Genomic DNA, 72,089 nt, shown 5'->3' on the forward strand with positions numbered 1-72,089 from the left:
ATCATTAAAAATATTCTGCTTAAACGCTTTTACTTATTTATTCATTTGTTTATTTATTAATTTATTGGAAAATCAACATAATATTTTTCAAAAATACTCGTAATATAATAAAATTTAAAAAATAACATTCCAACTAGAGGTTTTCACTTACGTAATCTAAAAATAAAAATAAACTATCATGTACATAAAAGTATACCTATTTAATAAACTTACTTATCTTCTTATCCTTATCCGCACCCAATGGTGCATAGGGCACTGCATCATATTAACGCAGTACTATATTGATCGTTATATGAAGACAAGGCGATCACTCCTGTGCTTCAGGGACCAGTCCAGGGTAATATGAAATAAATGTTAAAAAGTAAAATCACTACTTTTTATTTTCACCCCACTAAAACTTCTACTAACCTGAAATGCAAACATATACACAGGGGCGTGCATTCTATATAGGCATGAAAGCAGTGCCTATCCCAACTCATAATCCATTCTGTATAAGCGCCCTTGAGGTAGTATTTTACGAAAATGGCTCTATATAAATCATCCAATATTATTAAAATTATTATTAACTTACCCGTGCGACATATAAAAACGCAAACAGTACTTACTATACCTTACTAAGTAATACTTACCAATCTCTTGCCAGATTGCCTTAATTATCTACGTCAGTGATACTCTTAGCGCGTTTTTTGTTACTGCGGTGTCAGCTCTGTATTCGATTCCAGATGTCATGATGGGTCGCACAGAGGTTTCGTAATTTTAATTTTGCTGCCGATGTTCATTATAAGGAACACCAGGATAAGAGAAATATGCGAAGTTCAAGATGTCGTTAGTCGAGGATAATGGAATCATCCTAGAATGGACTCCCCCACATTGTATTGCACGGCCAACTCCAAGATAGATGATTCCTGTGCAGAACACCAAATAGATGGATTGACAACTGGAAATCGATATCGCAGGAGGCTAATCCCCCTTAAAAACAGGCCACAAGGCCTGAAAAAGAAAAGGCCTTTTTATTTTTGTCTTATATTCCCGCATTGCCTCATGATGTTTACGGTGTTTATGGCTTTCGGTTTAAATTTCCCATAAACCATTGAATAATGTACATAATATCCAGGACAAATCTTGTATTTGGCAAGCTCAGGACACCGGACAGCACACATCCGACTTACGACCATTTACTTGAGCGTTTAAAAAAATAAACACATAATGGTCGGCCATTCATCTCCCAGCGCCGCGAGCGTGGCGCCGTATATAAGGGATGTCGTAAATCCAGCCCCATTCCATCCACCCCGCCCACCCCTGTCTCCCGAGGGACAAGACACCCTCTTAAGGTAGATTCGATTACATTAAATTATTGCACATACGCGTAGGTGAATTTGAATACTACCGGGTGTCGAGAAATCTTGACACAAATGTGATTCAAACAGAAATATGTATATAATATAATAATAATAAAACCCTTATCCGCACCCCAATGGTGCATAGGGCACTGCTTCATATGAACACAGTGTTATCTTGATCATTTACACACGAAGGAAAGGTGATCAGCCCTCCGCTTCAGGATATAATACAATACATAATAAAGATAATACCATTATTCTGCACCCGATGGTGCATAGGGCACTGCACTGCATCATATAAAAGCAGTGTTATCTTGTTCGTTAACACATAAAGGAATGGTCATCAGCCCTGCGCTTCAGGTACCAGTCCGGGGTTGAATAATATTAGAATGAAAAGTAATGTAAAAATTTGTTTTTCTAATACTTTTTTAACTTAATGGCAGCACTATCTGTTAAAAGTACTGAACACTTCTCATGATGGGCGGCGTGCTTCTTGACAACTGGTGTCACTTAGCTTTGGGGATATTTTATTTATTCATTTTATGTTCTTATAATGCACATGTTCTCAATGCACATGTTCTTATGGATGTTCTTAGAAGATGGTTTAATTATGATGTAATTACCTTACATTTTATGGTCACTCGTGACTTCTAACTTTATTTTATTTTTTAATCTTAAAATAGCACATGTTTTAAAAGATTTTCTTTTAGATAGGTTTAACGCTATACCATATTCTTACAGATATATTTAATTTAATGAACTTTTATGATAATTTTCATAGTTATCTTGACTTCTCACTTGATTTTTTTATTAATCTAAAAAAAGCACATGTTTCAATAGATATTTTAATAGATAAGTTTAGCTCGAATGTGATAACCTTATATGTTTTTAGTCACTAGTAACTTTTTAATATTTGTCACTAGTTTATCTTTTTTGTTTATCTGGCACATATTCTAATAGAAATTATTGGTAAAATCCATATATTGTATTTATATTTTTACTAATGTTATTTAGGCTAATGTTAGCGGGAAAAGAAGCAGAGGAAGACCGAGAAAAACATGGCACGATCAGGTATGCCAAATACTTGAAAGTGGTCAGGTTAGGAGTCGTAGCAATCGGCGGGTATGTATGAGGAGATGCATGAACGTGGAAGAGGCGAAGAATGTTTGCAAGGACAGAGTGGTGTGGCGCTCTATTCTCTCTGCCTACCCCTGCGGGGAAGCGGCGTGATGGCTAGTTAGTTTTAGTTAGTTATATTTTTACACCATTTTTAAAGAATAATAGCGTTTTCCATTCCATTCCTTATAATTTCTTCCTAATCTTTTCAAATGATCTATTTAAAGTATTGTGCGAATAAGCTTATTTAATATTCGTTTATGGTAAATTATTTCATAAAAGTCCTTTGATTTTCTTTGCACCGTATACACATAGGTAATACCATTTACATTGCGGAAGATTTATGTATACTTTGATTTCTTGTGTTTAATTTATAAGGATGTCCCGGGCTTGTCTGCTTACATTATATTATCAAAGAAAATCAGAGAGATTTGCTCCTGTTACACGATTCAAATTACTAACACGATCAAAGTTCATTAATTGGTAATAATTTAAATGAAGATAGCTTAAAGCTTCCATTACCCAGTTATAAAAATGTATTTTTTGTATTTTTGAATAAACATAGTTTTTTTACAACATTTTGAGTGTGTCCAAATACTTGTTCAACAAGTATTTGGACACACTCAAAATGTTGTAAATAAATTATCTGGTCAAATTATAAGCTTAAATAATAAAAATGAAAATGGTATTTTCTGGCGTTTCTCATGTGTGTGATTATAATCCAGGTTTCGGACCTCACATACTAATATAAGAGTTTCTGCTTAATAAAAAGCTTCTTTACATCTCACCAATAGATGTCTCTAGTGAAGTTCTAGTGATTCAAGAACAAGGTTTCTTAATTGGTTCATATAAATAGAACTTCCAAGAATTTGAGTAGTGTGGTTGTCAATAATGGGTAGAATTGGTGAATGTTACACGTGTGTAAAGTGATCACTTAAACCAGCCTATGACGGCTGTCAGCCCCGTAAATGCCCAGACTTCCATATTCTTCTTCATCTTTGATGAGATGTCAAAAATAATATAGTTTTTTTTACTGAAAATACCAAAAAATTGCTTTGTTTGGTTGAGGTAATATCTGTTTCATTAATAAAATGATAGTATTTACGTTATTGTATTTAAATGAAGCATGAAGTTGAAAATAAACGGCCAATGTCGAGTAAAATCGGTCGAAATGCGATAACTTAAACGAATATGTGGCAAACGATTTATCATAGATGTCGTTCGTACATCTGGTTCAATTAAGAAAAAATGTTTGACTGAGATAAGAATTATCAAAATTGAGAAAGATATATTTAGGTGTTATGGGTACGTGAAACGAAAGAGTAAGGAAAGAACGGTAAACCAAATATGTGAGGCGAGTGAACTTAGAAATAGAACCAGAGGAACACCGAGCAAGACTTGGCACGATCGAGCATGTCAAACACTCGAAAATGGTGAGTAGTCAAAATGAGTAGAATTGGTGAATGTTACACGTGTATAAAATGAACACTTAACCAAGCCTATGACGGTCTTAAGCCCAAACTTCAATAATATTCTTCATCTTTGTTGAGATGTTTAAAAAATTATATTTTAATTGCCTGGCACTCAAAGAATAATGGCAGGTTTCTAAGTAGGTAAATGTACTATACACGAGTACGTTTACGAAAAAATATGAACACGTAATAAAATGCTGCCTTCATAACGTTTTACGTTTTACGTTTCAAAGTTTACTTGGTTTTACAACAAAGTGAAAGGGAAATTTGATATCTTTTTTGGGAATAAATTTTTCATCACTCTAATAATGTTCCCTGAAATGAAATGGTTCTTAGAAGGTGTAATGGAACAAAGTTACTCCATATTATTTCAGAGTAAAATTGTTGAAATGGGTTCTCGACATTTTCATGGTAAAATAAATTTCATAACAAAAATATTTTTGAATAATTTTATTTCACAACATTTTGGGTAGGTCCAATTCTCCTTCACATCTTTAATTAACCCATATCCGCTCCCTAGGTGGAGCATATGGAGTCTACAAGCCTATCTCCAGGCTTTTCTGTCGGCTGTCAGCTCCCTTGCATCCTCTCAACTCAGATCCGCGTCCCGAAGCTCTGACGAGAACTGCCGACGAATTGTCATCAGTGGTCGTCCTGGGTGGCGCGAACCTGATGCTTTGTAAAATATAATCCTTACATCGCTTTGTATCAGATTTATTTTAAATAATCCACATCTTTACGTCTCTTTATATCAACTTTATTTTAAATAATCCACAATTTATTTAAATTTCCTTCATTGGCCGAAAATAAAACTGTGTGATAATGTGGCGTTCTATTCTCTCTGCCTGCCCTTTCGGGGAAACGGCGTTATTGTTAGTTAGTTAATACGAAAGCAATAAAACATAATGAATAAAACAAGCAAAAATACAATAATATTACTTTTTTTAATACTTAATCCCTATGGACTGAAAATATTGACTCTCGTCTCAACTTGTATGAGAACGTTATCGAGGAAGTAAGCAGGCGACAGGGGAGGAGTTTGTGAGAAACTAAAATTGTTATGTTTAAACAAACTACTGCGAATGTTTGGAGTGCCTTTTGAACCACCATCTTGGTCTAATTAACAAGTTAACTTCGCGAATCATATTCGATGAACAGTGCAGCACAATAGAGACTATACACGTCATAAGGTCTGTCGCAATGCCGACGTTTGAACGATGTAATACAATTTATTATTATTGATTCTATCAGGCGCTGGAGTATTCTATCAATATCGTAGGGTGTCTCAGCTTGAGATGAATCATCCTCAGCTTGAGTGTTCCTAGTATATCAGTCACAGGTACAAATACTATACTAGGTATAAATCATATCATGATACTTGTATGGAGCTGTAATACGTACTATATACTAGCCACTAGCCACTAGTCAAATCTCACAAATCTGTTTCAAACCAATATAACCAGCCATAACATTGTCACTCATAAAACATAAAACTAATTTTAGCTTATCAATTACTTCCCGGTCAGTCGTTTTGCATTGTATATTGTAAATCTATCTCTTCCTTAGTCTATTGGATTATTAGATACAAATTGATGCAAAAAGATGAAAACACATATCGATGTCAGTCATGGTAGGTTAAATATCGCTCGGCTCAGGACTCACCGGCTTTGGAAATACGCGGAGATACGAAGTATCACAGACATTCCCATATTATATAATTTAGCGTACGAGATACGAGGAGCATGAAGCAGAGTCTGGTTACCAGCCTAGTATCTGGTAACAGGTAGCGTATCCTAGTATCTTGACATGGTGATATTGTCTTTGCACTGTTCCGTGTCTGTCTGCTGTGCTGGTCGTGGTTATGGGCGTCTGTGTACCGGCCAACGTCGAGTCGGAATCGGATCTTGCTGACTAATTGAACTAAACACTAATCCCTTTTACTGCCTACACTGGGGTACTTCTAGAAAATTTGGTGATGGACTTACAATCTTGTATTTATTTATATTGGCAGTGACAGGTATATTGAAAGGTTAAAAATGTAAATTCACAGTAAAATCGGGAGACAATTTTATATTGTTTCACATTTTCAATAAATTTCACAACATAGTTTTAAAAAAATGCTTAGCAAGATCAGATCTGTCAGGAAGCCTAGATGCTTCTGTATCAGATCTGGGCATGCGGTGGGACAGCTTTCAATACATGGTGATATCGGTAAAAGCGATATCGCAAAATAGCATTCTAAACACACCAATAATCATTTATAGTTTTTATACAAAAGAAAGTCTGCCAATTAGCTGGATTGTGTGTCACTTTGTACACTTATGTAACGTTCACCATTTTGCTTATAATTGAACATCCATCTTTCTTTATATTTATACTCACACCACACGAACATTCATAAACTTTTTGCGGGATCACCTTCCCTAACGGCGCATCTTTGATTACGCATTTTTATCGATTGCTGCGCGGTATGATCGATAATCCTGAAATTATCCGGAACATTGGTCTGTATGTTCCCGATAGTTACCTAAGACAGCGTCGACATAGATTGTTTCTCAATTCCTATATACAGGACCAACCTGCTGATGGTTATGCCTGTAGGAAGAGCTACCGCTATGTTGAACAATATCACATTGGATATTGATCTGTTCCATGTGTCCGAAGGAGTTTTCTGAAGCGGGATTCTTTTACACCATTAAGTCTTCTTGCTTACTTTGGATATATACGCCTTGAATATTGTTATGTTATGTTAACACAGATATGCTGAGAAAACTTGACAGAAATGTCAAAATTCGCCCATCTTAGCGCATTGACGAGAACATAAGCAGCGTTTGAGATGTCGTTTTTAAAACCAAATAAAATAAACTTTAAATGTGCCCCCGTATACAGAAAAAAGAATGAAATCCATACTGACAATTTTTTTAATGATTTTTTTAAATAATGATGTGACCACGCCCCCCATGTTTAATTTAAAATATTTGATTTCTGTAGCAAATATTTCAAAGTTAGCATTCAAAGGAAACGGAGTTTGAGGATACTATAAATATATTTGGCTAGAGGTTTAGGGGAAAGTTTCTAAGGAGAATTTGCAATCACTTGAAAGTTTGACATAATTCTATCCCTTAAGCGGTTAACATAAAATAACATATGGTAAATGCCAAATATGTAGAATTTTTTTCCCTTCATTTATGCAAATATTTGCTTATTTTTCCGGGAATAAATCTGGAAAATAAAACGTATCAAAAGTTAATCTATATTCCTCCATTGATTTAGTTACATATTTCCTTGTTTTGAATTTATATTTTCCCTTTCAACCTATGTTTTCCTGATATATTTCTTTGAACTTTTTCTCAAAAAAATACCCTAAGGCATGATCTTCTTCCAAAATTCATACCGATTTAAGCCTCCCTTCCCAGTGTTGTGTACCTAGTACACATTGCTTCTAATAACCATTATATCTCCACAAATATAGTAAATACATGGCTAAGATTTTAGGTATTCCTCCATAAAATATTTACGCCTTGATAAAAAAATAATATTATTAATAATCAGAATTTATCGGAAGCGAAACATGGAACTGGCAAAGGAAGGATGAAAGCACAGTGAACGCTGTTGAAATGCGCTCCCTCAGACGAATGTGTGGAAAATCATTGTGTGACAGAATTAAAAACGACGATATAAGAAAGGAATGTAAGGATGAGGAATAATTGAAAAGATTAGGAAGAGTTCTTTGCGGTGGTATGGACATGTGGAGCGAATGGATAGCGACAGAATGACTAAGAAAATATATGTGACGAATGTGAGACGGAAAACAGAACGTGGAAGACCGAAAAAGACTTGGCACGATCAGATCAATCAGAACCTAAAATCTGGCGGTGTCAAAAGTCTGCGTAATCGGAGGGCTTGTATGACTAGATGTATGGATGTGAAGGAGGCGCGGAGTGTATGTCAGGACAGAAGAGTGTGGCGTTCCATCCTCTCTGCCTACCCCTGCGTGGAGACGGCGTGATGGTAGTAGTAGTAGTAGAATTTATCGGGTACATCAGAGGTATTTTGTGAATATCGGAAACGAATTCACGTATAAACAGCGCGTAAAGAGTGTACGGGAACAGCGACACAATATTCGCATCTCACTTTTGCATACTTACACTGTGCAAGGGTGAGGAGCATGTTATTGCATGTTGGTCTTCGGGTCGCCCAAAAACGCATATGATCAATATTTAATATATTTTTATGTGAATAGTGCTAAAGTAGTGACGTGATGTATTGTTTGTATGCTGGTGTATTGATTGTCCTGACGAAGAGACATGTACATATCAGAACCTTTAGTCTAAAATTTCAGTGATCATTTTTGTTTAAAAAAAAAATAACCACAAAGTAATTGCTATAAATATTTAAAATATTCATATTATTTTACAACAGTCTACTTTTGAGATCTTTCGGATAACTAAATTTAAAAGATGATTCAAATGAGCATAACGTTCATGTCCACCTCCGTAGTGTAGTGGTCAGCGCGTTTGGCTACCATGCTAGAAGTTTCGGGTTCGATTCCCAGGGGGGGTCAAAATAAATATAAGTGATTTTCACATTCATATTTATTGAATATCACCCTGGACTGGAACAAAAAGCGCAGGGCTGATCACCTTGCCTTCATGCAATTGACGATCGAAGATAACACTGCGTAGCTACCCTGCAGTGCCATATGCACCATTAGGTCCGCACCAACTGTCCATCAAACCTCCTCCCTTAGTTTTTCCTTCTCCCTCCTTCCCTAAACTCCCTTTTTCCTTTGCCCTCCTTATTATCATCTTTTGTAATTTATGTTTTTTGAAATCTCAATTATGTTTATTTTTTAAGTTCAAGTACTATCTACCCTCTGATTTCAAACTGTTATATATGGTATCAAACGTTTTGATCTATATCATTAGTCTGTTTTTGGTTGGTTGGAAGATATTGGTTTTTAGCAATAAGCTCGCTAATGTATGTACTTATTTCTTTTCTGTACTTAAAGTTTGAAAAAATAAAACAATTTTAACAAAGATGAAGCATATTATTTTTTGACATCTCATCTTAGATAGCTCCTGTAATTGGATATAATCCAGATTTGTGAACAAGTATGGTGGAAAGAAAGAACGTTCATACATGGACACCTACTGTACCAACCCTCCATATAACTGAAGCTAAAAGATTCAAATACTCGTTAGAGTAATTATACTATTTTATTAATAATGAGATTCTTTTAATTACCGCTAACGCCGGAAATTTGACAAAGGGTGTACCATTTCCGATGAGTAGTTACGGTCTAGTGCGACTGACAATAATTATAACAGATGATCCAGTTAAATACATGTGTCGCCTAAATTCAAAATCCGCCAGATCCAATTTTATAAGATTTTAAAATAAATGCTCTATCGGATTGCCAATTGTGGGTTTTATTGTTTTTAATATTTATATACTTTAAATAAAACCCTGCTAAAAAATACTTAAAAACAGCGTTGTATTTCAAATTCCGCTATATTCATGAAACTTGCCTTCTGACCCATATCGGCCAATCAGAAAGCGGGGATTGGTCAAAAATTAAGATGATGTCATTATCGGTTTGTGTCTCGTATTTTTTTTTTAAATACTAAAAAAAAATCCAGTAAAATGGGAGAATTCTCTATATCATAATATTTTTTAAAATGATAGACAAATGTTTGAAACATAAATGTTGCCCGGAAAATTTGCATTTTTTGTAAATTTGACTTGCATGGATCTGGCAGATTTTGAAAGTAGGCGACACACATAATTAAAATCTATCAGGAGCTTGGAACGATCGGCGTACAGCCTAATTACCGCGTCCCCAATTTGGCCGTTATGCAAATGTCCCCCGCCATGCGTTCAAAATTTAAAATCCAAAATTTAAAACATCCCCGCGCTCAATGGACCGCGCAAAATCTAAATAATGGCCCCCTGATGAATCGGGCGTCTAATATCGGGACCTTCTCACTTTTATCGCCGAACTTTCGACCTTAGCAAGAATCACAATAAATCCTCCGGGCGGATTAACATCCAACTTCTGTGTGGATGCGGTTAACTGCGCAACTTGGATCCGCCATTTTAAATTATCTGAAATCATGGCGTGGAAATGACAGTTGGGCGGTGTTACCAGGTGAAGCGGCGGGAAGGGAACTGTAAGTACCTACCCGCGAAGAAATATGTCTCCCTGGGGCGCAGTGAGACTACCCTGTCCATTGTCGGGTACTTCTTGGGAATCGCTCACACTACTTTATGGTATGCTTGCCCTTCAAGGCGTGCGATACTGCAATACCTACTTTATTTGTCTCCAGAATTCACTCTTGAAATTGGCGAAACAATTGTCAGAATAGAATTTTTTATGTGTTTTTGTTAGTAAAATACAACTTAGTAGACTAAAAAATCTGTGTTTGATTTAAAATTAATACATAAATTAAAATGGAGTTTTACAAATTAAACGCCAAATCAATAAATAATTACTGAAATATCGGTAGTGTAAAGGCAAAGGGGTATATCTGTCTCAGACCAAATTTTGCAGGAGAGCAAAAACAAATTTGCGAAATTAAATAACTCATTTGTTTAAGTATTTTTATATCTACATATCTCAAAAAAAAACTAAATAAGTATTGCAACTATAGCTATATCCTTTTGCTAGATTATGGAATACAATATTTTAGACTTTAATATTTATTCAATATCACCCTGGACTGGTATCTGAAGTGGAGGGCTGATCACCTTTCCTTCATATGTATGTTAACGATCAAGATAACACTTTGTTTATATGATGCAGTGCTCTATGCACCATAGGGGTGCGGATAAGGGTTCGAATATTGCGTTTATACTGTATTATATTCCGCATAATTCCAGATTTAACCCTCTTAAAATGAATCCATTAAACCCACACATACGCTGACTGTAAAATTGACTTCCATTTTTCGGTAAATTTCCATTGTAAATCAGGATTTTTAGACACAAGATTTAGACCTCCTTCAACCTTAACCCTGTGCCGCCACACGAACAGAAATACAAAGTTTCCCAACATTAATCCGTACAACGGTAATATATCATTCCTGGAATCTTGCGCATAAAATTATGACTTTTTAACGGGAGTGAGGAAATGTGGGTAATGTCGTAACGGAGGCATTTGTCAAACTTTTTGATGTACTGTACCCAACGGAATTACTACCCGGGCTTCATTACCGGAGGTCTCAGTAAAAACATAGGCAGGAGTCAATAATTAATGGTTAAAAGGGTGGTTTCACATTTTTTAAAACTATTTTTGATCAAAAAATAAAACATATTAAATCAAATACAAAAGGATCTGTTTTATCTCGGAACTAATAAATATTCCTCTCGGATAATAGAGAAATTTAAAGTTAAAATAAATTCATCTGTCTTATTTATTGAATGTTTTCGCAGATACTTTGTGGCACATTTTATAAAGTTCATATGTTTTATATTATTTTTTGACATCTCATCAAAGACGAAGATGAATATGGAAGTCTGGGCATTTACGTGGCTGATGGCCGTTAAAGGCTGGTTTAAGTTATCACTTTACACACGTGTAACATTCACCAATTCTACCATTTTTGACAACCACACTACTCAAATTCTTGGCAGTTCAATTTATGTGAACCAATTTTGAAACGTTATTCTTGAATCACTGATAGAACTTCACTATAGACATCTATTGGTGAGATGAAAAGGAGCTTTTTTACTGAGCAGAATCTCTTTTATTAGTATGTAAGGTCCGAATCCTGGATTAAAATCACACACACGAGAAACGCCAGAAAATATCATTTTCATTTTTATCATTTAAGCTTATAATCTGGTCAAAAAATGTGTTTTATTTATTGATCAATAATCGTTAAGAAAAATGTGAAACCAGCCTTTTAACCAACATTTTGAGTGTGTCCAAATACTTGTTCACAAATCTGGATTATCTCTACTTAAAAGAGTTATTTTTCATATTGTTTTTTTGACATCTCAACATAAATGAAGAAGAATACATCGTCTCACCAATAGATGTCTCGAGTGAAATTCTAGTAATTTATGCCTAATATTTCGAATTCGGGTCATATATATATATAGAGGTTCCAAGAATTTAAGTAGCATGGTTGTCAATCATGGGTAGAATTGGTAAATGTTACACATGTTAACATTCACTAATTATGTGCTGGTTTAAGTGATAGAATTTTCAATCTTTCCATTTAACCAGGTTTTGCCACAGCAACGCGTGGCTTATTACAAATAGTATCAAATCATATACACAATACGTATTATTTTATAGACATGTATGTGTTTGTATTTCCGTTTTATGAAGGGTTGAATCCGTTGCTTGAGGGATTTTACTATCTCAATTTATAAGAACCAAATTGACCTAGATCTGAATACTTACCTAAATAATATTTTGACCTTACATTTGTGCTTATTTGTATGGACTGAGATAAATTTGTAAACAGATAAACAATGTGAACGCGGAAAGTGGAGGGAAGAAGAATGAATGAAGAAATGTAAATAATAAGTCAGTGATAAAAGCTTTTCGAAGGAACTAGTTTTACGGATACATCGGTAGTAAGCTTTTATCCTTGAGTGAGCTTAATTGTTATTAATGAAGAAAATAGTTTTACTGGAATGTATCATACGTACTTGGTTAAATTTTGTAATTTTTCTGCCATTTTTTGTATTTGGTAAAATTAGTACTTTTCTACATTTGAACTTACATATTTCCAAATGCCATATTAAACAACATTTTGAGTGTGTCAACACTTATATAAACTTGTTCACAAATGTGGGTTTTCTCATTTTGGTTATTTTCACTTTTTTTGATATGGACTTCCATCTTCTTTCATATAAAGAGGAATGATAGATGTTTCATATTAAGTTAAGACATTTATATATTGGGAAATAGTTTATTTATTTGTGTTTTTCGGCTCCATAGAGCAGTGGTTAGCGTGCCAGGCTACCATGTTAGATGTCCCGGGTTCAATTTTCAAGAGGGCCAAATAAAATATTAGATATTTTCCAGTCTAATATTTATTTAGTATGACCCTGGACTGGTACCTGAAGCGGAAAGCTGATCACTTTTCCTAAGTATATCTAACGATCAAGAAAACACTGTTCCTGTACGATGCAGTGCCTTATGCACCATTGAGTGCGGATAAGGGATGGAAAAAATATATTTATTATATTAACAAATCCCGTTTAAATTTGACCAAAATTTGTGACAAAAATTCATCCTCATATATACTTATATATAAAAGTGGAAAACGCTATACTGTTTTTATTTTATAAAGAGTTCTTATTTCATTTTTAAATGGCGTTTCACTGTTTTTAAATTTTTTGTTACTCATATCGCTCACTCCTTTCAACGACATCAAATCGTCAATTTTCAGTGGTGCATGTTTTCGGAATGGCCAGAAAATTTACTATATCTCAGCAAAAACGGCATATTTTTAACTTAATATTTACTCGTTACAGGGCAAAAAGTAATGTTTTTGCATTTCGAAGAAAATGTATTGTTTATTTTTTTATACTTAATACTTTTCGATTGGAGAAAAAACATTCAGGTTTTACCTAAGAAGATCTGTTACACAGTAAAAAGTTCAATAAGTGGCTTGATATTTATTTTTAGCACATTACATTATATTTTTAAACTTCAAAAGGATCTCCTAAAAAATCAAGTTTTTTGATATACGACGTTGTAGAAAGGAGTGAGCGACATATTATTTATAAAAGTGTAAAAAAAACCATACAGTTTTTGTTTAATAGAGAGGTCTTGTTTCATTTTTGAATGATGTTTCACTTTTTTTTCAATTCTATGTTAATCATATGTGGAATGTGGAATAATAAGAAATTTGTATTATTTTTTGACATCTCATCAAAGATCAAGAAGAATATGGAAGTCTGGGCATTTACGGGGCTTACGACCGTCATAGGCTGGTTTAAGTGATCACTTTACACACGTGTATTACTCTTATATTAAACTTTATTAAGAGTTTAATATAAGAGTTTCTGCTTAATAAAAAGCTTCTTTACATCTCACCAATAGATGTCTCTAGTGAAGTTCTAGTGATTCATGAACAAGGTTTCTAAATTGGTTCATATATATAGAACTTCCAAGAATTTGAGTAGTGTGGTTGTCAATAATGGGTAGAATTGGTGAATGTTACACGTGTGTAAAGTGATCACTCAAACCAGCCTATGACGGTCGTCAGCCCCGTAAATGCCCAGACTTCCATATTCTTCTTCATCTTTGATGAGATGTCAAAAAATAATGTGAAAATAACTCCTGTAATTGGAGATAATCCAGATTTTGTGAACAAGTATTTGGACACACTCAAAATGTTGTAAATAAGAAATTTGGTTTGGTATTAATAAATTTTACTGCATCAAACTATCTTAACCGTTGTTTACAGTAATTTTAATCGGTCACGACTCAGTTGATAAAGTGACAAACATATTTGGGGTAAGAAACTTAACCCAAATTATTCAGGATTAGTAGGTATTAGTCGCAAATAATTTGACGCCCATTCCATTCTACACTCAAACTTGTTCTAGTTCCTGACTATGTTTTATGGTAATTCACAGCAAGTGACAACTTCTTGCGGGGTTCCATTGCAAAACATAGTAACAACGTTTCTACAGAAGGGTATTATCCAAATATAATAAAATATTGGCTTTGAAAATGACCTTGATTTAACGTTAAAAATGTATATTGCATTAATTATTTGACAAGTCAATTTTGACAAAAAAAATGAAAGTCTGAGCACTTATGGGGCTTACGACCGTCATAGGTAGGATTTAAATGATCACTTTACACACGTGCGACATTCGCCAATTCTACATATGATTGACAACCACACTACTCAAATTCTTGGAACTTCAAATTCAAAATATATTGCTTGAATTGACTAGAATTTTACTAGAGACATCTGTGGTGAGATAGCATTTTATAATTATTCATTTTTATTTTAACGATTTTATTTTTAACATTTTATACTAAAAATGAAACGAGAACAATTTCCAGGTTTATTTGATATGTCAACATAGATTAAGAAGTTATTGAGATGGAAATTTTTATCCGAGTATTTACAGAGCTTTCGACTTATTTTAGACTATTTATAAGCTTTGTAATTTATCATTTCACCCGTGCTCGACAAACATTTTACTTGAATTTCTAAAATTTTGGTTATTCAAAGTGACAGAAGCGTTTATTTTTAATGAAAATTACAGTTAATATTTTTAATGAGAATAACAGTACTGCAATCATTGTTTAAATATTTTGAGTAAAGAAATATCCATCCAATTTAGGGATGTTTAGCATTTTAGACATCTCATTACATAAATGAATAAGAATATAAAGTTCTGGGTATTTACATGGCTTATTACCTGTCATAGGCTGGTTAAGTAATCACTTTACATACATGCAACATTCACTCATTCTACCTGTGAATGACAACCACACTTCTCAAAACATTTCAACATACATTTTACATACTCGTATCATTAATCTCAAAATACTACATGTCCAAAAATTTAACTAGTGTAGTTGTGGTTCCTCGGTCTTTTTCTGCTCATATATCCAACGTTATCCTGATAAATTTGTTTTGCCGTTCTTTCCTCATGCATTCGTTCCACATATCCATACCATCTCAACAAACCTTTCCCAATTTTATCGATAATACTTATCTTAGCCTTGAATTCTTTTCTTCTTCACCATCTATCAAACGTCGTTTTGCCGTACATTCATCTTAGTTTAAAAGATTACATTTCAACAATCCATTCGGTTTACTTCTATCCTTATTTGGACGAGTCTATTCTTACATTATTTATTATTTATGGAATGACATGTTGATTTTTTTTAATTAAACACTTGAATATACCACTTAATGAGTTTTTGTTATATATTCGACTAGTTTCGAAAACTTACAGATGTTTTCATCTTCTGGTAAAAATTAAATCTAATTTATTTGTACCAGAAGATGAAAACATCTGTAAGTTTTTGAAACTAGTCGTATATATAAATAAAACTCATTAAGCGGTATATTCAAGGGTTTAATTAAAAAAAATTATAACTCTATGCTTCAGTTCTGTAAATTAGGGTTGGTACCAGGACTCCACTGTGTACTGCCAACTTCGCCGTAAGGCTTTTATTTATATTGTAGTAACAGGTCGTAAAAATAGATTATATAAGTGCGCCCAGTCTCAAGATGCCCATCAAGTATGATATTGTGTCTCCTTATGTTTTGTAAATAATTCTAGAAATGTTTCATATTTCACCCTTAGAATGATAAAACATATTTCCAGTGAATCATAAATAATATGTAGGTATCACATGATAACACAACATTTCCTTTTCTGACCCCCATTAGCAAACATATGGTGTTTAGGGTACCACATCAGAGTGTGATGATCTTTAGAAAAAAACTAAAAACGCATTTATTTCCAAAATCATTTCCACTATCTTTTTATCCTCAATTCAATCACAGAAAAGCATCTTTGATGTAGTATTTTACGAAAATGGCGCTTTATAAATTATTTTAATTGATTATCATTGTCAATTTTAAAATATTAATAATAATTTTAATTGAAAAGTCCCTTTTTGCGAATTCAGACTAGCGCAAATACACTCATTTTTTATATGTAGCTATCAATATAAATATTTTATTATAAGTTAATTATAATGTCTACCAGTTTCGAAGCTAACCGCTTCTTTATCAAGACTGATTAATACTAAAACACAATCTACTTAACAATATTCAAAATGTTTTTAAGGTTAGGAAAAGAAGCTTGGGTCGATTTCAAGTGGTTTTATTTTTTTTCTGTTGATTGGCAGTCACAGTCAAAAGGGATCAGGGATGATGAGTTTATGAAAAAGGCTATTAATAATCATTTTTAACTAATAAATACACAAGTAAATGATTTTTATATAAGTCCGGTATTAAATATGTTTCCAATCACCAAAAAAATGAAGCCACTTGAGATCTACCCAAGCTCCTTTGCCTAGCCGTCAAAATATTTTGAATTTCGTTAAGTAGATACTGTTTTAGTATTAATCAGTCTTGATAAAGAAGCGGTTAGCTTCGAAACTGGTAGACATTATAATTAAGTTATGATAAAATACTTATAGTTATTTTTCAATTCAATTCAAACCCTTATCCGCACCCCAATGGTGCATAGGGCACTGCATTATATAAACACAGTGTTATCTTGATCGTTAACACACAAAGGAAAGGTGATCAGCCCTCCGCTTCAGGTACCAGTCCAGGGTAATACTGAATAAATATTAGAGTGAAAAAATCACTTCAATTTATTTGACCCCCCCCTGGGAATCGAACCCGGGACCTCCAGAACTGTAGCCGAGCGTGCTGACCATTACACTACGGAGGCGGACTAAAAATAGTTATTTTTAAACAGTTAAATTTTAATTATTATCTTTTCTATGTTAATATAATAGTTTATTTTGTACTTGCAATATATTGTTGAATGTAAACAAAATATTTAATTTATTTAAACGTTTGTCACGAAGTATGTTTATATAGACGATATCATTAATTAACGATGGGGCAACTTTTCCCTCGAAGCACATAACAAGTTGATAACTGAACTCCTTAAGCCAAATTCTGACTAAGAGCGCTACTTTGCTCACAAAAATAAAGCTCACCTTTATTAGGAAAGCTCGCTTCGCAGTACGTGACCGAGATAACTTCGTTCCGTCTCGAGCCCCTACAAACCTTATTGTTATAACTGAGTTTCGGTAATAAGTAATATTGGTCGCCCACCTCGCTACCAACTGAGCAGTATATTACACTTAGTTAACACTACTTAACAGGACAAAGCCCTAATAGGGTCCTTTGCTAACGAAGGATATTGATTTTTAATTCTCTTACAAAATATTTATATGTTTTTACGACTTTCATACGGTATAAGGGGTGAATATGAAAGTAAACTCAACAGATTCTGATTTTATCTCAACATAGGTAAAGAAGTATATATTTTTAATTAATGTTTTGCATTTTCAAACACCGTATACGGTGTTTGAAAATGATGCGGAATGCATCGAAACACGTATCACAGTAGATTTTAAGAAATAGTGGTTTTTAATAAGTAAAACGTTAATTTTTGAAAATAACGCGGAATGCATAGAAACACGTGCAAAGTAGATTTTAAGAAATAGTGGTATTTACTATGTAAAACGTTAATCAAAAATGGATAGATTTTACCACAAAGTGACTGCCGAATCAATTAATGAAAAGAAGAATATAGTCTGGGTATTTGCAGGGCTTAGGACTTGTCATACACTAATTTAGAAGATCACATGTGTAATATTCACTATTTTACAAATGATTGAAAAACTCAATAAAATTTTCGGAAATAGTATATATTTTATCGACACATTTTTTCGTATGTGAGTTTTCGACACCATATGTGGTTGAGTTGAGTATCTGTCCTATGACCTGTCAAAAGCTGGTTAAGTGATCACTTTACTTATCATTATACCCATGAGTAAAAAGCACACTTCTCAAATTTTTGGAACTCCTGTATATACATATATCATCAATCTTATGAAACAGTACATATGGCACAGTTCACAACAGAGACCCTTTTATTTAATATGTATGCAAGATCCAAGCCCCGAATTATTTTTACAAATTGATAAACGCCTGAAAACATGATTTCCATTTTTTTTATTCAGCTTATAATTTAAAAAGTTACAAATTAATATATATGTTATCCGCCTCCGTAGTATAATGGTCAGTACGCTCGTCTACCGTACTGCAGGACTCGAGCTTGATTCCCAAGGGGGGGTCAAATAAATAAATATGATTTTTTCACTGCAATATTTATTCAATATTACCCTGGACTGGTACTCGAAGCGAAGGGTTGATCACATTTCTTTCATGTGTTAACAATCAAGATAACACAGCGTTTATATGATGCACTGTCTTTTGCACCATCGGGTGTGGATAACTTACTAACTAACTAACTAACCATCACGCCGCTTCTCCGCAGGGGTATGCAGAGAGAATAGAACGCCACACCACTATGTCTTTGCAAACATTCTTCACCTCTTCCACGTTCATGCATCTCCTCATACATACCCGCCGATTATTACGACTCCTAACCTGACCACTTTGGTAAGTATTTGGCATACCTACCGGGTGTGGATAAGGGTTTGAATAAGTAGATATTACCATACAACAAAGTTAACTATTTTTTTAATATGGGAAATAATTAATTTCCCGATTGTTTTAGGCATGAAACGACATTGGTGTACTGGCGCCTTAAGGATTTAGCCAAGGATCAGGTGTATAAATAAAGGTTTCTTAAATGTAGGTGTAACAAGGGTGGACGTAGCTTTGATTAGGGAGGGGCGGCCAGTGCCTGGCATCGCAGGGGATGTTATCGGAAAGGTAAACCCCATACGCGCGGTCGAGTTCTAGTTTCGGGGGCGGAATTATTTCACACGACACAGAGACTCCAGCATCGTCACACCGCGGTCGCAAAACTCATTACAAGTTGAGGGAACGGGCGTCAGGGTTCGCAGTCAGCGGTCGGCCAAAACAAATATCCATCCGCCACCCTTACTAACTCTTCGTACATGCTACCCCCTAGCCGCCTTGCGAACCTGGTCCTATTACCGTCATCTTTTACATATTTAATTATTTTTATCAACCCTAACGTGAAAATTGTCAGCGTACTCGGCTACCGTTTTGGAGGTCCCGAGTTCATAAATAAAAGTGATTTTTTTCATTCTTATATTTATTCAATATTACTCCATATTACCTCCTGGTTTGGTACCTAAATCGGAGGGCTGATCATCTTTCCTTTATGTGTTAACGATCAAGATAATACTCCGATTATGTAATGCAGTGCCCTATGCACCATTGGAGTGCAAATAAGGGTTTGATTTTTAACAAGAAAATGGCTTTGTCTTTAATTAGACATGTATCAATTCACAATGTAAATAATAAGCTATTACATAATTATGTATATAATTTATATTTGAAGTACTAACTTTGTGATTTTCCATTTTAAAACAAAGTTACATTTTAATTACATTATGTTTATCTTGCCAAAATCAATCGGAATAGGTTTTTTTTAATCACTTGCAAAGCCTTTTAGGAGCAAGTAGGATATCAAGGATAGTTAAGTTATTTTTTAATAATATATTACAAACACCTAGGCGTTCTAGACCAATTGAAAATATTTTTTGTATTATATCTATTTTGTTTTGAATTCTAAGAACGAAATTAATTTATCTTTAATAGCCGCGCATCAGGCACATATGTGCTTATAACTAAGTAACTAACTAACAATCATACTGCCTTCCTGCTGCAGGGGTAGGCAGGGAGAATAAAACGCCACACCAAACTGTCTCTGAAAACAATCTTCGCCTATTTCACGTATCCCCCAATTATTCCGACTCCTAACCTGAACACTTTTAACTATTTGAACTATTTGATAATTCCAAGTTATATTCAGTCTTCCACATTTACCTAGTAAATTTGTTTTACTATTCTTTCATCACTCATTAAATTTTAGACAAATATAATATATTTTCTTTTATACCATTATATAGTGCAGAAATTTATTATATTCTTTTTTTAAGCCTGTGTATTTTCCGATTGTTTCTGCTAAAGTAGATCGTCATTAAGAAAAAGATTTGTAATTAAAATTCCACTTGAAAAATACCACTGTTTATTTAAATCTGTTTTGAAACGTGTTTTGATGGATTTGTTTGATAATGTTGCTGGATGCTTCGAAACACGTGTCACTAAGAAAAAGTGGTATTTATTAATTTAAATTTAAATTAAAATCCTAAATTCCTTATTGACGCACATCTTTTCTTTGGATTTTTTTTAAATGGTCTTAATTACTTCCTGCTTGGAAAATTGCTTTAGTATTATTTGTTAGACCTTTTTAAATTATGTTTTAGAAAATCTTTTAATCAGGAATCTTCTCCACTGTCTATTATCAATTCTATTTTGTTTTTTACTTATTTTACACAAGTAATAATTTTTGAAGTAATTTCGTTTATTTTTTTATTTATTTGAAATATTTTGTATTTATTTTACATTATTAATGGCCGTTGTTTTAATTATAGTCAATTTTATTTGAAAAATATTTTAAGACATTGCCGCTGGTGTATGTCGATGAATCTTTGAATGAAAGCTGTATTTTTTAATTTTACGTTTTTAAACTATTATTGGCACATTTTTAAACTATTTCTTTTTTCAATCACTTTTTATAAGTACTTTTTTCCGACCTGTTTCGACAAGTAGCTTGTCATCATCAGGGTCAAACATGTTCTGTTTTATTTGTTCATTTCTACAACCAAAACTAACAGGAACCTTTTCAAAATGACAAGGTGCTGATCGAAACAAAAAGTACTATTAAAAAGTGAATAAAAACGAAGTAAGTTTATTTAATAAGAAAGGCTGAATGTTTTTGTGAAATGGGTTTCTAGTTTAAATATTTTATATAATATGTGTATATATATATATATATATATATATATATAAATATATATATATATATATATATATATATATATATATATATATATATATATATATATATATATATATATATATATATATATATATATATATATATATATATATATATATATATATATATATATATATATATATATATATATATATATATATATATATATATATATATATATATATATATATATATATATATATATATATATATATATATACACATAAATCTTGTGTACATAAATCTTTGTATTATGCCTAAATTGTACGTTAATAGGATGCCAGGGCATAATACATTACGCTTTGATCGATAATGGGCGTCTTCACCTCGCATGCGAGTAGCGATTGCCTCACTCCAGTGAGAATATTGCTCTCCTCATACTTCTGTTACCCGGGTACCCTCCGACCTTTGCAGGCCCTGATTTATGTGAAACGTCATAAATATTGTTTATCGTTAAATCGCTTTGCATAACGTTAACGTATCGATTCATATTCCCACTATGCGGGGATGTGAATATTTGGGATTCGAAAATAAAATCCTTCATTTATATTCGACAGCTCTCCCGTTGCGTATTGGGGACCGCCTCCCTATTCCCGGATGCTAACTAGTTATGAGAACTAAGTATGGTGATAGGTACGTACATGTGTGTTAGATAAATGAATATTTATTATTTACCTTATATTATTTCATTACATCTCAACATTGATGAAGGAGAATGTGGATGTCTGAGAATTTACGGAGGTTACAACCGTCATAGGCTGGTTTAAGTGATCACTTTACACACGTGTAACATTCACGAACTCTACACATCGTTGAAAACCACACTACTCAAATTCTCGGAACTTTTATATTCGAGGGTCACTCGTAAAATAAGGGTACCATATATTTTTTTTAAATACAGCTTCATTACTTATTTTTTTTTTCAAAAATATTAATAATATTAGAATATAACCACTTACCGAGATTTTTATGTTTACCGGTTTCGAGATGCACCCGTCTCTTCGTCAGGACAATCACTACCTTGGCTTAATTGTTTTCATTAGCATAGTACATAATACACTTTTTTTCTAAGTAATCGCAGTTTTTGTAAGCAAAATTGTTTAGGCAAAAACGGCAGTTATAACGAAAAAAAGAATATTTTTTAAGCTTCAAAATGATGTATAATGCAAAAAAAATAATAAGGCTGTAAATTTTCAAAAAATATGGGTAGGTACCTTATTTTACGAATGACCCTCGTATATGGTTCAAATTCGAAACATAGTGCTTGAATCAATTAAATTCTACTAGAGACATCTATGGTTAGTAAAAAACCTTTTTCTAGAGAAGAAACTCTTTCATTTGTATGTGAAGTCCGAATCCTGAGTTATCACGCCAGAAAATATTGCTTACAGTTTATTATTAAAGCTTATAATTTGAACAGTTTATTTATTTACAACATTTTGGACACGTTCAAAATGTTGCATAAAAACGATTTTGGTTATAAATAATATACAATAGTATGTATTTACGTTACGCTGAAAATAATATTTTAAGAGTAATATGAATTTAATATGAAGAGTAATACGAATCCGCCTCCGCGGTGTAATGGTCAGTGTGTTTAGCTACCCGGGTTCGATTACCATGGGGGGGTGAAAATAAATATTAGTGATTTTACACTGTAATATTTATTTCATATTTCCCTGGACTGGTTCCTGATCACCTTGCCTTCATGTAAGTAATGATCAAGATGACACTGCATCAATTCGATGCAGTGCCCTATGCACCATTGGGTACGGATAAGGGTTATAAGTGAGTAATAAGTAATATAAATTATGATTAAAGAATACACTTGTTTTTTACCACTTGAGTTTTATTATAGACTACATGTTTCAGAAGTTAAACTTCCATCATTCAGGTCTGTATAATGTTATTATACAGACCTGAATGATGGAAGTTTAACTTCTGAAACATGTAGTCTATAATAAAACTCAAGTGGTAAAAAACAAGTGTTTTTTTTAATCATTATACATGTCTTACCACAAAGTTAATGCCGAAACAATAAATAAAGTAATATGAATTTATGTTAATTTTATGTAAAATTTCCTGAAATAAACCCCCTGATGTGATTCGCTATTCAGCGGACCCCCGGTGATTCAGTGCTCGGAGTCGCACTGACAGGAGCAGATATAAACGTCCTCTGCACTTGTGGGATGAGTAATTGGAATTAGTAGTGCAAAGGAAAGAGAACTAGAGGAACAGGTAAAGCTGAAACGCAATAAAGTCTACAACACTTTTCCGTAATGTTGTTCTATTCCCATTCTGATGTTACATTCTTTCTTTGGGGGTCAGTTTTTCAATGCTATCTTCAAAACTTATCTGAGAACTTTGTTTTTTTTTAATACCCTTATACACACCTAATAGCGCATATGGATAACTCACACCTTAGCGCTTCTCACGAGTAGAATAACCTCTGAGCAAAGTTTTTTTTTTACTTTATAAAATTAAACAACTTTATTTTAAGCACTTTTTCTATTATTAGTACTCTTTTTAACCTACCGATTTTGACAAGAACCTTGTCATCATCATTAAAATAGTAAACATTAAAATACTCAATTACATTCCCTTACCAAAAACTTCCAAACACTCCGTAAAAAATCCAGGATCCAGGAGTCAAATATTTATATTCAGGATCTAGAAATACCCAATATGTATTTTGGATATTAAAAGCATTGTTAACTTTGTGATACAGTAAAATAACACTCTCTTTACCATTCATCGTTCATTTTGTGTAATACCACTTTAATGAACACTAATTAATAGTCACGAATTATTGTTTATAAAAGTGGTATTACACAAAGCGAACGATGAATGATAAGGAGATTGTTATTCCTAATATGTAACCAAATCTCTTCACTGATTAGTGATTAACTTTGAGTGGTCGAGTACTCAAATCGATTTAAATAACGACTTATTTTGAAGAAGTCGTTATTCCATACTTTTTTTAATTCCAACACCTGTGTCCAGTATTCATAAACCGATCTCGCTGGGACTATTTTACCTGGGAGGCTATCTGCTAAGACTGGTGTTATCTCAACTAGTATCGCGAGATTAAAAATGATTGCATGCCCGTACGTATATACAACCCTTCTCAAACTCCCCCACACCTCCACAGGGGTAGTTCCATTACTTACAAAGTAAGAATTCACGTGGAATCTCAAAGGAGGTAACACAACAAAGATTTTCCACAAGAATGGAATGCTTTATAATCTTCTACGGAAGACTTCTTTAATATCTTCAAGGATTAATTATGCAACGATGCGTGTTATTTTGAAAATTTTCTCCCCTACCGTTACTTATTTCCACCCTTATCTTATTATCGTGCCACTTATATAAAACAGTTTTAAATTTTATAATATTTTAAGTGTATCAAAATTTTTACTAAAAAATCTGAGTTTGTCCACTACAGAGTTATTGTACCATATATTGGAATCTCAACAAAGATGGAAAACAATTTGAAAATTTGTGTATTTACAGGGTTCACGTCTTATCTAAGACTGGATTAAGTAATCATTTTATTGCGTTACATTCGTCATTCTACTACACTACTCAAATTTCGGAATTTGTGTATCAATTGACACCTGTGTTTTGTTACTTGCACCAATTTACACCTTCTTTTAGTTACATGTTTATCTCGGCACCATCTATGATTAAATTGAGTAAGTTCTTTAACCTAGCCGAATCTTACAGGTGAATTGAAATCTCCCATGTATGAATTTTAATTTGATAACATTAATATTGTTTTTGATAAAAAGCAGATAAGTCGGTGCTTCAATATTTACGTGTTTTTTGTATCTCCACTTTATTTTTTATCTGCTACCGACATGTTATTTTTCACTCTAATAAATGTGGTACTATCATAATGAGAAACCAAGACATCTTTACTACTCGGCTTTCGTTTGATCTAGAGTCCGGCTACCCGCACTCAGTCAACGCATGCGGCGCGTTGGCACGGACGTGGTGTCCCTATGACTCAGTTGGCGGCGAGTCAGTACTCGCTGCGAGCTGTGTAGTTCGATTTCCATACAAATATGAACTTGGTCTTTTGGCATCACCTTTGGATCACGTGTTATTTTGGATGATCAGAATGAAAATTATGAATTAGCAGAGGGCTTTTTGAAATGTACCTAAAATTATTATTTTCTATTTTATATCCCGATTTATCCACTAAGTACTTATTTAAATAAGTACTTAGTGGATAAACGAGACGGTACGACATGTAAAAATGCGCTCTATCCTCTATTTTAAGTAGTAACTTATATTTCAAAAATCGCTTTTTAATAAAAGCAATCATGTTTTTTTGCACTGACGATAAGTATTGTCAAAATAATAAATTGAAATCTCCCTACTTTCTAATATTATACATAGGACTGTAGGTAGCAGTGGCGGACCTTCTCTAGAAGCCCAAAAGCCCGGCTTGCGTAACAACTCCAACAATTATTAAATTTTAAATTGATTAAAAATACATAATTAATGCATGCCTGTTTTTAAATTATCGCGCGCTTTTTCGTACTACCCGAGATAGCCGAGTGTAAACATTCGGCTTTCGCCCTGTCTGTTGCAAGTGCAGGCGACACAAGATTAGCCATCTCGCTCGCTCTCATTGGCTTCAATTTGGGCTTCTGGTTCCGGCAATATGTCTTATATTTTTGCTTAAAAAATATAACTCTAACCATAAAATAGTAGGTACATATATGGCATTTTGTATGAAATTTGGAAGCCGGCTTCACACACGTGGTGCACAATTTGCAATCGTATCGAACGTATTTCATAATGGTTATCTGTCAAACTATTCTCAACGACTTTTATGCCTTTGTATTTGAGTCGATTATTATTCATTGATTATTTGCCTAATCTACACTTAGTACATATTTATTTATTATTGGAAATTATCTAATTATTTCCTTACGTATTCATACGTCATAATGAGTTCGGAAATGGCCGATGTCGTTCCTTGTATAATATTTAAAGTGTGTAAAAGAGTTACTTCATAATGGAAAGGTTAGCGCTTTGAATTTTATTTAAAAAAAAGAAATGATTACATCTCTAAGACCTACTTCCAATTTAAATATATCGCAAACTGTTAAATCGCATAAAAGGAAGTTTAATCGGTCAGTATACAAAACTCAATGGATTGCCGGTTGCTCTCATATTAATAAATTATTTTGTTGGTATTGCGTTTTTTTTTCTAATGACAAAAATGTGTGGAATTCATCCGGTTATGATGATTTAAACAATTTAACAAACGCCATAAAACGACATCAAAATACACAGAAGCATTTGAACGCTGTAATAAGTTTCCATAATTTCGGTAAACATAGAATAGAAACATCCATATCTCGGCAATTATCTGAGGAGGTAACTAGACATAATTTAAAAGTAAACCATAATCAAAGTGTTTTTCAGCGGTTAGTCGATGTTGTTTGCTATTTAGCTCAGCAAGAACTCGCTTTTAGGGGACACGATGAATCCGAAACATCACTTAATAGAGGAAATTTCCTAGAGCTCATTTCAATGTTGTCTAAATATGATCTTGTTTTAGAAAAACATATGCAGCAAAGCGACAAACAGGGTCCTAGTTACCTTTCTAATAAAATACAAAACGATATTATTTGCAGCGTATCGGAAGTAATGAGGAATCAAATAAAATCGGAAATAAAAATGTCCACTTTTGTATCAGTAATTATAGATGAGACGCCAGATATTAGTAATAAAGAACAATTATGTATGATATTTAGATATTTCTCTGGAAATGATATACATGATCGATTTTTAAGGATTTATTGATGTATCCGAAAATCGAACCTCAGATGTACTTGCCGAGATTATCATGCATTACGTAAATATTTATGACTGCAAAAATAAATTACTCGCGCAAAGCTACGATAGCGCGAACGTCATGTTTGGGGTAAGAAACGGGGTGCAACAAAAAATTAAAGAGTTTTGTCCTCAGGCTATTTATATTTGGTGTAATGCCCATATATTAAATCTAGTTTTATCCAAGTCTTGTAGCAGAATTGGTGAAATAAGTTCATTTTTTTCTGCTGTTCAGGCTTTGGTTCATTTTTTTAGCAACAGTACAAAAAGATCCGCTCATTATGATAAATTTTGCAATAAAAAAATACCACACATTTCTGCTACTCGTTGGGCGTACCTACTCATCGCGTACTGTAAATATTATATTTGAACAAAAAAAAAAATCTAATTGGCTTATTTAGTGAAATGGCTGACAATCCTCAGCAATGGGAAGGCGATACAAATTTGTCGGTGGAATCTTTTTATAATTCTTTACAATCTTTTAATTTTAATTTTTTTTACAAGTATTTCACATAATATTTGAAAAAACCGATAGTTTATATACTATCATACAAAAATCGCAAATCGACGTGGGTTACTGCAGCAATAAGATAAAAGAATTTCATAACTGGTTGAGTACGGATTTTCAATCGCAATTTGATCAAATATGTGTCATTGCATCTCAAAACAATACTGCCCCTCGCTTAAGACGAAATGTTTCGTGTGCTCGTACGGAATACAAAAGAATTTTCATCCAAATTATTGATAACATATCTTCCGAAATTAATGACAGATATTCTGAAATATTCAAACTTCATTTTTTTCAATTGCTCAACAACAAGCTTAACGACAGATATAAACTGAATTTTCCAACTGACGAATTAGAATCTTTAGAATTTCACTACGGTATTCATTTTGATAAACAATTATTAAAAAATCAATTAATATGTTTGTACTCTTCTTCGGACTTGAAGGATTTTAATGTATTACAGCTTATAGATTTTATCAACGAAAATAGTCTTGAAGATGCATTTTCAGAGTTGCTAAAGTTAACTCATTTGGTGATCACTATATCAGCTACAAGTTCTTCAGCAGAACGCGCATTTTCAGCATTAAAACGAATACACACGTACTTAAGAAATACACAAGGACAAAATCGCCTTTCCGAACTCTCTATGATTGCCATAGAAAAAAAACTATTAGCAAATCTCAAACATTCAGTGACTTTTTATGAGGATATTATAAAATCATTTTTGAAAAAAGATAGGCGGTTCGCTTTAGAATACAAATAAAAGTGTTTCAGTACGTTGCGGGGGTATTTTTCACTAATTTCAAATATGTGTATATTGCTATTCTATAACATTTAAGCAAATTTATTTGTATGATAAATAATTCTCGAAAGCGTTTATTCATAATTCATAAAAAGGTTTGAATAAATATGTTTTTTAGGGTTATTATTTTTTTAAATCCTATCAAAATTGATAACATACCATATATACTTTATCAACCATTATTGTTGTATGTATACATATCTATGGATTCCGATGATGATTATTAAACACTATGCATGCCATTATATGGTGATGGTACTTATTGGTGATGGTTGATATCTGAGGATGATATTTTATTATAGTGAACTTTTTCTTTATTTCAAGGTGATGGCTAAACCTTACAAAAGTAACATGTATGCACATTTTTACAATGATTAGCATACATTGTTTATGTTTATAATACTTTCAGGGTGCTTACTATACTGGGAATGATATGAGGTGAAGAAATTATAGGTACATAATGTATTCACGAATGTGAAAAATAATGGGCTTGCCTTACTGGTAAACCCTAGGCACGCCACACAGTGTTTCAGAATGCGATATTACGAGCTACTTAAGGTGAAAAACCCAATGACATGGAAATGGTTAATTATGAGTGATTAGAGAAGAGCATTAGTCATCCAGTTAAAACTGTAAATTTGAGGCCGATTCCTTGAAATTTCGACCCCTAAATTACCTACCAAAGTGCATGTTACAACAAAACCGATTCAGTCGCATTGTTTCGCCGCTAACCTCCACACATCTTTACGCTAGTCCTACAAGTGCATTATTATTATAATCGTTGTAATTTTTGGTTCATCATGGCTTCTACTTCCACAGGTAAGATACATATATATGAAAATAGTCATATATTATTTATTTCATTCGAAAAAAAATAAAACACAAGTTCGAAAAACCATCACAGATTTTGCATAAAGTCATCAAGTTTCATAGAGTAGAACTTTTTCCCGGCACTCTGTTACATGCCTATAATTTTTATTATTTTTACTTGTTTATTTAACTTTCAAACGAATCTAATTTTAACCCTCGACAAGCCTCGATTTTTTTGTGATATTTTTTTTTGTCCCCAGGTGTCACACAGAAAATAACACATCTTCACCTTTTCGATCTCCTTTATCGTGATCATATTGTCAACCAAGCGAATAAGGGAACATCCATTGCCTGCATGATGAATTATGCTTCGTCTAAAATGCCTGGGCTTTCAGCAGAGGTCATCTTTAATAAACTTAAGGCGTTTGCTGCTGCTCTGAAGAGAAAATGGAATTCAATTCGGAACAAAGATTTTTTCGTTGTAAAGTACAAGGACTGGCTGCAAGAAGAGCTCTGGCCAGCGCAAAAACAAGGTGCTAATCTTACATCTGTACAACCTGCTGGTACACTTCATCGACTTGTAGCACGACGAAAAAAACATTTCGTGGAGCTAAGTTCATCGGCAAAGAAGAAGCGGACAAAAACATTGGTGATAACACATTCTACGGAGGAGCTTGTTTATGCTACTCAAACGAGCTATACAAAAACTGGCAAGCTAAATCTGGCTTCAATCATAAAAACTGCAACAGAATCATCTCCTCGTTCTCTTCGAATAATTAAACGAAGAGCAAAATAAAAATCATTTACGACCATACACTCCCGAAGAAGCACTAGCCCATACGGTGAATGCGAAATTAAGCATAAATCAGTATTAGCAGCTTCGCATAGGTGCTAAGGAGAGAGGATTTGATATGTATCCGTCGTATCACAAGGTTCTGCAAGCTCGAAAAGAGTGCTACCCCGAGGAGATTTCGTTAACCGAGACGAAAGCAGAAGTTAAGCTTCAAAGTTTGCTTGACCATACGACTCAAAGATTGGCTAAAGTACAACAAGAAATGATTGCTCGTGTTACTGAAATTGGAAACAACAAATTTTTTTTAAACAACAATTGGAAACAACAAAGTTTACTCAATAACGAACAATTCACCTTTACATCATATTTTAAAAAAAATAAACAACATTATCTGGTTACCTATTATTTGTATTAAAATTGTCTTTTATAATATTTTTATAGTATTAAAATAAAACTTACTCTCAATAAATTCTTGTATGTACATAATTGTTATGAATATTGTATTAATTTTAAAGCCATACAAATTGTTTTCATTGTATCCTAATTGACATTTAAATACATTGCTTATCTTTACTTTCATATAAATCCACATTACCCACCGAAATACCCACCATTATATGTACCCCTAGACTTAATAATAACAATAATTGTTAGTATATAAGCACATTTTGTAAATATTTTTAGTCATTGTTTGATAATGTCTTGATAAGACGAAACGTGTCACATATTATCATATATATGAAAATAAAAGTACAATTCAATCCAATAACCGTGTTTAATTTTAGTTATTACCAAACAAAGCGAATAGTTATTATCACGGTTAATATATTATGTATTATTTTTAAGTACCTATGTTTATTAAAAAAGTATAATAATAAAGATTTTTTAACTTTTATTGTCGCTACCTATGAATTTAATATTCAACATTAAAATAAATACTGGTTTTCTATCTATATAGTCGAGTTCGAGCTGCAAAGGGTCTTTAACGGTCTTTAAAAATACGATACTCTATTCAAATACCTATTTTATGTGAAGACAAACAGACAGATATGTGTGTTTTTATCGTAGAAGTCAACAGACATATAAATTTTATAAGAATAAAGATTTTAAAATAGTAATTTTACAGAATGATTCAAAGTAGCTCGTAATATTGCGTTCTGAAACACTGTGCGCCACTGGTAGGTAGATACCGATTTTTTTTTAAATCGCGTTGTAATTTTTAATATCATGGTTTATGCATCACCATTAATTATTAATTGAATAAAAAACTGAAATCGCCCTTGGTACGATTCGCTAACATGCGTTCTATCTTCTATTAGAAATAAGTACCTACTAAGTTTTCAAAAATCTTGAAATAATTATTGTATTCATATTTTTTGTACAGCCCATACGTACTCATTTGAAAAGAAAATAAAATGTTATTATTAAATCGTGGATTATGCATCGCAACTAAGCATTAATTAAAATTGAAATTTAAAATAAATCGCTCTCTAACAAAAGAAGAACGGGGCTACTTGAACTTTGATGTGTTACTTAAGCCCAGTACAAAAAATTCTGTATTTGGTCTACAATAATGAACGTATCGTGACAATAAATGTCACCTGTCAGGGAAACAATGAATCCTGTCGATACGTTCATTATTGTAGACCAAATACAGATCAAAATACTTTTCTTTGTACTGGGCTAAAGTAACACATCAAAGTTCAAGTAGCCCCGTTCTACGGTACTAAAAAGCCTCTGTATAGGTACTTACATAGATGTTAATAAATCACTCGATTATAATTTTAAAATTATTTTCTATTTCTATCAAACTTATGTTTAGACCAGTTATTTATTTATTTGTTGATGGAATAAACTAACCAATACAAAGTGTGGGGTAAACGCAGCATAGGAAAAATACAAACATACGTATATCATGGCATAAAAAACATAAGAGAGTAGCATTGAGTAGCGCTTGGTTGTTGCTTAGAACAGCTGCAGGCACGTAAAAATTTCTTTATCAAACCTTTGACAATAAGAAAAAAGTACTTATTTGTTGATTCAGCCCATATAAAATTGTATGAATAACTGTAGAAATGCTGAAAATGCAACATATTCTCATAAGTGTGTGCAAAATACATTGTGGAAAATTGGAACAATTATTTTCTTTCACTCCATATTATATTTATTTTCAATGGACGCCCATACTACCCTTAAAAATATACACAGAACTGATTCAGTTTGATGAGTCTGATGAGTCGTTTGGTTTTCTCCATTTTTCCGTGTCAAGGTTGCATGGTTTCGTACTAGATATTTTTATATACTTATAACCTTAATCTAAAACCAAAATTGAATCATTGGATTCAATGTCAGCATATCAAAGATCGGGTTGTGGTCCCGTGGTCAGTGTCGAGTTTCAAGTCAGAGTTTCTCGGTTCGAACCCACTCTACCACAATTTGATATCTATTTCCAATAATGAGACGCTTAGGCTCACATGAATAGTCTGAAATTGAAATATTTGTGTAAATAATAAGAACAAAAATATTTCTCTTTTAAAATTGAGAGACAAAACGGAGTGGCAATTTCTCAACTGATTTTAGTGTTAATAATCTCTTGTTAGACAAAAATTGTGTTATATATACTTTTGGCCCTCTGAAAATATACAAAAATATATTTTTTACAATTTGAAAAATGCTGGCGTAAACAGTGACCATCACTCACTCTTATTACTAGTCAAAACGTCAAAAGTGATTTTCATTTTCTTCACCTTTTAAAATTAAATTAAAGTCAAATCCGTTCAAAAAAGGTTTATTAACGTTATTCTGTCCGTCTGTCCGCTTTCAGAAAATTATTAAATATTTGTCAGGAGTTTCATTAAAATCCTTTGATCCAATTTAAAAGAAGAATGTAATTGTCTTAGTATTACAAGAGAATGTAAACAAACCTCTTCACCCCTTTCCATCAACCCTTAGGTTTATAATTTTTTTATCAGATTCTTACTTTGTCACTCGCTATGTAATTCGAAATGGGATTTATCTTGGTTCGCAGATTTTTTATTGATCATTTATAGAGTAGATCATTGATAGAGTCTTTTATTTGTAGTTTAAATATTTATTTTAAAAACCCCAAACCCCGTTAGGTTAGCCACCATCTTGAATAAATTTAAAGGAAAATATCGGTAATCAAATATCTGTTTGGATTATTCAAAATAGTAAAAAATCATTATTAGTTTTTTTTTATGTTGCCGTTTTTAAAGAAAATACTATGTTTGAATATTGAAATTAGAAAAAAATATGTGGATTCTCAGTTTTTTAAACCTGAACAAAGATTAAGAATAAAGAAGTCTAGGTATTTACAGAGCTTACGACCTTTCAAAGGCTGGTTGAGTGATCACTTTACACACGTGTAACTTTCACTATTTTACCCAAGATTGGCAACAATATACTCCTACACATATTGTAGTCATACAGGAGAAAGTGACCAACTAACAAAACGTAAAATATTCAGGAGGGCCTTTTAAGTCACTTTTGCTTGGCAAGAAAATAAACATCAATGCAGTTGGTCATTTTTACCAAATCAGTATATTATACTTCCAAGTTTAAAATCGCTTTGGGAATTTTTCAGGGCAATATTAAGCTAGTAAGATATCAAATAGTCAATGATCACGTTTTTGTACAAAATGTACTTGGTCACGTTCTCCTGTATGACAACGATATCATAAATGTCATTAAAATTAGATGGATATAAAAAAAAATGTGTTGCTGTCAACTATGGGCAGAATGATAAATGTCACACGTTTGTAAAGTGATCATGTAACCAGCAGATTAAATTATCACGTTAAAAACATTCATGACAGTTTATAAGCCCATTAAATACTCAGACTACCATATTCTTCTTCACTCATGTTGAGATAAAATATGAAAATAACTCCCTGTTAAGTGGAGAAACCCAGATTTGTAAACAATGATCCAAATCCTTGTCCAAACGAACCCAAAAATGTAATGAATATTTTAAATGTTCGTTTTTTTGACACAATGTTGCATACAAATACGCTTGTGTTTTTGTATATCGCTCACTCCTTTCAACACCGTCATATATCAAAAAACTTTATTATTTAGGAGATCGTTTTTAAAGTTTAAAAATATAATAAAATGTTTTAATGATAAATATCGAGCCACATATTAAACTTTTAACTGTGCAACAGATCTTTTAGGTAAAACCTGAATATTTTTTCTCCATTTGAAAAATATTAAAAATACGTTTTCTTCAAAATGCAAAAAACAACGCTTTCTTCCCTGTAGCAGGTAAATATTAAGTCAAAAATATGGCGCTTTTGCTGGGATATAGTACATTTTTTAGGCATCCCGAAAACACGCACAACTGAAAATTGACGATTTTTGATATATGACGTTGTTGAAAGGAGTGAGCGACATGATATAAAGATATTTTTTAAACGTGTTTTTAACCGCAATGGCAGTGCCATCTCTTGAATGAAACAGTAATACTAAACATTACTCATGGCGGACAGCGTATTTCTTGACAGCCGCTTCAAATTAATTTATCTTTTAATATTTTGAAATAAGCAAATTAGAAATGTATGTATCGTTCTTTCTTTTCAATTTAACCAGACTGAGCCACAGCAACGCGCGGCTGTGTGTATCTAGATTTTTTTAATAAAACCGATTGGAGATTTACGTAGACATTTTTCCAATTACTTTACTGCCTTTTCTCTTGAAGAATGGTGCGTTCATAATTAAATTCGCCCCATGCATTGCCTGCGATGGATTTGATTTAGACTGTACCCAGAGGAAATTAATTTTATTCGATATAAAATTTCATCCGCGAACAGCTTTAAAATCTCCCGAGAATATACCATAATATTTACATCGACTTATTTTAAAACCATACTCATATATTTAAATAGGTCCTAAGTAATAATAATTGTTTTTTTTAAATACCATTACTATCTGTCATTAGAATCCTAACTGTCGATCAAACCTCCTCCCTCTACCTCCTTCCCTAAATTCCTTCTTCCTTTGCCCTCCTTATTATCGTCTTTTGTTAATTTATGTATCTTTTTAAATGTCAATTTGTAATTTATGTTTTTTTTAATTGTTCAAGTACTATCTGCCCACTGATTGCAAACGGCTATATATGGTATCAAACGTTTTGATCAATATCACTAGTCCGTCTTTGGTCGGTTGGAAGATATTGCTTTTTAGCAATAAGCCCGCCAATGTACTTTTTATTTTCTGTACATGAAGTTTAAAATAAATAAATAAATAAATATAAATAATAACAAACATATCCTAGTCATACAGGAGAAAGTGACCAAGTGCATTATTTTACAAAAACGTGATCATTGCCTTTTTGATATCTTACTAGCCTAATATTGCCCTGAAAAAATCCCAAAGGATTTTAAACTTGGAAGTATATTGACTTGGTAAAAATGATAAACTGAATTGATGTTTATTTTCTTGCCAAGCAAAAGTGACTTAAATGGCTCTCCTGAACATTTTACGTTTTTGTAGTTGGTCACTTTCTCCTGTACGACTAGGATATATTAACATCTTCTTCTTCTTCTGCGTGTAGGCCTTGTGGCCTGTTTTAAAGAGGGATTAGCCTCCTGCGATGACGATATTACCTGCTGTCAATCCATCTCTTTGGTGGTCTGCCCGGGAGTCGTATACCTTGAGGTTGGCCGTACAGTGCAATGTGGGGGAGTCTGGATGGTTTCATCCTCCTCACATGCGCATACCATTGTCTCCTTCGTTGCTTTCCCCACCTACCGACATTTTCGAACTTGCATATTTCCATTGTCTTTGTGTTCCTTATTCTGTATCGTAAACTCTTGCCAGTAATGCTTCTTAGGGCGTTTGTGCACTACACGGAATCACACGGAATTTTACCGTCCGGCACGTCGGTTAGCATATAAAACCGATGATTGGCTTGGATTGGCTTGTGCTTACGTCCATCTTTCTTCGGATCGGTGCTCTTGATCGGTGCGTGACCACGTTTAATTTTAAAACGGAAGAGATATTTTCAAATGCTGTTTGACCCATAAAAATTGAGTCAATGCATAGTTCCATTTACGTTCTTCATGAAAATTAATTTTTTCAGACATTTTTGTATAGCCGGGAAGAAAATTTTGTATAATTGTTCCCTGTTCTGCTTTTTTTTATTTGGGTTAACAACAGCAACATATGTAAAATAAAACATTAAAAGATATACATTAAACTAGCCAATTATAGTTAACCACATTAACTTAAGGTTAGTAGAAAATATTTAGTGTAGATCTAGCAAATAAACACGTATTTATGAGAGATAATGTGTGTAAGAAGGTGTGTGTGTGTGATGCTGATTCCAGTAGGAACATACATACAATGCAGTGAAGCATAGTTTTTAAAGATCTTGAGAGGACAATATGCTCACCATTCGTCTTTTCAACACATATTTTCCGCAATTGAAAATGTCAACTTGGTTATAACACGATTTGTACTCACTAGCCATACGAAACATAGGCGAACTCCGCCCATAATTAGTTGGAAGAACAGGTACTCTGAATAAAGATTATGACGTGTGACGGGTACGGTAGCCGGGTACATTATACGTCATTTCGGAAGTCAAAACCGGACTATCGATACGTCCACTTATTACATCCTGGAGTATTCCCATATCCAGTAACAAACGACGATCTTCAAGACTGAAATTCAATGTATATATCGACTTTTACAAAATAATGGTTGCCTTAGCAGTAATACCATATGAGTTATTTTAAACGTCATAACATTTAATTGTTTTCAAACTAATTCTAGCTATCAATCAATCATCGAATATATCTAACGCTGTTCGGGAATTAGTTTTCCCAAACATGGATCTTGTAACCGAACTACCAGCTAAGTTTTATGAAGTTTCGAAATAAATTAATTCGATCAATAATCGGCGGAGCTAAACTTAATACGGAGTCGGAACAAATGTCAATCATTTGCTTCATGTTCTAACCGCCAAATGCTTTGAAATAAAGCACGCTTTTAACTTACAAACAACATTTTGAGTGTGTCCAAATACATGTTCACAATATCTCGATTATCTCCAATTAAAGGAGTTATTACAAGAGTTTCTGCTCAATAAAAAAACTTCTTTTCATCTCAACAATAGATGTCTGTAGTGAAGTTCTAATGATTCAAGAACAACGTTTCGAAATTGGTTCATATACAAAGAACTTCCAAGAATTTGAAAAGTGTGGTTGACAATAATGGGTAGAATTGGTGAACGTTACACGCGTGTAAAGTGATCACTTAAACCAGCCTATGACGGTTGTCAGCCCCGTAAATGCCCAGACTTTCATTTTCTTCTTCATCTTGAGATGTCAAAATAATACTAAGTAACCATCACGCCACTTCCCCGCAGGAGTAGGCAGAGAGAATATAACTCCAAACTAATCTGTCTTTGGAAACTATCTTCGCTTCTTCCACATTCATGCATCTCCTCATACATACCTGACAGTAAGTCCGACTCCTGACCTGACCACTTCGAGTACGTGAAATATTTGATCATGCCAAGTTTTTCTCTATCTACCTTTGCCTCTATTTATTGCCAATCACATTCGCATCATAAATTTGTTTAACCGTTTTTTCCTCACTAATTCGTTCCACATGTCCAAACCATCACAAAACACCTTTCCTAATTTTATCAGTAATGCTTATCTCAGCGTTGCATTGTTTCCTTATATTACCATTCGAACATCTATCGTACATCGTTTTTCCGCACATTCATCTGAGGGATCGCATTTCGACAACAGTCAGCCTACTTTCATCCTTCTATTGCCAATTTAGTGCTTTCTTTAGAACAGTTGATCAGTAGATGAGTTGGATATAAGGAAATAATGAAATCCTTCTTTTGCTATCCTCCAACTCCATGCTTCGCTTCCATACATTAAGGTTGGAACCAGGATTTCATTGTGTACGGCTAGTTAGCTTTCGTTAATAGACTTTTATTTCTTATGGCTGATTTCAGTGCACCATTCACTCTGTTCCCAGCATTATATTTGCAAATACTGTATTATATCTACAAATACTATTTCAAATAAATATTTTTAGCAGTATTTTTTAAATCTTAATTTCCGTGGTCATGAAGCGAAATTCTGGCTAAAACTTTATTACTAAATTATTTATTTTAAAAAATGTTAATAATATTGTTATATAACCACTCACCGAGATTTTTATGTTTACCGGTTTCGAAACGTACCCTATTCCCCGTAGTGATTGTCCTGACGAAGACACGGGTACGTCTCGAAACCGGTAGACATAAAAATCTCGGTGAATGATTTTATACTAATATTATTAACATTTTGTTAAAAAAAATGTAAAAATGTCTAACCACGAAGTAAATGCTTTAAATATGAATAACATTAAGAATATTAAAACCTGATTCTTCAGCTTTCGAGTCTCATTACCGACATAATGGCTTGTTTGAAATAAAGAATTAAGATAAACATTTTGAGCAAAATTACAGCCAACTTCGACAAAGCGAAAAATTAACTGCTCAAATTGAAAATCTTAAAAACGCCCCGGAGCACTTCCGAGGCCGGTTTGATTTTTTAATGGATTTTTTCAGATCACATTTTCAGCGCTGAAAGTTCGTAAAAGCCATGAGGTACAAGACATAAGGTATGAGACATAACACGCTCGAGGCATTTAGTTCAAAAACAGACGGTGCCCAAGTTTTCTGAAGATAATTTCCTCACCAAAAAAAACATACCCAATCGACTGTGAAATTTCCACCCTGTCGACGGGTCCGCCCCCACCGGTAGGGGGTAGGTTTTCAGGTTTTCACGGATTTCGGAGGATGTGGGTAGCGACGTGACGCAGCTAGAATCGGAGGTGATTACAGCAGAGACACGTGGCTCACGTGTACTAGTTAGTTTTAGGCGCGTGTGAAAGGAATCGAGATTAGTATTACTAAAGATGTGCTTCATACGATATGCGGTTAAATGTTCAATAAATATAACACATTCACCATGTTATATTTTTAAAGTTAAATTGTAATTAACTGTTGAACAGAGTTTCAGACATCTATCATACATCGTTTTGCCCCACATTCGTCAGAGGATTGCATTTCGACTGCATTCGTTTTACTTTCATTTTTGTCAACTCCATATTTAGATTTATATATTATAATTGCCAACCGGATTCGAAATGGGCCCATTGTATTTGCCAGTTGGTTTCAGGGTGGGGCCATTGCAATTGACAGCCGGTTCTGGGGTGAAGCCAATGCGATTGACAGCCGGTTTCGGAATGGGGTCATTTCAATTGCCAATTGGTTTCGGGATGGGACCATTTCGATTGCCAATTGGTTTTGGGATGGGGCCATTGCGATTGCTTATTGGTTTCGAGATGGGGCTATTGCGATTGCTTATTGGTTTCGGGATGGGGCTTTTGCGATTGCCAATGATACTTTTTTTAACATACAACAGGTAATAAACTTACCCCAATAGAAAGGTATTTAGATGATATAAATAATAAATAGTTCAGAGAGACGAGGCATTGCCAGCAAATTAGTTACATCTGTCGAGGAGTGAGAGGATAATATATACGCCTTAAATATTTTTTGTAATGTATGTATTATTTTTTTATTAAATAAACTGAATTGAATTGAATTGAATTGAATAGTGTGTATAATACTAAAAAATATACAAACATATTTATTTCATTATTATTATTCAAATTACTATTACGTATTATGCTTCATTTAAGCTATTTTATGAGATCATTAATTTTGTTTACTGTCAAAACCGTCCAAAAATAATTTATTTTATATAACGTAAACAGACCCCGATACGTGACTGGAAGGCTAGTTAAGTGATAAAATTCAACAAACAGCGCACATGGAGACACGTTCCGTACATGTTTATTTACAACATTTTGTGCTGAACAAAATAAAACATGTTTTAAAACCTTTTTCATCTTTTTAATCATTTTCGCCTACCGTTTGACTATACTCGTATGTATGAATTTAACAAAAAAATGAGCACACTTATAATATTGCGCACAAATGAATTGTGGTTCTATTGTTAGAAATATTTTTGTACTAGTAACTGAATTAAAGGTTTTATTTTTCCATTTTTTTTTTAAATTTGTTAACAGAGACCTTCATTAGTGCATGTGACATTGATTACAATTCATTTTTTATTTGTTATTTATTTTGTGCATTGTGTGAATTTGTGTTCATAAAATTGGGCACACTCAAAATATTGCGCTCAAATGAAATACAGCTCCATTGTGAAAATTGTATTTATGCTGTTTAATGAAAAATATATTTCTTAATTAGAATAATCACAACAATGGTTTTATTATTCACACACACTTTCATTAATGCATGTGAGATTCTTTTGGAAACGCAGGAAAATATAATTTTATTTATTTATTTTTCTTGTACTCAAATTAACTGTTACACAATTCTTAAATGGGCCAAATCCAGAATTCGCGAACAAAAATTGAGCACACTCAAAATATTGCGCACAAATGAAATACGGCTCTATTGTGAGAAATTGCAGGCAAATAAAAAATACACTTTCTCATACAATAATCAGAAAAAAGGGTTTTATTTTTCTTATTTTTAGTACATTTACACAGACCTTCATGAATGTATGCAAGATTTTTTCCAATATATTTCAAATATAAAGGAAACGCTTTATAATACAATTTTCATTTATTTGTTTTTACTACGCATAAATTAACTATTACACAACTCTCAAATGGGCCAAATCCAGAATTCGCGAACAAATAATTGGGCACACTCAAAATATTGCGCACAAACGAAATACGGCTCTATTGTGAGAAATTTATTTATGCCGGTAAGTGAATACGTTTTAATATTGACACAAACTTTCAATAATGCATGTGAGATTCTTTTGGAGACGGAAGAAAATATCATTTTATTTATTTATATTTCTTGTTCTCAAATTAACTGTTACACAACTCCCAAATGGGCCAAATCCAGAATTCGCAGACAAAAAATTGGGCACACTCAAAATATTGCGCACAAATGAAATACGGCTCTATTGTGAGAAATTTATTTATGCCGGTAAGTGAATACGATGTTGCAGTTATTTTCCGATACATGCATCTTGCCGCTTCGGAGCCCCCTACCTATAAATATCCCCCATCTTCGATTGTTATTGCCAACGCGTCCCTCCCGAAGTATCTAGTTGACCTGGTTTGGAAGGCCTATCTCCTTATTCGTGACACATTATTTTCGACTTATTTCTGCTTTCCCCACCCGTTCAGCTTAATGGGTCCCTCGTAAATAATCGTATATTATAGCTTTAGTTCGGATCGACTTTACGAAAGTTTACTCTTAAATAATAATGATAACGGAATAATTATCGAAAGTGTTCTTCTAATCTCTTACATCCCACTCTCCTCTTGTTTCATTCAATTTTATTATACTCAAGATACGTTGCGAATCTTTACTCGTATGAATGTAAAATAGCCAAGTTCATACGAGAGAGGTTTTTTTTATTTGCTGAATATGATAAAAAAGGCGAACAACTTTGTGAAGTGAAACTTCTTAGGTGGCGATTTGATAATCGATAGTTAGACGAAAGTTGAGAGTGAAATTTCGAAGACGCGTCACGTTTATTAGGTACATTTTGTTACATAAAAGAGAAAAAAGATATAACGTTGAAAAGGAGAGAAAGAGAGTTAAACAGTTCCGATGCCACAAGAGTGGAGCAAAAGACAGTGACGTATACACAACGATACAAGAAAGCGATAGAAAAAATATTCGTACACGTCAGACGCTATATATGAACAACTGAGTTACCACACGTTGTGGAAGTAATATTTATCATCGTGTTCTGTGATAATTTACGTTTTTTGTGTTTGTGTCCATTGATTGTTTGATTATGTTCGTTAATAACCCAGTTATTCTATAAATATAGCTTTTAGAAGTTTCACAAAGTATTCGGACACACTCAAAATGTTGTGAATAGAAAGAACTGGTCAAATTATAAGCCGCATAAAAATTAAAGATCATGTTTTCAGGGGTTTCCCAGTATGCAAAAATAATCCGGGGTTCGGATCTTGCATAAATCCAAATAAAAAGGTCTCTGCTAAATAAAAAGTTTTTTCATTCCAACATATATATATGGCTGTTGTGAACTCATATGTACTGTGCCATGAGATTAATGATAAATTTAGGAGTTCCAAAAACATTCCATCCATATTCTTCAACTATGTTGAGATGTCAAAAATAGAAAAAAATCTAAAGCGAATCCAAAGCGCGGTCCAAAAAGACCCAGAACACATTTGTATGGAAATCATAGTACGCAGCTCATTACCCGTAACGTAAGACATTCTCTCCAGCGCGCAGCCGAGCGCCGACTAAGCGAGAGCGAGAGACTTGAAATCGGATCAAACGAAAGCAGATTAACCTTATTGTCTTTCTACTTGTTGTAATACCACATGTATCATTGTGATGACATGCTAGCAGGCAAAAAAAACGTCCTGTGCTTTTTATCAAAAACAATATTTAAACTTTTTTTAGATTTGTAAAAATAATATAAAAGAAGGGAAAATTTTCTTTAAAATATTTTTTTCCGTTCAAACACTTATCCGCACCTCGATGGTGCATAGAGCACTGCATCATATGAACGCAGTGTTTCTTGATCGTCAACACACGAAGGAAAGGTGATCAGCCCTTCGCTTCAGGTACCAATTAGTCCAGGGTGATATTGAATACATATTAAAATTAAAATATCACTTTTATTTATTTGACCCCCCCTGGGAATCGGACCCGGGACTCTAATACAGTATCCAAGAGTGCTTTTTAAGATTTTAAAAGATATGGCGTAAGTAGCTCTTATAATACTAAAGTTTTCGAATTAAAATTCATATATAGGGGATCTCAACCCCCCTGTTTGATCCGGCTAGATTAATAAAGCTAGTTCCCATCGATTCGAATTACGCTCCAATCTCGTGTATTTACTGCAATCCGGAATCCACTCCGAATCCGGTACAGATCCCTATCGATCAGCCGTTCGGCGGCGCTAAGATGTCGGATGGCCATGACGTGATTTAGGAAATAAACTTTCATTACAAGTCCCCGTAGGAGCGTTGGTCCGGACAGCGGAGGCTGGCCCTTTTATTTATCACCACGTATCGGATCTCGCCCGGGGGATTGGTCCAACTTGACTACCTATGCGATTTAAGGACGTACTCTAGAACGACTTCCCAACCACTTCGATGGAAAACATTTTTATTTTTTTCTATGTATATCATATAAAGAGTGACAATGAGAACGTGGTGTGCGACTGCTTTTGCTTACATTTCTCTACCACTTCGATGGAAAATATTTATATTTTTTTTCTATGTGTATCATATTATAAAGAGTGACAGTTAGAATGTTTGTGGTTAGTATTTTTTCTTGCATTTTTTTACTCAAGAATTTCATGAAATTTAAAGTAACTTTTATGTCTACTAACATAAATGGGTCATTTTTCTTAAAAAAAAACACAGTTATTTTTATTCTCAATATGTTTAATATTTATTACTTTGTGGTTAGTCTTTTTTACATAAATATTTTTTACAAAAATGTTAGTTTTATTAGGATATAACCACTCACAGAGATTTTAATGTATACCAGTTTCGAGATGTACCCGTCTCTTCCTCAGGACAATCACTACTAAGCATTCAAACAATACTACCCTTCACCACCATAGCACTATTTACACACTTAAAACTACAACAAATATTAAACACAGTTGTTATTTTATTCAAACAGTGTTATTTTGACTAAACTTGATATTTGTAACAAAAATACTTGCAGTCTCAAATTTTCGTAACCGTCAAAAGTTTTTCATTCAATTTCAAGCGGCGGTTACGGAAAAAATACGTTCAAACGAACTTGGCTTCTTTTATAACGAATATTTAACGTTAATGGGTCATTTTCCTTTAAAAAAAACCATCGTTATTTACCTTAAGGAAAGTTTCTAGGCCGCTGGTAAATGTAAATGATGTTGGCAAAGGCGTTCCTGCCCCGTAGGTGGCTCTAGACTCCGCAGGCCATTAAAAAGAATTAATGAGGTCTTCGTGTGGCGGGAGTACATATTTATTTAATACGTAGATTACACAACATTTTCGGTGTGTCCAAATCCTTGTTCGCAAATTTGGGTTCTCCACACGGGGGTTATTTTTTTACATTTTTACATCTCAATATAGATGAAGAAAAATCAATATAGATATGGAAGTATGGGTATTGACAGGGCTGGTTTAGTGATCACTTTATTTACGTGTAATATTCACTATTGTACTAATTATTGACAATCACACTACTCAAATTTTTGTAACCAATATTTGTGATATGATTCATACGTCGCTTCATGTGCGAGTTTGCGACAGGATGTTTGGTTGATTTGAGAAATATTTATTTATCAGAGGCCCTTTAAATTTTATATATGCAAGATCCTTGCCGGATTATTTTTCACATATCGAGATACGCCTGAAAAATATTTTTTTATTTTATTTGTGAACAAGAATTTGAACACACCCAAAATGTTTTGAATAAAATAACTAATCAAAGTGTGATAAAAAATCATTTAAATCATGTTATCGGGCGTTTTCTAGTATGTCAAAATAATCCAAGGTTCGGATCTTGCATACGAATAAAAAGGACTGTGCTGAATAAAAGCTTTATTAATACACCATAGATGGCTGTTGTGAACTCATATTTACTGTCATGAAATTAATCATATATCTATGTAAGTGTTTCAAAAATTTGAATGTGGTTATCAATCATGGGTAGAATGGTAAAAGTCAAAAGTGTATAAAGCAATCACTCAACCAACCTATTACATTTCATAAGCCCTGTAAATATATTCACCTCTATTTTCTCTTCTTCTTCTTCTTCTTCTTATCCCTTCCCAGCTATCGGCCCATTTCTTTGGTGGTCTGCCCGGGAGTCGTCTACCATGGGGTTGGCCGTACAGTGCGATGTGAGGGAGTCTGGATGGTTCCATTCTCCTCACATGCGCATACCATTGTCTTCTTCGTTGCCTTCCCCATCTAACGACATCTTCGATCTCGCATATTTCCCTGATCTTGGCATTTCTCAATCTATCTCGAAGACTCTTGCCTGTTATGCTTCTCAGAGTCTTCATTTCTGACACTCTAAGCGCGTTTTTGTGGCAGCGGTGTTCTGCTCTACTTTCGATTCCATACGTCATGATGGGTCGGACACAAGTTTTGTATATCTTGATCTTGCTGCCGATCTTCATCTCAGGGTTTTTCCATATAGCATTTTTCAGGCATCCTGAGATGGCTGCAGCTTTGTTCACTTGCCCCATCACTTCGCATCGCAGATCCGTCTGAGCACACAGGTCTACACCCAGGTATTTAAACTTTTCCACCTGCTCTACCAAGACGCCGTCCACAGTCACGTTACATTCCACTGGGGTGCGAGAAAACACCATGCTCTTGGTCTTTGTAGCGGATATGGCCATATTGAATTTTAGACCAGCAAGGTGGAATGTGTTCAAGAGTAGTTGCTTCCTCCCAAATTTGTGAACGAGAATTTGGACACACTCAAAATGTTGTGGACATAGATTACATGTTTATTTTGCGTCCAACCCCCTGCCCTAGTTGATCAGCTGGAAATTTTCATTTCTACCCTGTCAAGATAATAATGTGAATATCCCAAAACATCTATTTTCATTATGTAATAAATATACCTTCCCGTGTTCCCGCCAAGTCTACTGGAAAATTTCATCTAGCTCCCGAATATTTTACAGGCATTTCAATATCGTGTCCTCAACTAAAATAATCAAAAAATGTAAATTACAGATCAGTTCCGGGATTCGAACATGGTTTTACATGTTTGTAATTGAAATTGTCCGCCTCCGTAGTGTAATGGTCAGCACGCTCGGCTACCGTTCTGGAGGTCCTGGGTTCGATTCCCAAGGGGGGTAAAATAAATATAAGTGATTTTTTCACTGTCATATTTATTCAATATTACCCTGGACTGGTACCTGAAGCGGAGGGCTGATCACCTTTCCTTCATGTGTAAACGATCAAGATAACACTGCGTTTATATGACGCAGTGCCCTATGCACCATTGGGGTGCGGATAAGGGTTTTATATTATATAATTGAAATTGTACTCATGTCTGATATCAGATGAATATTAGTACATTTTTATAATTATATTTTTTCACCAACGGCGTGCTGGTACCGACACTAATGCATGGAAGCGAAACATGAAACTGGCAAAGGAAGGATGAAAGCAGCTGTTGAAATGCGCTCCCTCAGACGAATATGTGGAAAATTATCGTACGACAGAATTAAAAACGAAGATACAAGAAAGGAATTTAAGGCTGAACGAGGAATAATTGAAAAGATTAGGAAGAGTTCTTTACGGTAGTATGGACATGTGGAGCGAATGGATAACGAGAGAATGACTAAGAACATATATGTGGCGAATGTGAGAGGGAAAATAGAACGAGGACGACCGAAAAAAACTCACAAAATAGGCAATTAAGATAATACTCCTTCAATCCACTTAGAGAAATTTATATATGTATTTATCTTTTTTTACACAATTATTATGTGCTTGTTATAAATACGAGGCTACCAGGAAATTATAAGGAATCTCTTAAATATTTCTCTGGTATCTAAGCTCACAAAAAAGCTAATTTATGGGCTGTGGTGCTCTACATTTTATAACAAGAGAGAATTAACTTTCCGTATCTAGATATTAAATCAATGTTTCCGGTTTCGAGAAAAAACAATTATATCTCAAAGTCTTAACATTGCCTCGGGATCCGCTGCACAGTGGTGGAATATAGAAATCTAAAGAGAAACAGAATATGTTTTTTTATATTATTTTTTGACAGCTCAACAAAGATGAAGAAGAATATGGAAGTCTGGGCATTTACGGGGTTGACGACCGTCATATGACGGTCATGTGATAGTCGTCAGCCCCGTAAACGCCCAGACTTCCATATTCTTCTTCATCTTTGATGAGATGTCAAAAAATAATATGAAAATAACTCATGTAATTTGAGATAGTCCAGATTTTGTGAACAAGCATTTGGAAACATTTTTTAAATATCTTTTTTGTTTTACAATGTCATTATTGAAATATTGTAATGAGGAGAACTTTGTACGATTAGGTATATCAAATGCCGATGCAATGCCCTATGCACTATTAAGTGCAAATAAGGGTTAAAAGTTGTTGTTGGAAATAGGAGAACAGAATGACTGAGAAAACTTAACGTGATCAAGAATGTCAAATACTTGAAAGCGGCCGGGTCATGATTCGTAATAATCGGTGGGTATGTTTGAGGAGATGTATGAATGTAGAAGAGGCGAAGAATTTTTGTAAAGACAGAGTGGTTTGGCGTTGTATTCTCTTTGCCTATTCCTGTGGAAAGCGGAGTAATTGTAAGTTAGTTAAAAAGTTTGAAATTCAAGTTCCAACACTTGAATGGCCCAATATTTAGAAGGAAAAAAGTTTTTTTTCTTCTTCCTACCCTAAGGGGTAGGTCTTGTGGCCTGTTTATAAATAGGATTAACCTCCTATGATGTCGATTCCCAGCTGTCAATCTATTTCTTTGGTGGTCTGCCCGGGAGTCGTCTACTTTTGAGTTAGCCGTGCAGTTCAATGTGGGCTAGTCTGGATGGTTCCATTCTCCTCACATGCGCAAACCATTGTCTTCTGTTTTGCATTAACCGCGTAACGAAATCTTCGATCTCTCAAATTTCTCTTTTCCCGGTGTTCTTTATTAACTAAATAAGAGTGGCAGAAATGAAGACTCTATGAACCATATCTAGTAAAAAGTCTGATACTATAAGAGTCTGATGTTTTATTCGAGATAGAATATGGAACATGTTCCCATCATTCACTTTCCTCTCTATATCTTTATCAATTTTTTCATCCCTAGAAAACATACCTTCCAAATAAATGGATTGATCTACTGGTTCAATAAAATATTCATTAATTAATATTTTACTCCTAGATCTACAGTAATTTATTTAAATAATTATAACTTGTCAATATTTTCTTCTCTGCTATCGACAAGAAGCATAGCATCGTCACCATAAAAAACCTATAAAAAAGATAAAATTCTTATTCTTCTTCAAACCCTTATCCGCACCCAATGATGCATAGAGCAATTCATCATATAAACGCAGTGTTATTTTGATCTACAATATTTTGAGTTTGTCGAAATACTTGTTCACAAAATCTGGATTATCTCCAATTACAGGAGTTATTTTCATATTATTTTTTAACATCTCATCAAAGATGAAAAAGAATATAGAAGTCTGGGCATTTACGGGGCTGACTTCTATAAAATTAAATTAAAATTTAAAAAAAAAAAAAAATTAAATGCCCAGACTTCCATATTCTTCTTCATCTTTGATGAGATGTCAAAAAATAATATGAAAATAAGTCCTGTAATTGAAGATAGTCCAGATTTTGTGAACAAGTATTTGGACACACTCAAAATGTTGTAAATAAATTATCTGGTCAAATTATAAGCTTATATAATAAAAATGAAAACAATATTTTCTGGCTTTCTCATGTGGGTGATTATAATCCAGGATTCAGACCTCACATACTAATAAAAGAGTTTCTGCTCAATAAAAAGCTTCTTTTCATCTCACCAATAGATGTCTCTAGTGAAGTTCTAGTGATCACTTAAACCAGCCTATGACGTTCGTCAGCCCCGTAAATACCCAGACTTTCATGTTCTACTTCACCTTTGATGAGATGTCAAAAAATAATATTATCTTGATCGTTAACACATAAAAGGAAGGTGATCAGCCCTCCGCTTCAGGTACCGTTTGAGGGTAATTTTGAATAAATATGAAAGTGAAAACTCACATATATTTATTTGACCCCCCCTGGAAATCGGATGCGGGACCTCCAGTACTGTAGCCGATCAAGCTGGCCATTACACTACGGAGGCGAACGGAAGATAAAATAATTTTCATTAATATAAAATTATCATAAAATTAGACTTTTCCACCACTGTGCTGGAAAGCTACAAATTTCAGCTTCTTTTTGCATGATGTACGCTCATTACGCGAAACTACGCAACTTGCTCTTAAAACGCTCGCTATATAAATTGACTAAAACATCTACTAAAATACATGTTGAAACATTACACTCTATACCCAGAATTTCTTGTAAACACAAATATATTTATTTAAAATATTCCGATGTAAACAACTTTCGCTCTTACGGTTTGTTTATTATGTAACTTAAATTAGTTTTCTTGGTACCTGATATTATGAAAATATAACATATATGTACAACAATATAATTTAATGTTTATCAGAAGAATAAAGAAAGAACAGTAAATGTGGTTGATAATAGATCCAGAGAAAGATCGAGGAAAACTTGGCATGATCAAGAATTTCAAATATTTTAACGTGATCAGGTCAGCTGTAGGGAAAACTGGCGGGTATGTATGAGGAGATGCATGAATGTAAAAGAGGGGAAGGAGTTGTTTCCATAGACAGATTGGTGTGGCGTTGTATGTTCTCTGCCCACTCTTTCGGGGAAGCGGAGTGATAGTAAGATAGTTAGTTAGTTAATTGAGGTTTATGTTTAAAAAAATGGAAGTTATCAGTTTTTTACTTGATAAAACAAAAACTGGGTAGCTTTTGCACTTAAGTATAGGTCATTTACAGATTTGAGAAAATGTCCTTGTGCGGGTTTAGTGAGATCTTGGCAACTGGGTTGCCGTGGCACAGAGTTGACAAGGCAACTGGGTTGCTGTGGCACAGAGTTGACATGGCTACTGATTTGACTTAGCAACTGGGTTTCCGTGGCACAGAGTTGACATGGAAATTGAGTTGACATGGCAACTGATTTAACATGGCAACTGGGTTGCCGTGGCACAGAGTTTAGGAATACCAGCACATTTGCGACCACTTCCTGCACACGTATTTTTTTCTAAAAACGTGTGCTGGTACTCTTCTGAGCTCAGACCAATAAAACGAGAAATAGTTTTCTACATTGTTGCCATAGATCCTATTCATACAAAGTGAAAATGACGGTTGTTTGGTAATAAATCCAGTACTGAGTCGTTCGTTCGTTTTCGTTCGTTCGTTCGTTAGTTCGTTCGTTCGTTCGTTCGTTCGTTCGTTCGCTCGTTTTTTTGTCATGATGTGCCTAAATTGAATGTGGCCAGAAAAAGAGGATATTATATGGTTTACTTCTGAAGGAATCATAAAAATAATTTTAGAACCGGTATTACTAAATACTAGAGGAATTTTATCCATTCTATAAATACTAATTCACACATAGCGCAAAAAAAATACATTAACAATACATTCTGTTTAACCGATATGATTTTTTTAAATAAATAATAAATTGTACCATAAGTACTTACTTTAACACTTATTTCCATGACAAATACTTATATCTTACTTCAGTTTACTTAAAATAAAACATTAAAATATGAATTGAGTTGTCTTATTTCACTTATAGTCAGTAATAGGGTCGACACCGGTCAGTATTAGGATATAATCCATTTTTAATATGTCACGAAACCTTTAACTGTTTATTGCGTGGATTTTAATATATATGCACTTGACTTTTGACTATTCTTTTTTTAAATTTGTAATGATAAACCTATCCCATTAAAAATAAAAATAAATGTATAAATTTATCAAGCTTTTTTAAAATTAAATTAATATGTTAAAAATATGGACCAGCTTAAGACACAAACTAGGTCAGTATTATACCTTAGGTCAGTAAAGGAAACCATTGAAATTCCAGGTGAATATAATACTGACAACTTTTATTTTAGAAATTTATTGTATAAATCATATGTTTTTTTGTAAATTAAAGACACAAAACTCATATAAAATATTAGTAAATAGCAATCAAATTAAAATAATACACCATAAAAATAAAACATGAATGATTAGGCTTGTCTGTTAAGGATTTTTCATGTGAGCACTACTTGCCAGATCTCCAAACTATAACTTACATTTTAAATGTGAAAAATCAAAATATTGACAGTAAAACATTGTCATCACATAACACACGCATGGCTGCAGTGTTAGCAATATTAAAAATTAGCAATTATTGAACAAGTGTCTTATTATCTGTAGTTACTTTGAAATATGTCAGTAATAGGGGCTAGGTCAGTGTTAGGGGCGTTTACCTTATATAAAAAAAATAGACGGATTTATTGTTAAATCGTAGAATTTTAAATCTCTTACGGCTTGACATTTGGCTGGCTTAAGCGATCACTTTACACACTTGTGTAACGATCACCATCTCCAAAGGGGGATGTTAAATACATAAATGATTTTTTCACTCCAATATTTATTCAATATTACCCTGGACTGGTTCGTACCTTAAGCGGAGGACTGATCACCTTTTATTCATGTGTTGACGATCAAGATAACAGTGCGTTTATTTGATGCAGTGCCCTATGCACCATCGGGTGTAGATGTGGGTTTGAAGAAGAAGAATCACGATATGGGTAGAGATATCGAGTTTTTTTAAGTGGGAAGATATAAACGTAGAAATACTTTAAATTTGTCGTTATTATGTATTTTACTACGGGTAACAATTCCCTCTAGTCTTTCAGAATTTTCATAACAAAATTATATTTAGGTAGATCAAAAAGTTTAGTTCCTTCACCAATTTCGCACTTATCCGTGACACACTTTCTCTCTCTCACTTATTTCAGATATCTTTCAGTTTCGTTTCAGTGAAACTTTTTAAGTATTCAGTTCCATACAAGTTCGCAACTTTCCGGTCCCTTTCAGAATTCAAGTGATTTGTTTCCGGGTTATATAAGTTGTTTAGTTTTACTTTTCCGATATTCTCGGACACTTTGTCACGAGCTCTAATATTATGATTTCTGTCTCCTTCATTGCTGTCTTCAGCATGACGAAATTTTGAACCGCGAATATCTAAAAGTTTATATAAATTAATTGATTCTACAGTCGTTTTGTGGTAATATGTATCCATTTTAAATTTGAGTTTAACTTTGTAAATACAACTTTTACTTAAAATTTAATGTGACACGTGTTTCGATGCATTCCATTTTTAAACACATGTCACAATAGATTTTAAGAAGTAGTGGTGTTTACCAAGTAAAACTCAAATAGAAAAAGTAATACAACATTTTAAGTGTGTCCTAATACTTTTTCACAAATCTGGATTATCTCCAGTCAAAGGAAGATTTTTCTTATTATTTTTTTACATCTCATCAAAGATGAAGAAGAATATGGAAGTCTGGGCATTTAAGGGGCTGACGACCAAGAAACAATTCAATTTAGTGATTCAAGATCAATGTTTCAAAATTGGTTGATATATATAGAACTTCCAAGAATTTGAGTAGTATGGTTGTCAATAATGAGTAGAATTGGTGAATGTTACACGTGTGTAAAGTGCTCACTTAAACCAGACTATGACGGTCGTTAGCCCCGTAAATGCCCAGACTTCCATATTCTTCTTCATCAGTAAGGAAAAGTAATAGTTTATGTCTAAGTACAAAGTAACAAACACGAATTTTAATATATTAATATTTACCCGCTACAGGGCAGAAAGTGTTGTTTTTTGCATTTTGAAGAAAAGGTATTGTTTAAGTATTTTTTTAAATGTACTAAAGATTTTTCAAATGGAGAAAAAACAGTCAGGGTATGCCTAAAAAGATCTGTTGCACAGTAAAAAGTTCAATAAGGGGCTTGATATTTATTTTGAATACATTTTTTTTATATTTTTTAAACTTTAAAAAAGATCTCCTGAAAAATCAAGTTTTTTGATATATGACGTTGTTGAAAGGAGTGAGCGATATATGTATATCGCATACTCAAAAATCAAACCTATGACATTGTGTTCGATAAACGAAATATGAAGATGTTATTTTGAATATAACCCACGATTGGGTCACAAGTCTCAGACAATTTTACCCTAGGTTAATATAAATGTCATAATAAAAACACAATGAATAGCTAGGGACCATTTAACCTTTAATTTTACACAAATTTCACGTACGCAAGAGTCCTTAAGGCAGTTTGAAGGCATTGTGTACATCCAGGGCTTAATTGTTCTCTTAAGACGCATAATTGTGCTTCAGAAACCCTTAATATTTATGATATTTCTCAGAATTAAGAAAGATAGCGTGTTCGCACTATGAGATACACCATGAAACCTCATTTAGTATTCAAACATACTGCCTAGAGACAGGCGCTTTTAAAATTACTTTACTCGTATATGAGGCTTTTGTCTGCTTTTATTTAAAATAAAATAACAAAAATATCACATTATTTATTTGCAACATTTTGAGTGTGTCTTAATTCTTGTTCACAAATCGGGATTATCTCCAATAAGAGTATTTTTTTACATTATTTTTTGGACATTCCAAAATAGATGAAGAAGAATATGGAAGCCTGGGCATTTATAGGGCTTACCTATGATCGACATTCACGCTAATCAAATTCTTGGAAGTTCTATATATATGATCCAATTCCGAAATATTGTGCTTGAATCACTAGAATTTGACTACAGACATCTATTGGTGAGATGAAAGAAGCATTTTATTGAGCGGAAACTCTTTCATTTTTAATCCGAATCTTGGATTAAAAATACATGAAAAACATGAAAAACGCTAGAAAAAATCCTACGGTTTTATTTTTTAAGCGTATAATTTGACCAGTTAATTTATTTTAAATAATTGTGTGTAAAGTGATCACTTAATCCAGCCTTTGATGGTCGTAAGCCCCGTAAATGCCCAGTCTTCCAAATTCTTCTTCATCTATGTAGAGATATCAAAAAATAATATTAAAAATAACTCCCATAATTAGAGATAATCCAGATTTGTGAACAAGTATTTGGACACACTAAATATGTTGTAAACATTGGTTTTAACCACTTTTTTACTGGTACATTGTTTCTCCAACTGGTGTCGACAAATACCTTGTCATCATCAGGGCTAAACATGTACTGTTCAACCGGTTAGAGAAAAAATGTACAAAAAATGTAAAAAAGTTATTAAAACCGAAAATGTTTTATTTTATAATGTTTATAAAATGTGCAACAAATTATCTGCAAAAAACATTTAACAAAATTTATGTATGGTCGTCATATGCTCATATGTTCATATATAGGTACATGCGAAGTAGAAATGTAACGATTTTCATAAATTTACTACCCCAGTTATTACTTATTCATAAACCAGCCTGTTTATTTCATAAATATGACTAGTTTTCTTTACAATGGGAAATGTTCTCCAAACAACGCACATTATTTTGAAATGTTGAGAAAAACAACCATTAACGACGAAACACCCCACCCCCTTACAACACAGACGCGTGTTATACTAAACAATCGTACAACTTCCCTTCCGTGAGCAACTTTTAATATCGAGTCACGCTTAAGTATTCACACAATGACGTTCGATGAAGAGCAAGGGAGAAAAAATATTTCAAGTGTGAAAATGAAATTTTACAGATTTTTCTTCATTTTTATCAATTTTTTTCATCTTCTTGGTGAAGGCCTTGTGGCCTGTTTTTAAGAGGGATTAAAATCATATTTACTTCATTATTGTGTCATGAGATCGATCATACATGTATGATTTCCAAAAAAAATAGTATTGTCATTGACAAACATGGGTAGAATGGAGAAAGTTACATTTTGTATTGTTGGGTAATATATCCAAAATAAAAAAAAGGTTTGTTGGATTGAATTCTACATTTATTAATGTATATGTTAATACGTGGCGCGTTTCGTCTTCTTAGGACATTATCAAACACTCCCATGTGTTTGATAATGTCGTAAGAAGACGAAACGCGTTTCGGTTAACAAATACACAAATAAATGTAGAATTCAATCCAACAAACCTTGTTTTATTTTGGATATATTGCCCAACAAAAAATATATTTATTTTTTTCCGGTATTTTTCCTATGCAAAAATAATTAGTTTTAAATTATCCGCATGCTTTGGCAGCTCTTTTAATCCGGATCATTTAAAGCTTCGTGTATCTTTTTCCCAACTTGGACCGCAGTTTTTTGAATGAGCAGCTTTCTTCGCTAGTCAGCAAACTATAAAGAAAGCTCTCTTGCCGGAGAGTGGGCAAGTTAGCAACTTTTTTGCAACGGTTTACCCAATGCAAAACGAACTTTCCTTCTGAAATAATATTTCTTCTTTATACTTCACTTTCTTTGCAGCCGATTCAGCTTTTCGCGAACTAAACTTAACATAAAACTTAATGATAATTAATATAACGAACCTCTAATTTTCTTTCGTTTGTAATTTACGGTATTTTGCGTTAAAGATATCGCTGTTTATCACGCGAAAGGACAAATAAAATGGCAGTGTCAAAAGTTTTAATACTTTTATTTATGTATATATTTATGTACTCGTATGTATGTGTTAATTTGTCTGTTTGTCTTCTTCTTCTTCTTACCCTTATTGTACTGACGCAGTGTCATCTTGATCGTTACTTACATGAAAGCAAGGTGATTACTCATGCGCTTCAGGGACCAGTCCAGGGTAATATAAAATAAATAGTTAAGTGTAATTTCACTAATTTGTATTTTCATCCCCCCAGGGAATTTAACCCGGGACCTCCGGCGCGGTAGCTTAACGCGCTTACCATCACGTATCATATATCTATTATGTACATTTTTGACATCTCAACATCTCAACAATGGGTATTTACAGGGCTAACGAACGTCCATAGGCATGGTAAAGTGATAAATTCATACACGCATAACAAACACCAATTCTACCAAATTATATGTATATGCATATGTAGAGATGTGGATAGATTGGATTATTGGAGTTTATTGAAGATTATTGGAGATAGATGTTGATTATAGGAGATTATTGGAGATTTGGAGATTATTGGAGATTTGGAGATTATTGGAGATTTGGAGATTTGGAGAATAATTGGGAAAATTGGAGATTAATAGAGATTGTTGGAAATTTAGAGATTATGGAGAATATTGGAGATTATTGGAGATTTTTGGAGATTTTTGAGGATTTGGATATTTTTAAAGATTTTTGGAGATTATAAGAGATAGATGTGGATTTTAATAGATTTTTGGAGACTATTGGAGATTATTGGGGATTGATGGAGATTATTGGAGATAATAAGAGAAGGATGTGGATTTTTGCAGATTATTAGAGATTTGGGAATTATTGCAGATTATTGGTGTTATTGGAGACAGATGTGGATTTATATTGTAGATTATTGTAGATTATTAGAGATTTGGAGATAAGTGAAGATTTTTGGAGATGTTTGATGATTGATGTAGATTCAATGAGATTAATAGGGATTATTGGAGATATATGTGATTTTTGGAGAAGATGGAGATTATTGAAGATTTAGAGATTTTTAAAATTTAGAATTTATTTTAGATTATTGGAGATTAATGGAGATAGACGTCGATTATTGGAGATTTATTGGAGATGATTGGGGATTTGGAGAAAATTGGGGATTATTGAGAATAATTGGAGATAATTGGAGATTTTTGGCGATTATTGGAGATTATTGGGGATTGTTGGATATTATTTAGGATTTTTGGAGATTATTGGAGATTATTAGAGAAGGATGTGGATTTTTGGGGATTATTGGAGATTTGGAGATAAGTGAAGATTTTCGGAAATGTTTGGTGATAAATGTGGATTTTAAGAGATAATAGGAGATTTTTAGTGATTATTAAAAATAATTTGAGATTATTGGTGATTATTGGGGATTTATGGAGATATATGTGGATTTATAGAGATTTTTAGGGATTATTGGAGATTATTGGGGATTGTTGGAGATTATTTAGAGAAGGATGTGGATTTCCGGAGATAATTAGAGTTTGGGGGATTATTGGAGAGAATTGGGGATTATTGGAGATAAATGGATATTATTGGAGATTATTGGTGATAGATGTGGATTTTTAGAGATTATTTGGGATTTTAGACATAGGTTGTGGATTTTTGGAGAGTATTGGAGATTATTGGAGATTTGGAGATTTTTAAAATTTAGAGATTATTTTAGATTATTGGAGATTAATGGAGATAGACGTCGATTATTGGAGATTTATTGGAGATGATTGGGGATTTAGAGAAAATTGGGGATTATAGATAATAATTGGAGATTATTGGAGATTTTTGGCGATTATTGGAGATTATTGGGGATTGTTGGATAGTATTTAGGATTATTGGAGATTATTAGAGAAGGATGTGGATTTTTGGGGATTATTGGAGATTTGGAGATAAGTGAAGATTTTTGGAAATGTTTGGTGATTAATGTGGATTTTAAGAGATAATAGGAGATTTTTGGTGATTATTGGAAATAATTTGAGATTATTGGTGATTATTTGTGATTATTGGAAATTATTGGGGATTTATGGAGATAGATGTGGATTTATAGAGATTTTTAGGGATTATTGGAGATTATTGGGGATTGTTGGAGATTATTTAGAGAAGGATGTGGATTTCCGGAGATAATTAGAGTTTGGGGGTTTATTGGGGAGAATTGGGGATTATTGGAGATAAATGGATATTATTGGAGATTATTGGTGATAGATGTGGATTTTTAGAGATTATTTGGGATTATTGAAGATAGGTTGTGGATTTTTGGAGAGTATTAGAGATTATTGGAGATATGGAGATTTTTCGAGATTTTTGGAGTTTATTGGAGATTTCGAGATTATTAGAGATTATTTAAGATATTTGAGAATATTGGTGAAGATGTGGATTTTTGGAGATTATTTTAGATTATTGGAGATAATTGGAGATAGATGTGGGTTTGTAGAAATTATTGTAGATTATTGAAGATTTGAAGATAAGTGAAGATTTTTGGGATGTGTGGTGATAGTTGTGGATTTTTAGAGATTATTGAAGATTATTAGAGATTTTTGGAGATGTTTGGTGATAAATGTGGATTTTAAGAGATAATTGGTGAATATTAAAGATTATTAGAGATTATTGGAAAATGTTGGAGATTATTGGAGATAATTGGGGATTTTTTGAGATAGATGTGGATTTCAAGAGATTTTAAAGGGATAATTGGAGATTATTGGGGATTGTTAGAGATTAATGGAGATAATTAGAACAGAATGCGGATTTTTTGAAATAATTAGAGATTTGGGGATTATTGGAGATAAATGGATATTATTGGGGATTATTGGAGATAGGTGTTGAGTTTTGGAGATAATCGGAGATGATTGGAGATTTGGAGATTCTTTTAAATTTTTGGAGATTATTGGAGATAGATGTGGATTTTTGGAGATAGTTGGAGATTATTGTAAATATGGCGATTATTGGAGATTATTGTTGAAAGAAGTGGATTTTTGGAGATTAATGGAGATTATTGGAAATAATTGGAAATTATTGGAGATTATTGGGGATTATTGATCATTTGGTGATAATTGGAGATTATTAGGGATAAAAGGAGATTAATGGAGATGTTTGGTGATAGATGTGGATTTTTGGATAGTATTGGAGATTATTGGAGATTTGGAGATTTTTTGATATTTTTGGAGTTTATTGGAGATTTGGAGATTATTAAAATATTAGAGAATATTAGTGTAGGTGTGGATTTTTGGATATTATTTTAGATTATTGGAGATGTTTGATAGATGTTCGAATGATGAAATAAGGAAAGAATGTAAGGCTGAGATAAGCATTATCGATAAAATTAAGAAAGGTGTGTTGAGATGGTTTGGACATGTGGAGCGTATGAGCGAAGAAAGAACGGTTAAACAAATTTATGGAGCGAATGTAGTAGGAAAAAGAAGCAGAGGACGACCGAGGAAAACTTGGCACAATCAGGTATGTCAAATACTTGAAAGCGGCCGGGTCAGGAGTCGTAATAATCGTCGGGTATGTATGAGGAGATGCATGAATGTAGAAGAGGCAAAGAATGTTTGCAAAGACAGAGTGATGTGGCGTTCGATTCTCTCTGCCTACCCCTGCGGGGAAGCGGCGTGATGGTTAGTTAGTTAGTTTTTTTATTGGAGATTATTGGAGATAGATGTGGGTTTTTGAGATTATTGGTGATTATTAAAGATTTGAAGATTATTGGAGATAATTCGATATTATAAGGGATAATTGGAGATTAATGGAGATTATTGGAGATTTGGGGATTATTGGAGATAGACGTGGAGTTTTAGAGATTATTGTAAATTATTAGAGATTTGGAGATAAGTGAAGATTTTTGGGTTGTTTGATGATTAATGTGGATTTTAAAAGATTATTAGGGATTATTGGAGATTATTGGGGATTATTGGAGGTTAATGGAGATTGTAGGAGATTTTGAGATTTTTGGAGATTTTTGGGAATAATTGGAGATAGGTGTGGATTTTAAGCGTTGAAGATTTAGAGATAATTGAGATTATTGGAGACAGACGTAGATAATTGGAGATAGACGTATATAATTGGATATAATTGAAGATTTTCGGAGATTTGGAGATTATTGGAGATTTGGAGATAGTTGGAGAAAGATGTAGATTTTATAGATTATTGGTCATATTGGCGATAGGTGTGGATTTTTAGAGATGATTGAAGATTATTTGGAGATAATTAGAGATTATTATAAATAATTGGAGATTATTGGAGATGATTGTAGATAGATGTGGATTATTTGAGATTATTGGAGATTATTGGAGATTATTGGAGATTATTGTAGATTATTGGGGTTATCTGGGATTATTGGAGATTATTACAGATATGGATTTTTGGAGATATTGGAGATGTGGATTTTTGGAGATTATTGGAGATGTGGATTATTGGAGATTATTGAAGATTATTGGAGATTTTTGGAGAATATTGGAGATGTGGATTATTGAAGATTATTTGATATTAACTTCCGAATTCCTTTGACCTTATTTACTTTTTCCACTTAAAACAATGCCTAGATACTTAATATTATCCGCTTTTTCAAATGTCGAGCATATTCGGGGGCAAGAAGTAGTATGATTAATATCAGAAGTAGTGATTTTAAAATTTATTGGGACGTCATATTGGTTTATGGAAAAGGGTAGAAAGAAAGTTTTTTCACTGTTTAGTGATTGAACTTTTAAAATTGAGTTTAGTGATAGTGATGAACAAATTACTATCAAACCTTAAAATGCTTAAAAATGGAGTTTGAATTTTATTTATTTAATAAAATGCACCACAAAGTTTCGATAAAAAGCTTTCGAGAAATTCGCAAATACAGCTTGTATTTGCGTTGACATATTTGCGTTAGGAATATTACATTAAACATAATCCCTTTATATATTTGTTTGTTAGCGTCACACTGTAGAAAATCAGGTCTATATCGAAAAAGAATCTCATTACATCTGACGGTGCATGAAACCACATATAATATGTACATATGAACGTATTGAAATAGTGGCGATTGAAAAAGTATATCGTGTGTTGGTATACTGCAAAAACTGAACCAGTCAGCCTTTGAAATTTCATGATAGTTCTTTATGATGAAATCTCAACACTGATGAAAAAAGTATGAAACTATCGGTATTTTCAAGGCTTACGACTCCTCAGAGGCTGATTTAAGTGATCACTTAATACAAGTGTAACATTCATCTTACTAAAGATGTCAATTATTTTTCTTCTGAATTTTTGTCCTCATTGCTGAGGGTTTTTTGTTTTTTTTTTAATGGGAATTTTCATTTTTTATTTTACTTGCTTATTATGTACAAGGTTTTTAGATCATTTAGTGGATTTTTGTTTCTTCTAGCTAATTAAATATGTTTTTATTTGAATCTGTGTTGGGAACAGGAGGGATAATCTAGTGTGGGCCAAACAGGAACTTCTCAGCATTTGCTCATTGCTCATTGCTGAGGGTGTGACCATAATGTACTATTGAAATATTTTATTAAGAACGTTGACGTAAAATACATGTTGATCGATCAATGAAAATGTTATGTCTAAGGTGTTTTGTCTCTTAACTTTTGAGCTTAAAAATATAAAAAAATAAGTATTAAAATTTTCGGGATTATATAATATTATCCTCGTTTTTGACATAGTCAGTTTTCGCAGTATACTAACGATATGTTCTTTCATATAAGGTATATCCTTTTATATCAAACAACCACATTCACTTAGAAAAAAATCAAAGACATAGGAATCATAGAATAAAATGTCGGTAGTGATGAAATCCACTCACTGGTTAAAAACATAAACGTGAAAAAACTTTATAGATGTTGTTTTATTATCCTTGCATATTATTTTGAAACCATAAAAACTTAAAACTAACTAAATAACCATCGCGCCGCTTCCCCGCAGGGGTAGGCAGAGAGAATAGAACGCCACACCACTGTCTTTGCAAACATTCTTCGCCTCTTCCACGTTCATGCATCTCCTCATACATACCCGCCGATTGTTACGACTCCTAACCTGACCACTTTCAATTATTTGGCATACCTGATCGTGCCATGTTTTTCTCGGTCTTCCTCTGCTTCTTTTCCCAATTACATTCGCCTCATATTTTTTTTTTACCGTTCTTTCCTCACTCATTCGTTCTACATATCCAAACCATCTCAACACACCTTTCTTAATTTTATCGATAATGCTTATCTCAGCTTTGCATTCCTTCCTTATTTCACTATTCGAACATCTATCATACATCGTTTTGTCGCACATTCTGCTGAGAGATCGCATTTCGACTGCATTCAGTCTACTTTCATCCTTCTTGTGCCAACTCCATATTTCACTTCCATACATTAGAGCTGGAACCAGGACTTCGTTGTGCACTGCCAGTTTAGCTAAAACTTTTTTTTATTTTATAATTTGTTTTATGTAAATTTTTGTTATTTTATTTCAGAAAGTTCTGTTTCTGCCAACATTTGATTTTGTATTTCGAAACTCTTCGCAGAATTTTCCATTTATACATTTATAGGGAAAATCTTTCAGATGCTACGAGACGAACAAAGCCGTATTCTTCAATAAACCAGCTCACGTACTACATAACCACCACGTAGTCTATTTTATGCTCCATAGTACTTACGTACATGTTTTTCTACTACACCTCAAAAGGAAGAAAAAAGCATTTAAGCTCGTTTTGATCCCTTCTATATCCCTTAAAAACCGTAATCCTTTGCCATTTATCTAAAAACTATCTTATTTTAGCTGCTTTGAATGTCTTAACTTGCAAAAGTACATTAGTGAAAACATCAAATAAAATCCCTTAAGAACAAAGTCTGTGCTCGAAATCTCCATACAAATGTTTTTTTTTCTTCTGTATTTCCTTATAAAATCTCATCTCTCATCTTTCAAAACAAATCTTGTAGAAGTAAGGGAAAAAATCGTGAACCATATTTAACCCTTAACAGCATTTACTGATATTAAAAAATTTAATTGTATGAAAGCAGTGTGAACGCTGTTGAAATGCGCTCCCTCAGACGAATGTGTAGAAAATCATTGTATGACAGAATTAAAAACGACGATATAAGAAAGGAATGTAAGGCTGAACGAGGAATAATTGAAAAGATTAGGAAGAGTTCTTTGCGGTGGTATGGACATGTGGAGCGAATGGAGAGAATGACTAAGAAAATATATGTGGCGAATGTGAGAGGGAAAACAGAACGTGGACGACCGAAAAAGACTTGGCACGATCAGATCAATCAGAACCTAAAATCTGGCGGTGTCAAAAGTCTGCGTAATCGGAGGGCATGTATGACTAGATGTATGGATGTGAAGGAGGCGAGGAGTGTATGTCAGGACAGAAAAGTGTGGCGTTCCATCTTCTCTGCCTACCCCTGCGGGGAAACGTCGTGATGGTAGTAGTAGTAGTAGTAAAAAATATACTTTTTTCATTGATTGAATCGCTAATCACTTTGTGTTGATAAATATCTATCCAATTATACATTCAACATCTCAGATTTATTGGGTAATAACCACTATTACAATAGTGGTGTTCACCGAGTTAACCTTTTTTAAACATAAATATTATATATCATAACATTTTATATTTTATTTATTGTTTCGGCATTAACTTAGTGGTAAGACATGTCCGCCTCCGTGGTGTAATAATCAGCGTGTTTAGCTACCGTGCTGGAGGTGAAAATAAACATTAGTGATTTAACACTGAAATATTTATTTAATATTACCCTGGACTGGTTCCTGAAGCGCAAGAGTGATCACCTTGCCTTCATGTAAGTAATTATCAAGATAACACTGCGTCAATTTGATGCAGTGCCCTATGCACCATTAGGTGTGGATAAGGGTTAAAAAAAAAAGACATGTTACAATGATTAAAGAAAACACTTGTTTTATACCACTTGAGTTTTAATAAAGACTACATGTTTCAGAAGTTAAACTTCAATCATTCAGGTCTGTATAATGTTATTATACAGACCTGAATGATGGAAGTTTAACTTCTGAAATATGTAGTCTTTAATAAAACTCAAGCGGTAAAAAACAAGTGTTTTCTTTAATCAATGTAACATTTTATATTGATGCATGATTATGCTTTAGAAAACAATGTGCCTAATTTTTTTCTTATCACAGATTACCATTTCGACATATCAACATAGATCAAGATGAATACGGAAGTCTGGGTATTACCAGGGCGTTTGATCCGTCAAAGGATGGTTGAGTGATCACTTAACACACGTGTAACATTCACCATTCTACCCATGATTGACAACCACACTACTCATTTTTTAACTCGTACATAAGGTAAGTGTCTATAAAACTGACCTAGCCCCTATTGCTGACCTATTTCAAAGAAACAACAGATAATAAGACACTGGTTCAATTATTACTAATTTTTAATATTACCAACACTGCAGCCATGCTTGTGTTATGTGATGACAATGTTTTACAGTCAATATTTTGATTTTTCATATTTGAAATGTCAGTTAAAGTTTGGACATCTGGCAAGTAGCGCGCGCACACGGAAAATCCTTAACAGACAAGCCTAATCTTTCAAGTTTTATTTTAAAGGTGTATTATTTTTATATGATTGATATTTACTAATATTTTATATGTGTTAGTTAGTTTAGTGTATTGAATTTACAAAAAACAAAGTATTTGTGAAATAACCATATGATTGATACAATACATTTATAAAATAAAAGTTGTCAGTATTACATTCACCCGAAATTTCATTAGTTTCCTTTACTGACCTATAGGTCAGTAATGAGTAAGACGAGAGCATTTTTAAAGTTTACATAAATTTGTGAAAATTCTTAAATACGTAAATTTCTTGCGTGCTTTGGATAGCATACAGTTTTTGGATTATGGGGGCCTAATTCTGACCTATATATTTTTGCTTGGTTTTATAATTATAATAAATAGTTTCAGCGGTCAGTAATAGAAACGAATCTAGATCAGTATTATAAACACATACTATTTCAGAAAAGGAGTTTCGTTCTGAGCCATCTTTTTGTGATTTTTCTTATGTTAAAATACAATTTATTTTTTCTTTTTTAACATAATATCAACAAAAAAAACTTTGTTTATTATCAAACATAAACTGATTCCACTATACTCGCATGAGTGATCACCTTGCCTTCATGTAAGTAACCATCGAGATAACACTGCGTCAATACAACATCAGTGCAGATGCAGTGCACCATCGGGTGCGGATAAGGGTTAGTAGAATATAAATATAAACATATATATATAAATATATATATATATATATATATATATATATATATATATATATATATATATATATATATATATATATATATATATATATATATATATATATATATATATATATATATAAAGGGTCCGCCAAATAACTTTTTTTTTTTGAAAATGCTATAAAAAAAAAACTAACTAGCTTCGGCTGTGTGGCACGTAGCGCCGTCCTGTTGAAACCAAATGTTGCCAATATCCTCCTCTTCAATTTTTGTGAACAAAAATCCGTTCAACATGGCCCGATAACGATCGCCATTGACTGTAACGGCCACGCCTTGCTCATTTTCAAAGAAAAATGGCCCAATTATGCCTCTGGACCAAAATCCGCACCAAACAGTGACTCGTTTTGGGTGTACCGGCTTTTCAATGTATGCGTGCGGGTTTTTTGTGCCCCAAATACGACAATTTTGCTTGTTTACATACCCGCCAAGATCAAAATGAGCTTCATCCGAAAAGATGATTTTTTTGGCAAAATCGGCATCTTCTGTAAGTCGATCGCAGGCCCACTCAGCGAAGCGAAAACGCATTGGATGGTCAGTTGGCTTCAACTCCTGAACCAATTGGACTTTGTATGGCGTCATACCAAGGTCTTTATGCAAAATTCGTCTCAATGATGTCTCCGAAATGTTCAATTGTTGAGAACGACGGTGAATTGATGTTGATGGCGCTTCACGCACACTTTCTGCCACAACATCGATATTCTCGGGTGTACGCACTGTTTTTGGCTTTTCACGCTTTGGTTTATCGATGAGGATGCCAGTTTCTTTCACTTTTTTCACAAGATAATGAACATACGGAGCTGACGGTGCTTCTCTTCTTCCAAAAACCGTACGCAATTTTCGCACACATTCTGCAACATTACCATGATTTTCAAAGTAATGTCGCAATATTTTCCAGCGTTGTTCAAGCGTATACACAACCATATTTGCTCAGCGGAAGGATAAAACTAATTATCTGTCAAATCAGACATGAGCTAAGTGTTACCATTCACGAAATAAGCACTAGTTGAAAAAAAAAACTTTAGATGGCGGACCCTATATATATATATATATATATATATATATATATATATATATATATATATATCAGGCACACTACCATCATGCTCTAATGTTGCACCCAAATGAGGTTACTCCTTGTAAACCTCCAAATCCCACGATCTTAAATGTTCTAACAGCGTTTAACTGTCCCGTTCCGAAGGGGATATCAATTTCTTTACTAGCGCTGTATCTATCTCCACAGTTTAACCATCGGCGGTAGATTCCCAAATTTGCACGCGTGTGAATCGTGTTCTCGTTACGCAAGCGTTATTTGGCAAATACAGAGTGTTTTTTTTCGTTTCTAATAAGAATTATTTTTAATTTAAATTATCTACTGAAATTTCTTGGTGCAATTGCATTTTCATATTTATTTTATAAATATCTACCTTTTTACACTAGTTAAATTGTCATAATTTTAATATTTACTTTACCCTAACAATGAGTGGAAAATAATTGACAGATGATATGATTGAGCAATTTCTGAGCTATACGGACACTGGATGTATGTATATAAGTGATGATGAATTCCATTTAGGGTTAGAAAATAAAGATTATGCTTCCGACGCCGACTCAGATAACTATATAATCCAAGAACTTGATGAATCTGACTCTAACAGCGTCAAGCCCGTAGATATGGTAGACAACAGTAGAAATGAAGAAAATTTGTTCACTTCCAAATCAGGCTACAGATGGACAGATATTCCCAAACCCAAGTCCAAACTGTTCATACAACGTAATGTCATTTTTGTATTGTTTCTCGCTTTTTCTGATTTTTTTACCATTCTTTTTTTTTTTTTCACCATAATATACGACAAATTAGAAACCCGCTAGTATGTACCGAGTAGTATGCTTCTCTCTCTCTCTTTCTCTCCTCACCCCCTCTCGCTTGCATCGTTTCCGGCCGAAGCGCCTAGTGTCCAGTGATGCTTAAACATTGGGCGGAATTGAATGTTATTTCCGCAGAGAACTTCTTCACAACTATGTTTTTTTGAAAATTATTGTTTATTGCAGAAAATTCAAATTTAAATGGAAAAAATAGAATAACAATAGCATGATAAACATTTTGACATTAGTCGAATTTGTGAAAAACCTGTATTTTTAGCATTTTACTTGGGGTATTGCCAGTACCCCCTTCGGAACCCGCGGATTGTTTTTTTTTTCTCTGGACAGGAAAGATTAAGCAGTCTCTGTGTGCCAGAAGATAAAGTGGCAGAAAAGAAGAAAAAAAAACTGAAAATCACCAAGGGTCTTCAAAAAATCTTCCTCGTAAAAACTAAAATAAAATGAGTCCTGTATTGTAAAGTAGGAAGGGGAATTTTTTAGGAATTGTAATAAATCCCAAAAAGGATGGTTCCGCTTTGATCAAGGTCGTGGTATGTCTGAACTGGAAGTGCCAGAAAAACAGGATACTATATAGTATACTTCAGAAGGAATCATAAAAACAATTCCAGAACCGGTGTGACTAAATGCTAGAGGAAATTATTTCATTCCAGAATTACTAATTTATAGTGAGCTTAAAAAAATACATTAACAATACATTTTATTTAACCAATATGTTTTTTTTTTAATAAATAATAAATTGTCACATAAGTACTTACTTTTACATTTATTTCCATTACAAATACTTATATCTTACTCCAGTTTACATATGGTAAAATATATCAAAATATGAATTTAGTTGTTTTTTTCACTCATAGTCAGTAATAGGGGCAACAGCGGTCAGTATTATGAAATAATCCATTTCGAATAGGTCAGTATTGAATACAAAGCCTTTAACTGTTTATTGCGTGGATTTTAATATATGCACTTGACTTTTGACTATTATTTTTTAACTTTGTAAGGATAAAACTATCCCATTAAAAAATAAAAATAAATTTAAAAAATTATCAAGCCGTTTTAATATTAAATAAATATTTTAAAAATATGGACCGGCTTAAGACAAAAACTAGGTCAGTATTATAGACACTTACCTTATATCATTAATCTCATGATGTTGCATCATTGAGTTCACACCAGCTATTTTAGGTTAAAATAAGAAGGGTTTGATTTAGCAGAGATCTTTTTTATGTAGCTGAATGTTACACGTGTGTAAAATGATCACTTCATAAGCATAATTAGAAAGGAAAATAAATTAAATAATGCATTTTTTTAATTATTTTTTATGAAGGCAAGGTGATTAGTCCCGCGCTTCAGGTGCCAGTTCAAGATGAAAAATATTTTAAGATAACATATTTTTTAAACATTTGTATTTATTTTGACATCCCGGGAATCGATCCCGAGATCTCTAATATGACATCCAATTGTTCCGATCACTACACTACGGAAGCAGACAAAAAAAGAATACCACATTGACAAGAGATATCACAAGGTTTGAAAAAAAAAATTATTAATCATATATCTTTAAAACAGAAAAATATGGATAACCGTTACTTAAATTTCGTGAACGTACGTTTATTAAAAACAAAACTTTTTTTATGATCTTTATACTTTTAAAATAAACTAATAGTTTTTTTTATAATTTTAAGTTATTTAAATTTTATTAAAAAAATCATTTTTATAAACGTATCGTACATAAGTTATACTGAGTTTATAGTAATAAAATACGCATGAAAAATATAACGTTGCCGAGATATATATAATATAATATGCCGAGAATCAAAATTGTTCGGTAAGTATTGTATTAGCTTTCATGGGAAAAAAATGTCAAATAAAAAAGTTTAACAAATTGTGGACTTACTCCAACTTTCAAACTCCTCAAATAAACGTGACATCTTGATTTTGAAATTCCAAAAACAACCCTCTTAATTCTACTCGACACACAGTTACGCTTGAATAACGATAAAATTTAAATGAACCGATTTACACTTCCGATACTCATCGATGGAAAAAAAATAATGACCTATTTATATTGCGAAATCGAAACGCACGCCTCTGTTACATAAAACAATATAATAGATACACGTATGTGTAGATACAGTCTAACGCGGTTATAACGAGGAAGATGGGACCGACTGAATTTGCTCATTATAATCGTTACTCGTCATATCCGATAACAGGTATTTTTTAAACATACCCATCACATGATGACATAAAATATCTGGAATGGTCGCATAACAGAATATGTCACAATTCACACAAAAATCCACAATTCACCCGTTAAACACAAGTCAATTTTTTTTTTTTTTTTGTATGCGCTGAGCCTACTGACTTCACTAAGCTTGAATGTTGTACATGCAATTTCAACCATATGCGCGAATACTTTTGCTGTCGACACCAATTAGGTGCTTTATATAATTGTCATAAATGTCATCCGATCCCGGCGGCATCGGTCAAGTTAACTGCCGGATTTTATTGTTTGGGGTCAAAAATGGTGTAAAAGTTCGACACATTAACAGTTTTATGATTTTTTGGCGGTATTTTTGCTTGTTATAGCCGAGAAGTAGCTCGTTATAACCGTGCATAACAAACCAAAATATCAACGAGTATTTTCTCGTTATATCCGTGCTTGTAACAACCGAGTTCGACTGTATACATATATATATATAGCACTGTAAATGTGTTCAATTCTTTGCGTTATCGCTTCCTTACATCGGTATCAATAAAATAAATCTCTCGATAAAGGCCGACACCCCATCATTTATTCCCCTCCCCCGCCCTTACGGCACCCACAATAGCAGCCCCTATCGGCCCAGTCTGCAAGGCAGCCGGCGTCGGAGGCTCTCCCATTCAAAGTTAGGCAGTTTAAGCCGAAATGGAAGCGCGACTCGGGGCTCAGATAAGCGAGGCAAAGTGCGCTTATCAGGTTATGCTTGAAGAGTGTTCGGCATGTTGGTCTAAAAAACTTTTGAAAAAATAGGCATACACAAATATATTCCTAAATATTGAACACCTACGGAGTTATTTTGCCACCATTTATATTATTTATAAAAATATAACTATTGTAGGTAACCATCACGGTGTTGAACTAAAAAGGCGTTTATTTTAAATGGAATCCAAATATACTCGAATATCATTACTTGAGAGGATCTTCTACAATAAATCGTTGAAATCAACTTTTTTATTCATTTTTATATGAGCTAACATATACCCATCGCATCGTTTCTTCGCAGTGATAATTAAACGCCACACCAATCTGTCTGTATGCATCATGCAGCCTGAAAGATTTTTTTTTATTTAAGTGTTATTTGGGAAATACAACTATTTCTTAAAATAAATCTATTGTGACACGTGTTTCGATGCATTCCGTATCATTTTTAAACATCGTTTCCTTTGTGATTCAAGAACAAGGTTTTTAAATTGGTTCATACAATAGAACTTCCAAGAATTTGAATAGTGTGTTTGTCAATGATGGGTAGAATTGGTGAATGTTACACGTGTGTAAAGTGATCACTTAAACCAGCCTATGACGGTCGTCAGCCCCGTAAACGCCCAGACTTCCATATTCTTCTTCATTTTTGATGAGAAGTCAAAAAATAATATATCATTTTAAAATAAAGTTTAAATTATTTAAAAACAATAAAAACTAAACATTTTTTTCATTAAGGCTACAACATGTTATATATTTTGTACGAATTGACTAAAGCTGTTAATAAAGAAAAAAACGTCAGGGTAGTAAGAAAAATATTTGTTATATCGGCAAAATAATATATTATTTATTGTTATAAAAGTATCTAAATGTTTTCCTATACCTTATTGATGAAGAGAAAATTCGTTTTATATTTGTGATACGGTAATATAATTGTGCAAATAATAAACGTTTTTATCAGATTTATAGCCTTTCAAGGTAATTTATCTTACAAACACTTTTTCCAATTCGACATATTATTATACCAGCTTTATCTATACTGGCTGTGGCTCAGTCTGGTTAAATAAAAAAGCAAGAAAATATAAAGATCACAATTTTTATAAGTTTAATTTCACAATAGTTTGAAATAAATAAACAATGCAATCGAAAATATTGTAAATGCCAAGATATAGCAATGTCAAAAAGCATGCTATCCACCAAGGGTTAAGTTTCGTATTACGTATGTTATTGCTACGTTAAACAGATAGCGCTGCCATCACAGTCAAATAAATATTTTTCGTTACCGAATACATTGAAAATTTTATCTGCGAAGAGCGAAGTTTCGTATTGCGAATGTTATTCTTCTATTCAACAGATGGCACTGCCATTACGGTGATATAAACTTTTTATTTCCCATCGAAATATTGAAAATGCTAAGTGATAGTAATGTCAAATAGCACGACATCTACCAAGAGAAAAGTTTTGTATTTCGTACGTTATTGTTACGTTCAACAGATGGCGCTGCCATTACGATCAACGTAACATTTTTTCCTATCGAAAACATTAAATATGAAAGCAATGTCAAAAAGGTCGCATTTCGCCAAGAATAACGTTTTGTATTTCGTGGGTTATAGTTACGTTCAACAGATAGCGCTGCCATTACGGTCAAATTATCATTTCACCCTACGGATGAGATGTTAATATTTTTTTTTCTTTATTTTAAATTCTTTTGCATTTCACGATATATTATAATTACAAGTACAAACAACATCCATATTGCATTGATTCTAAAAACCTAAAAATATGCAGTTATCACCTTTCACATGTCAGTACTATTTTCGATACGTTTGGAAATATGGCTCATTTTAGTATCATAACTTCCATCTTCTTTGTATGTTTTATTATATATAGAAGATGGAAGATGAATTTTATATTTAAGTATATTATTTATACATATAAAAAGGAACGATAGATGTTCTATATCAAGTTGAGGTACCTAGTAGTATTTATTTTTCGTTATTCCATGAAATTCTTTAAATTTAATGAAAAGATGAAGAAAAATATGGAAGCCTGGGCATTTACGGGGCTGACGACCGTCATAGGCTATATAAGTGATCACTTTACACACGTGTAACGTTCACCAATTCTACTCATTATTGACAACCACCCTACTCAAATTCTTGAAAGTTCCATATACATGAACCAATTTCGAAACATATTTATATTTATATATGAATATCTAGGAAATATGATTATAGGAGTTCATTTCATATATTCATATTTATATATGAATTTATGGTTATTGTCAAAAAATAATATTAAACTATCTTTCTAATTGGAGATAATCCAGATTTTGTGACCAAGTATTTGGACACAATCAAAATGTTGTGAAAATACATCTTATTTAAGTTTCTCTTATTAAATGCC

This window comes from Brachycentrus maculatus, unplaced genomic scaffold (assembly GCF_059751285.1).
Source record: "Brachycentrus maculatus isolate JH-2025_06_01 unplaced genomic scaffold, ASM5975128v1 h1tg000147l, whole genome shotgun sequence".
Lineage (NCBI taxonomy): Eukaryota > Metazoa > Arthropoda > Insecta > Trichoptera > Brachycentridae > Brachycentrus > Brachycentrus maculatus.